General features: G+C 45.7%; 3 protein-coding genes across 4 annotated transcripts; 2 read left to right on the forward strand and 1 right to left on the reverse strand.

Moving 5' to 3' along the window:
• Positions 1 to 8,177: 8,177 nt before the first annotated feature.
• Positions 8,178 to 12,817, reverse strand: LOC103053196 (major histocompatibility complex class I-related protein 1-like). The gene is made up of 5 exons (XM_025177371.2): positions 12,713 to 12,817; positions 11,755 to 11,988; positions 11,019 to 11,294; positions 10,111 to 10,419; positions 8,178 to 9,367 (listed from the first exon to the last, which is right to left on the reverse strand). Exons 1-5 carry the CDS (start codon positions 12,786 to 12,788, stop codon positions 9,285 to 9,287), a joined length of 978 nt encoding a protein of 325 aa, XP_025033139.1. The 5' UTR covers positions 12,789 to 12,817; the 3' UTR covers positions 8,178 to 9,284.
• A 5,912-nt stretch (positions 12,818 to 18,729) lies between these two features.
• LOC103052243 (major histocompatibility complex class I-related protein 1-like) lies at positions 18,730 to 35,544 on the forward strand. Of its 2 annotated transcripts, XM_015890508.3 has the most exons (6): positions 18,731 to 19,209; positions 22,798 to 23,073; positions 23,561 to 23,836; positions 32,707 to 32,994; positions 33,309 to 33,386; positions 34,350 to 35,544. In XM_015890508.3, the coding sequence occupies exons 1-6, from the start codon at positions 19,158 to 19,160 to the stop codon at positions 34,388 to 34,390; spliced, it is 1,011 nt and encodes a 336-aa protein (XP_015745994.2). In that variant the 5' UTR covers positions 18,731 to 19,157; the 3' UTR covers positions 34,391 to 35,544. The 2 variants fall into 2 exon arrangements, with proteins under 2 accessions (XP_087985847.1, XP_015745994.2); XM_088129721.1 differs by lacking the exons at positions 33,309 to 33,386; positions 34,350 to 35,544 and having other exon boundaries at positions 18,730 to 19,209; positions 32,707 to 33,044.
• On the forward strand, positions 34,356 to 43,993 carry LOC112542419 (class I histocompatibility antigen, F10 alpha chain-like). The gene is made up of 4 exons (XM_088129753.1): positions 34,356 to 34,401; positions 38,237 to 38,524; positions 39,029 to 39,112; positions 42,846 to 43,993. The coding sequence occupies exons 2-4, from the start codon at positions 38,341 to 38,343 to the stop codon at positions 42,995 to 42,997; spliced, it is 420 nt and encodes a 139-aa protein (XP_087985879.1). The 5' UTR covers positions 34,356 to 34,401; positions 38,237 to 38,340; the 3' UTR covers positions 42,998 to 43,993.
• The last annotated feature ends 26,464 nt before the right edge of the window (positions 43,994 to 70,457 follow it).

The following is a 70,457-nucleotide window of genomic DNA, read 5'->3' on the forward strand; positions in this document are numbered from 1 at the left end:
ACAGATACACCTGGTCCCCCACTTTCCACTTTTCCTCGGGGAGCCTCTTGCGGTCCGCGTGCTTCTTGTAGTCGGCTTTGGCTCTTTGCAATGCCGCGTGCGCCGCTCGCCGGGTCTCATCGATTTGGGCGAACCAGGCGTCCAGGGAGTTGATCTGGGATTCCGGCTGAGGCAGCTCCGGCATGGGGACGAATTCTCTCCCGGTGGCTACTTTGAACGGAGAGAACCCGGTGCTCTTGTGGACGGCGTTGTTGTATGCCACCTCCGCGAATGGTAGTAGCTCCGCCCAATCGTCCTGTTGGTGCCCCACGTAGCAGCGCAGGTACTGTTCGAGCCCCCGTTCAGGCGTTCCGTGGCTCCGTCCGTCTGCGGGTGCGCCGCGGAGGATAGGGCTTGTTTCGTCCCCACCCGCTTCAGGAACTCCCGCCAGAACCGCGCGATGAAGTTGCCGCCCCGATCGCTGACGATACGTCGAGGTGCGCCGTGGAGTCGGTAGACATGTTGCACGAACAGTTTCGCCAGCCCCTCGGCCGTGGGGACTCGCCGGAACGCTACAAAGTGCGCTTGTTTGGAGAATAAGTCCGTGACCACCCAAATGGCGGTCTTCCCCTTACTCTCCGGGAGCTCCACTATGAAGTCCATGGCGACCTCTTGCCAAGGGCCGTCGGGTTCCGCTACCGGCTGGAGTAGGCCTCTAGGTTTGCCTTTGGCTCCTTTCGCTGTTGCGCACACCGGGCAACCCCCCGAGTACGCCTCCACGTCCTTCCGGAGCGTGGGCCACCAAAACTGCCGCCGGATTAAATGGAGTGTCTTTACGAAGCCGTAATGCCCCGCGCTCCGGCTGTCGTGGGCTCTCTCCATGACCTCCCGTCGGCAACCCTCGGGCACGTACAGCTTTCCTTCGTGCCACCACAACCCCTCTTGGCCGGTTAGCGCCTCTCGGTTCTGCTTGAGCCAACCGTCCCGCTCCGCTGCCTCCGCGAACCCTTGCCTTACTTCAGACGCCGCGTCCCGTCGCTCCCCCTTGGTCTGGCTTCGGGTCACCGCCTTTGCAGCCAGCCTGCTGGCGGGGATGACGGAGTCCACGATCTCCTCCCGTAGGCTGGCGTGCTGGGGCATGCGAGACAGTCCATCCGCTAAGAAGTTGCGCTTCCCGGGGATGTGTTTCAGTGTGAACCTGAACCTCCCGAAGTATTGGGACCACCGTGCCTGTTTGGGGGATAGCTTACGCGGGGTCTTCAGGGCCTCGAGGTTCTTATGGTCCGTCCACACCTCGAACGGTTCAGTTGCCCCCTCCAGTAGATGCCTCCACGTGGCCAGCGCCCACTTGACCGCGTACGCCTCTTTCTCCCACACCATCCACCTCCTCTCCGTCTCGGTGAATTTGCGGGAGGCGTAGGCGCACGGGTGGATGGCCCGTCCGGGCTGGGTTGGAGCAGGACTGCTCCCGTTGCCACGTCTGATGCATCCACTTGTATTATAAACCGCCGGTCTGGGTCGGGATGGCGCAGGATCGGCTCCGCGGTGAACCGCTGTTTTAGTTCCTCAAACGCCCCTGGCATTCTGCAGTCCACGCGAGTGCCATGCTGGGCTTGGGGGTTTCCCAGTGCCCTTGGTTTTTAGCAGGTCGGTTAGGGGAAGGGCGATTTGGGCGAAGTTCGGGATGAACTGACGATAGAAGTTCGCAAACCCTAGGAAGCTTTGGAGTTGCCTCCGGGTTCGCGGCGCTTCCCAGCCCAGGACATCCCTTACTTTCGCCGGGTCCATCTCAATTCCCCGGCTGGATATTCGGTAGCCGAGGTAGTCTAGTTGCTCTCGATGGAACTCGCATTTCGAGAGCTTTGCGTACAGCTGTGCCTTCAGCAGTCTCTGGAGCACCGTGCGCACCAGGCTCACGTGCTCCGCCAGGGTCTCGGTGTAGATGAGGATGTCGTCCAGGTAGACCAGGACGCCCCGGTAGAGTAGGTCGTGCAGCACCTCATTAATTAGCTGCATAAATACCCCCGGGGCCCCTTTTAATCCGAACGGCATCACGGAAAACTGGTAGCTTCCGAGCGGGGTGTTGAACGCCGTCTTCCACTCATCTTTTGCGCGGATCCTAACTCTGAAGTAGGCTTCGCGCAAGTCCAGTTTTGTGAACACCCTCCCCTTCGACAGATGCGACATCAAGTCCTTCATCAGGGGGAGGGGGTATTTGTACTCCGTGCTGATTGCGTTCAGCCCCCGGTAGTCTACGCACATACGGAGCGAGCCGTCCTTCTTCTCCCGGAATAACACCGGGGCCGCTAATGGTGACTTCGCGGGTTGGATGAATCCCCGTGCTAGGTTCTTGTCTATGAACTCGCGCAGGGCTCCCATCTCCCTCCTCGACAGGGAGTACATTTTTGGCTTAGGCAGGGTCGCTCCTGGCTCTAGCTCGATGGCGCAATCACTGGGCCGGTGTGGTGGGAGCTGGTCAGACTCCTTCTCCCCGAACGCTGCCGCCAGGTCTCGATACTGCCTCGGGATTCCGCCGCCCGTCGGGGGTTCCCCGGGTCCGGCCCCTTGCTTTGCGGTTGCCTCGCCAGTCGCCGCTGCCTCCCCTCGCCTCGGGATCGTGGCGGGTCTCCGGGGTCCCGGCGCTGCTGCTGCTGCTGTTGCTGTTGCCGCCCGGGTCTCGGGCCCCATCTGCTCTCGCCCCGTCTCCCGGTGTCCCGGACCCTCCGCTTGTCCGCCGGTGGTTGCGGCTGCCCCCGTCTCCACGGCTCGGTCCCCTCTGCTCTCGCCCCTCGCCGGTCTGTCGACCCCGAACCGCACTGCCTCCGCCGTCCAGTCGACTCGTGGGTTCCGCCGCCGCAGCCACGCCAAGCCGAGTACCACCGCGTAGTCGGCCACCGGGACCACCACGAACCTCAGTTCTTCCCGGTGACTCCCGATCGTCATCTGGACCGGCTCGGTGTAATACTGAGCTGGCCCCCCCCCTGCCAGCGTGCCATCTAACTGGCTGAATGAAATGGGCTCCCGGAGGCGCCTCAGCTGTAGCCCGAGCCCCGAGACCACCGCTGGGTGCATCAAGCAGTGGGTGCAGCCCGAGTCCAGTAGCGCCCGTAGCTGCGCCTCCCCTCCGGATCTCACCCCCCGGACGTGTATCCTCACCCGGAACGGTGGGCAGTCCTCGTCTCCTATTGGGTCCGCGCGCCTCGACTCCCCTGCTCGCACTGGGACGCCGTTCAGTGCGAGCGCGCCTCGTTTCCCGCCGGCTCCGAGTCCTCTCCGGAGGATGCTGTCTCCGGGGTCGACCACCCCCCGCGTCCTTTCTCGGTCACCGCCACCACTGCCCCCTTCCGCGGTCGGTCACCGGTCCTTTTCCCGTTCGCACGCGGGGTTTTGACTTCGGGCCGTGGTGGGGCGCCTTCCCGCTCCGTCGGGCACTGCACCGCTCGGTGGCCTCTGCCTCCGCATCGGAAGCACAGATTCGGGGCTCTGGTCGCCTCTCGCCTCCCGGTGGACTGCCGTCGACCGCTCCGTCTCTCCTCGGGGGTCCTCTCCCTCGGCCGGTCCCTCGTCTGGTCCCGTCGTCTTGTGCTCTGTTGGATCTGCCGCCACGCCGATTCCGCCGTTCCGGCCAGCCAGATCCAATCCTTCACTGTGGCCGGGTCGTCCCGCCCCAGTGCCCGTTCCAGGATCTCTGGGTTGAGTCCCCTCTTAAAATACTTCACCTTCAGGGACTCCGGCCAGTCCGCGAGCTTCTCGGCCAACCTCCGGAACTCCAGGGCATATTTCCGATACCGATTTGCCCCGCTGCCTGAATTGTAGGATGTCGTCCTCCGCCCGCTTGGCGCTCAATGTGTCCTCGAATCTGTCCCGGAGCGCCTGCATGAAGTCCGGGAAACTCCGTAGTTCCGCCGCGTTGGCATCGTACAGCCCGATCACCCAGCTGGCGGCTTGGCCATCTAGCAGCTCGGCCACGTAGGATACCCTGTCCTCGTCTCTAGCGAATAGGTGACCACCCCTCTGCATGAACCCCCTGACGTGCGTCAGAAAGTGCGGCAGCTGTTCGGGGTCCCCTGAGAACTTCCCAGTGATACCTCGAAGTCTCAGGGCGTCTGCCGCCCGTTGGTCCTCCGACCGGGGCGCCGTGGGTGGTGCCGGCGGGGGTGTCGGACCGCCCCCCCTGTCGCTCGCCTCCTCGTTCACCGCCGGTGGCCCCACTCTCTGTAGTAGGGTCTGGAGCATCGCCTCCACGGCGTCTAGGCGTTGCTCGACTCTCTCCTCTAGTCGGGCGAATTTCTCGCTCCACTCACGGTTCCGGAATCCCGAACCCCGGGTCATCGTAACACCCGAATCGTCTGGTCCTTGATTCACGCCCATCGACCACCGCTCGGATGGAGTGCGCCCGGCCCTGGCCGCTGCCCCGTCGCTCCCGGGCGGCTCCGACCGCCCTTCCGCGAGCCTGGATCCCTCGCGCTCCAGCTGACCCACGGATTCCTCGTCGCTGGTCATGCCTGTATTGAGAAAGAAAACGCTCCTCGGTGGTACCGGGTAGCGCTGACGGTGAGTCCTGGCTTTATGTGAGATTTGCCCCGTTCGACAGAGAAACTCTCGTGACACGTGTGGTTCACAAAGAAGGTTCACTCATGCGTAACGTAGTAGTCACAAGCAAAGCCAGGACTGGCTTGGTACAATTGCATCACTTGTTATATTCCCCCCTTCCCGCGCTTTTTCCCGCCTCGTGATCGCGTTGCGGCTGTGGGCTATTAGGCCCCCCAATGTCCCCCCTGATCGTTCATGATGGCAGGGTCGGTCAGAGTCCATTGTCCTTGATTGCCAGTCCCCCTCCGGCTGGGTTGGCCCCTCCCTGCTACGTGCAGACCGCAGGTTCTGTGCTGCGTTGCGATCTTGTTTCGCTGCCCTGCGGCCCCGTTCCTTGCTTGCTCGCGCCGTTATCAGTTCGTAATTAAAAGCTTCCGCTGCGGTTTTCCTGTTTAGCTGGCCGCAGGTGGCTCGTTAATTAGCGGCGCTTTCGGTTCCTCTTTTCCCCGCTAGCTACCGCCGGTGGATTCCGCGTGGTCTGGTTGCGAGCTTCCCTGCAGCCCCGTGCTTCCCTGAAACCTCGTGCTGACCGAACCTGACAGTGGGGACTCATCCATCATCTTAGCAGGTCGGGTCAATCAGGGCAACACACTGTGTCAGTGTTTCTTGGCCTTAATACTGCAATAGCGATAAACGAATCTGAAGACACACAATTAGTAAGAACTAAACAATAAATAAGATAGCATAGGTGATTCATAGCAATGCACATTTCTTCTCTCTTTGGTTCCATCTCATACTAGCACGAGTTCATTCCGCAAAGAAAACACAGGAAAATACAAAGTGAGATCAACACAATTGAGTTGACCATTTTTAATTGACTTTAATGGCCTGAAGTCATAGGTAGAAGGACCAACGTGTAGAGAGTAAGGAAGATAAACCTGGTGGAAATATTCAAGAATGGTTACCTACCACCGGGTGTTGAAACGGTCCTGAGAAATGAGATACAGTTGGGACCAGAACCAGAATACAGTTGGGACCAGACTTTAGGGAGGACGGATTCGGGGGAAGCAGCGAATGACCCCTCCCCAGACCTCGTGGCCCCCTGTTCGGTCCAGAAAGAAAGGGGGGCTGCAGAAAAGACCCCCCCCTTGGCCACCCGCCTGTCCTCTGCAGAGCCCCTCTCCCGTCGGCCATGCATCTCCGCAGCCGCCCAGCGCAGCTCTCCTCCGGCTGCTCTCCGAAAACACCGCCCGAACGCAGAGCGGGGCCCGCGATTGGCCCACGCGGAAGGGAGATCCGCCCCTCCAGCCAACCGCAGCGAAGCCAGGAGTCGGAGCGGGGCAAGGAAGGGCCTCCCACTTGGCTCTCTGCGCGTTCAGCGGCACGCCTCGGTTTGCGCCCGCCGGGCGACGGTCGAGGAATGCGCCACGGGATCCACGTGAAATTACGGGAAGAGACCGAAAGAGACGCGGAAAGGGGGGGAGGGGGAGCTAAAGTTGCCTCAGGATCAGCTGCAGTCCTCGCAAGAAATGTACCCATCCCTTCGGACTCTGCCAAATGGCGCCGCGCAGAATCTCGGTGAGAACTTCGCGAAGAGCGGCAGGAACCGGTCCGCAAATGCGGATGGCCCGGAGGAAGAGCCGGGCCAGGCCCGCGCCCTGCCAGCCTCCAGGGAGTGCGGGGCGATCTGCCCTCTGACCGCCGTCAGAGACAGCCAGCCGATGGGCCGAGACGCCTCTGAGGAATAGCGACGCTTCTGGACAGCGACCCAGAGGAGGAGAGACGCGTGAGAGGGCGCATCGGACAAAGTTTGAGGAGAGCGCGGAATTCTGCGGGGGGAGTCACAATCAGCCCAACGGTCTCGCCTCTGCTGCTCCCTCCAGCGCTTCTCCTGCCGGAGACATGCGCGGATACGGTTCGCTCGGACTCCGCGAACAGATTAAAACGCGCAAGAACAGCTCAGAGAAGGCCGGAAGAGAAAATCAGATCTCAGGAAAGAAGGAGGGATGTTAAGGGGGAAAAATGGAAATGCTCACAGAAAACCAACACCATCGGTTAGGGTGCCTATGTGAACTTTTCCTTAGATAATGTTCTACGGATGGTATATAACTCCATTAATAATACCTACGATAAACAAATCATACAGCAATGAAAGTTGGCAATGCCATGAAACAGGTGGAACGCTTCATGAGGTGTGGTGGATGTGTAAGCCCCCCCCCCCGCTACTGGAAAAATATTCATAGGATAATGCAGAAAATTTTGGAATTTAAATCTGAAATGAAACCCCTTTTCCTTATTAGCTGTAATCTCAGGAAAAAATCAGTAAGGAACATCATAACTTGATGAGATACGTGCTCACAGCAGCGGGAATACATTTTGCCCAGCACCGGAAGAAAGATCCACTTCTGGCAATATCTGAGCGGGAACTTCAGCTTGGAGACTACGCAGCGGTGGCAGAACTGGCAGCATCCGATCTGGCAGAAGCGCCATCAGATTCAGGCAAGAACAGTTCCCAGGCAAACATCCAGAAGCGTGGCAAGCGGGATCACCTATGGCTTCTGAGGGGGCTTACACGTCTGCAACAGGGTAAATTGTACAGATTTGTACATTGTAGCAGTTGTTTTTCTAAATTTTTTTTTGGTATTTAAATTTTTGTTAAATTTGTTCTGCTATTTTTCTTTTTAACACACGCGCACACACACACACACACACAGTACAGTGGAGACTTCTATATTAAGGGATCACTCAAGACAGAAACCTTTGTGGTACAAATACTTTGATGCACTCTGCAGCAGTTTCTTTTTTCTAATGTTATACTCAATTTTGTATGAAAATGTCAAATAATGTTATGCTTGTAATATCAATATCCTGAATTGTAATTAATATTGATAGAATATTCTTTCTCTTTTCTTTATTTCCAATACTCTAAATTATCAAAACAATAGAATGTCAATAATTTTTAATTAATACTGTGAAAATATTGTATTGAAACAATATATCAAGATATATAACCATATAATAATAATAAGAGTTTGCTGTTTCTAGCAAAAAAAAAAAAAAAGGAGTTGGGCAGAAGGAGGGTTTGCATTTTGTGGGCACCCAGCCATCATCTTAGCAGGTTGGGTTAACCAGGCCAAAATACTGGGTCTGGGGTTCTTGGCCTTGCAATACTCCAGTCCAACTCTGGGCAATGTTGAGGTCCTGGCCCTGCAGACCCACCTAAGAGCTTCTGAGCATCTAGTTGCCAACAGATGTGTCTGGCTGTCTTTGCTGTTCACTGTAATTCCCCCAGGGTGGTCTCCATCTTCCCAAATATGACAGAGCCCCACAAGGCCTGCCCAGAAGTTCAGGTTTAAGGGCGGATCGTAGAGGGATCACATGGGCCCCCCCATCACTAGGAGGGTGGAAAGGGGGGGGGGTTTCCACACAACCCGGTCATCCATCATTAGTTGGACAGGTGGACATTTCTAAGGCAGCTAAATTTCTTGATCTCAAACCTTATTGTAAAGCATTAATTTTTAGCATGATGTTACATTTTTTTATTACGAAGGCCAATAATGATTTATAATCAAAGTAGAAAATGTACTCTTTTGCCAATTGTCAAAATTGGTTCGTTTAGTTCTTTTAGGTCTGGAGGCAATAAACACACCAGTAGGTAAGGAGATTTTAAGCTTTATTGTTAACTCTAGCAAACTGAATGAAACAGGAATATAAGAATTAGCAGATGGAATTAAACAGAAATCAAAAGCAGTGTAAGATAACATGCCAAGCAAGATGTTAAAACTCTTCCCCTCCCATCGGGAGCTACCATAAGGCAACAGCGGACAGACCCCAGGATGGCTTAGACAATGCAGCGCCTGGCATCAAGGCCTGCGTCCACGCTCCAAACTCCAGGGGCAATGCCGGGGTCCTGATCAAAGGCTGGCACTGCCATCCCAGGAGTCTGTTACGGAGTCAGAGGCTGTGAGGGTGACCTTGGCCAGATGTTGCACCTGCTCATCATGTGACTCAAGAGCCTTGGAAGTGGACAGAGAAGCTAGTGCTTGACCTAAACAATCCGGAGGGTTCCCCCCCCCCACACTTCTAGGTAAAAGTGAAGAACAAGCCGCTAAACATTATCATGACTCAGAGTGAACTTTCTTAAGACGTGCAGGAGAAATCAAAATATGTCACCTAAACTCCTCGAAACAACAACAGTTTTCCGCATTGCCACTACATGTACAATACTTAAAAATAATTATTTGCTTTGTAATGAAAAATGTTGAAGTAGGAAGCTGAGCACCAAGGAGAAATTACCAGCTCTTTATTCAATCACGATTGAGTCCACTTTATAATAAAGAAGAAGCTTGAACAAAGGAGATTTTTATACACTTTGGGCAGTTGTGAGGTCGAGAATGCGGGGGATCTGATTTGCGGACAGATTTTGGGGTTTCGTGGGGTGAAAAAAAATCCTTTGTTAAGTAAAAACCGCCCTTTCAGATGTGGAGGGAGTATCCCACAGTTAAAGGGGAAGGAAGGTTGAGAGAAGGGGGCCGGGATCCTTAATTGGGATGAAAGCTTCTTGGTTTTCTACCTTCTTAATGATTCCCTTGTTAAGGTTGCCCTTGGTCTGAACTCCGGACAGGCAGGTGAGGGTGGTGAGATTTATAGCAGAGAAAGACATGGCTGCCTAGGACCCCCTTCCCTTCTGGCTCATTATCAGAGGGGGCTTGTGGGGGTCCTGGATCCACTGCTCAGGGAGCTCTGCCATCAGCACCAGGGGCATTTCCAGTTCACTTACATCTCAGGAGGAGGATCAGCAGAAGCCCCAGCAGGACAACAAGGATGGGCCCCACCAGAACGAGCCGCTCTCTGGCTAAAGGAGGAGAAACATGTTTGTGGTTAGAAGGGAGGCTGCCCTCCAGGCCTCCTGCACAGACGCTGAGTTCCCTGAAATGGGTGCAGAGCAGAGGAAGCATCTCCCCCATTGCCGGGGCCTCCGTGCCGTGACCTCATTTGGATGACATTCCTGCCCTCCCAGGTCCATCTTCCACTTCAGAGAAATGGCTGGTTACTGAGTTACACCCCCTGGAACTTGTCCTGACACATAACAAATAAAAAACCACATTTCAAATTCATTTCTGATGAAGAGGAACATTTGCTCTCAAGAGCTCACTTTCCACTCCTTGTCCAAAACTACATCCTCCCTCATTCTCAGACATCTCAAGACCTTGGATGGGGCAGCAGAGACGGTGAATATTCACCTTGTAGCTGCAAAAACCTCTCAATAACTCACCACCTTCTTCCTTCTTTTTTGTTCTCTTTTTCAAGACATGTCTACTCTGAATTAAGTCTGCTGAGATCAGTGAAGATTCCTCCCAGAAAACGAGCTGTTTAGCATTCCCTTCCCTTCATGTTCATAATGCTTTTTATGGGAGGAAGCTGGGCAGGAGGTCCAGCCTGCCTCTCTCAAGGAAGCTCTGCCATCAGCATCATCTTAGTTTTCAGCAGAAGGACACAGTGACGTTTCCCTTTCTGCATCACAAGACCTGGGATGGCCTAGCAGAGAATTTTTTTTTAAATTCTTTCCAACATGGGTGAAAATTCCTCTCTACCTACCCCAATCTTGTAGTTTCTCAGCAGGTTCCTCCTTCCAGGCCAAGACCAGGGGCTCCTGCAAACCCTCATGTTCCATTTGGCAGCTGAAGCGGTCCCTCTCCTTGGGGTCGATCTCAATGCTGAACCAAACATAATAGGTCCCATCCGAGTTGGGGGCCACATTCCTATGGAAGGTCTCATACTTGCAGACCTCTCCGTCTCTCATCCAGGTAGCATTGATCTTCTTGGGGTAGAAGCCGTAGGCCTGGCAGATGAGAGCCTCCACGTTGTCAATAACCACCTTGCGGGTCACCTTCCCTACTGGGGGCTCTGCAAAAATGGTAGCAACACAACTCATTGAATCTCTTCGGTCACCAAGAAACCAGATGATTTCAGAGCAGGCCAGCCACTTTCTCTGCTCCTCTCCTGAGCCTCTTGTAGGCTCCAAGGTTTCGGGGTTGGAGCTCCTGAAGTTTCTTTTTGAAAATGACTAAGAGAGCTTTCGGGTGAAACAAAATAATCTCAGGGCTTTGGGGTTAATAACACCAGGCCCCAAACTGAATGGGTTCAAGTGACTCCAGATTGGAGATCAGGAACAGCTTCATCTTTTCTGCCCCTGATGCAGGATATGGGACTTCCAGATACTTCCACTTGGCAAGATCTTTTCATTTTAACAGGAGTTTTCATCTGCTTCTGCCCCAGAGAGGATTATTTGGGGGCAGGAGAGGTTTGAAGCTGTGAAATCTGGACGGGGAAATGGCAGGAAAGTGGGGAAGGGTACCCCATGTTAGAGCCCCCTAGGACGCCAAGTGCAGCTGTCCAGACACAAGGATGGCATTTTTCCCCAAACAGGATCCCCCCTCCTCACCCACACCCTCAAAAGCTCCAGTCTAGAAAAACTCCCAGGTTTCCTTCTCCCATGGACTCACCTGTCCTCTGCAGAGCCTCCTTCCTGTGGGATAGGTATTTCTGTAGCCGCTCAATGCAGGTCTCCTCCAGGAAGACCTGGTTTCTCTTGGACCGCACCAGATCGTCATCCCACTTCTCCTTGACCTTCTCGGCCTGGGGGTGAGCTGCCACCCACCTGAGGGTCTCCTTGTTGAAGCTGATGAAGTCCATCCCATTGTAGCCATAGTGCAAAGACCCTCCTTGGCTCCCGTCTTCCCTGAGCTCACAGCCCAAAATCACCTGCCAGGTGTGAAGCCCTGAAAGACACACTCGGGGGGTGGGAGGGGCCAGCATTCCTCTCCCCAGACACCCCTTTCTAGTCCCCCCTCCACACCAGGGGGTTCAATCTCCTTCTAGAGGAGGAAGGAAAGACTCACTGATAGGGCTGTACAACTGTTATGCAAATAGGGGCAGAACTGCCTTTTTAAGGTGGGAAGAATGGGGTTTCTCTCCCCCACAGGAAGGAAAGTCTCCCCACCAGCCCTCTGCATCCTTGGAGGTCAAAGGAGACAGAAAAAGACATCCTGCAACTTGGATATGATTCCTGCAAAGAGGTGTGGGTGGGTGCATGGTTGCTTTGCCCCTCCTTCGCGGGGTGAGGATGTTGTTCTGCCCCCACTCCATGATCTCTGGGAACTTCTTTCTTTGGCTGACAGGTTGTGGAAAGTGAGGACTGGGAGTGAATTCAGGGCTGAAGAGAAGAATCTGCCTGTTTACCTTCATTCTGGGGGTAGAGGTTTTGCACACTCTCCAGGTCAGCCCTGAAGACCCTCTCAGGGGCCAGAAAAGTCTCCTTCTGCAGCTCCTCCATCCAGGGCACCAGCGGTTCCATAATCCTGGTGAGGCTGTCATAGCAAGCAATGGGCTGGTCGTCCAGGTAGCCCCTCATGAAGACCTGGCTGGGCTCTGACACTTGCAGGTAGAAGTAGCACAGGGAGTGTGAGAGGGAGCCTGGAAAGGAAAGAGGAAGAAGGGCTGAATTAGGGGGTCTACAACTCAGGATCCTCCCCCAATCCCATTGTCATCAGAAGCCCCCCCACAATCTTTATGCTTTATGGAGGGAAGTTTACTGTCTTGTTTGGAAGGGAGCTACTCCCCGAGAGATTTTGGGCAACCCTGAAAAAGCTGCAGAGACCACTAGGAAGTGCACGCCCTGAATCTTATGCCACGTGGCACACCAGAGGCACTTCCGACCTCATGTGCTACCTCTGCTTCCCTCTCCCCCAAAGCCCTCAAGTTTGTGCAAGAAAGGAAGAGTCAGCCCCACTTCGCCACCTCTCAGGTTTCCTTGGGTGTCCCTCTTCGGGGAGAAGCAACTTCCACAAGAGATTGAAGACCCCAAAAAGGTCGAAGAAGGAACACAAGAGAAGGACTGAAATGGGGCTAGAACCCAAGCGAGCTAATTCCATGCGTAGCCGGAACGTGCAGCTACATGCCAAACCGCTACATGTGCAACAAGGAACGTGAGACGGAGGCTGCTCCAGGGAGGAGCGCCGGGGGGGGGGTGATCGAGGCTCCTGGCAGGGAGAGATTCTGATCAGTGCTCCAAGCTGCTCTTTCTCCCACCCAGCAGCCCCCCGCCAGCATTGGTGGAGCACCAGAAGGGGTCCCTGGCGGGGCAGGCAGACAGCTGGAGCCCATTTCATCCTGTCCCCTCCCAGCCGGCGGGACTCACCACAGCAGCCAACCCCAGGCAGGACAGCCCCCACAGCTGCCCCCAGGAGCAAGAGGGGCGCAGGGTGAAGCAGCATCCGTGCAGCCCAAGCCTGACCTGCGCCAGTTGGGCTCTAGGGAAAGCCCCATCCCGCCTGCTTGTGCTATCGCCCTCCTCTTCCTCCGCCCCTCCCCATCGGGATTTGTGTGGGCTTGAAACTTTTCTGCCAGAGTCCACAAAATATTTATCCATTATTTATTTATTAATCAGACTTATATCCTGCAATTGCAGGACTCTCGATGGCTCACAAAACAAGATTATACAAGAAAACGTCTGTTTGTTTGTTTATTTATTTATTTATTAAAGCGATATCCTGCCTGACTCCCAGATGCTCCGGGCAGTTAACAAGTTGTTAAAAAAACTAAAAAGAAGCAAAAAATCTAACTCAAAACATCAAAGAGCAAGGAAGGCAGAGGTAACAAACCCAGATGAGAATGAAGAAAAAGACGGAAAGGAGGCTTTAATCACCCTCGCCAAAGGCTGGGCAGAGGCAGGTCTTCGGGGCCCTGCAAAAGACCAGCGGGGCAGGGGCTGTTCAAATCGTGGGAAGGGCGAGAACCTCATTCCGGAGCGCAGGCGCTGCTACCGAGAAGGCCGTTTCCAGGGTCCTGATAGATGGCGTTGTTTAATCTAAGGAACCCGGATTGCGCCAGCCCTGCCAGATCGAATCAGCTGAGTAGACATGAGAGACAGGTGACCCCTCCAGTAATCTCAAGCACCTTGAACTGCACCCAGGAGCAAACTGGCCACCAGTGCAGCTCACGAAGCAGAGGGGTTACATGGGCATGGCGGGCATGCCCCTCACTGCCTGTGCTGCCTCCTCTGGACCAGCTGCAGCTTCCAGGTGGTCTTCAGGGGCAGCTCCATGTAGAGCACGTTGCAGTAGTCTAGTCCGGTGGTGATGAGGGCATGAGCCACCCTAGCCAGGTCTACTTCTTGTTCAAGTAAGGCTGCAACTGGCGCACTAGCCAAAGCTGGGCAAAGCCACCCCTCCCCACTGATCTGCGGGTCTGCTGCATCGGGGCGGCGCAATCCCCTCCAGAGAGAGAGAGAAGGAGCCCCGGTGTAGAAGCAGGAGCTCCATCTGGCCAGAAGAAGTAGAAGCCTCTTCTCTCCCCTCCAGCCTCGCACAGCCTCCGGGCCGTCCATGAAAGACACAGGAAGCGGCCCTTCTTCTGCCCTGTGGTCGCCCGGCCTCAGGGACGTCCCTCTTCTAAGGGCAACAACTTCCAAAGAGATTCCAGACCAAAACGGAGTCAGAGAAAAAACCCACGAGATGAACCAGAGGGGGGAGGAAACCTCAACTCAGCCGGTCCTGGTCATGGCCAGCAACGAGGCCAAGAGGCCAAGCTCTGAAGGACAGAAGAGGAACCGCGGGGTGGCGCAGCGAAGCAAGAGCAAACTCCGCGCCCCCAGCAGCTCTTCTGCGCCCTGCAAGGTGCTGAGTCCCCGCTGCCGGCTGATGCGCCGAATCTCTCGCTTTGCCCTCCTGCCCGCTGATCAGCCTCCATCGCCCCCCAGGCGCCCTTTGGGGACTCCAGGCCCTGCCTCCACCCAGCTCTTGGCCCCCCACCCCTCGTTCTCAGGTGCCCTTCTACTAGCCGCTTTCTTTTTTTTTTTTAATATTTTTTTTATTTTTTACAACAAACACAAACAAACAAGAGCGTAAAAAACATAAAAACCATCTTCCATTTTAAACTGTGTGTCAGCCAGTTACCAATCATTTGTGCCATCCTTTCATAGTCTTCACTCACCATTTATATAGAGTCTCATATTATCTATCCAACACATATTTATATATTTATATATTTATCAGTTATCAATTATTATTCATTTGTTACTAGTCTATCTATAACACCAGCTTTCATTATAAGATTTGTATCATTTTTATCCATTGATTATATATATATATATATAGTAATTTATATCAATTTGTCAAGTTTCTATTATATAATTTCCTGATCTATTACATTACTATATCTTTTCGTCCAACCATTGATAAAACAAATCCCACATCATATAAAATTGTTTGTCTTCTTGCTCTCTAATTTCAAATGTCAATTTACTCATCTCAGCACATTCCATAATTTTCTTAATAACTTCCTCCTGCATAGGTACTTTTTCATTCTTCCAATTCTTAGCAAATACAATTCTAGCCGCTGTCAAAACATTTACAATCAGATATTTCAGTTCTTTACTATATGTTTCCGGTATAATTCCCAGTAGAAATGTCTCTGGTTTAAAGTCTATATGTTGTTTTGTCATTTTTTCCAACCATGTGTGGATTTTAATCCAATATCTTTTGGCTTCTGGGCATGTCCACCACATATGGTAATATGAGCCGGGTATCTGATGACACTTCCAACATTTATCGGACTTGTTCTTATACATTCTCGCAATCCTTGCTGGGGGTAAATGCCATCTGTAAAACATCTTATACAAGTTTTCTTTATATGCAGTTGACATTGTCATTTTATAGTTTTGAGACCATAGTTTTTGCCACTTCTCTAAATCAATTCCATGTCCAAAATTTTTCCCTCATGCAATCATTGTTTCTTTGACCTGTTCTTCCTCCATTTTAAATTCTAGTAAATGTCCATAAAGTTTTTTGATCAACTTTTCATCAGTACCCATCAAAATTTTATCTAGAACAGTCAGCTCATCATAGCTACCTTCTGCTTTAAAATCTTTATCGAATCTAGATTGTATTTGCAAATATGAAAACCAATTCATTTTTATACCTTGTTCTTCCAACGCTTGCATAGTTTTAAGTTCACCCTTTTCATTCAATATCTCAGTATATCTAACTGTTTGTTCCTTTTTATATGTTATTGGAAAAGAGAAGGCTTTGATAGTGGATATCCATTGTGGAACTTTTAAATAATATTGTCTTCTTGTCTTCTCCCAGTTTAAAAACAATGCCTCTCGAATATAGTGCCTTCTAAAATAGCCCTGTGTTTTCGTTCCCTTATACCATAGGAAAGCATGCCAGCCCAACAACAGGTCATGTCCCTCTAAGGTCAATAATCTGTTGTTTCTTAAAGTTATCCAATCCTTTACCCACATCAAATTTGTCGCCTGATAATATAATTCCCAGTTAGGCAAAGCAAACCCACCTTTACTCTTGCATCTTGTAGTAGTTTAAGCTTTATTCTTGCTTTTTTACCCTGCCAGATGTATTTCAATACAATTTTATTTAAATCATCAAAGAACTCTTTCCCTAGACGAATTGGAATTGTCTGGAATAGATATAATATCCTAGGCAATATATTCATCTTAATAGTGGATATTCTCCCAATCATTGATAATTGTAAATTCTCCCATTTTGTCAAATCTGTTGCAATCTGTCGTTTAAGTTTAACATAATTATCCTCCTTCAATGTACTACATCTTGGTGTAATATATATCCCTAGGTATTTAACCCTGTTTGTGACCTGTATTTCTAAAACTTCTTCCAATTCTTTCTTTCGCTAGCATATTCTTTGTTAATATCTTTGTTTTATCTTTATTTATTTTTAAACCTGCTACTTTTCCATATTCTTCTATCTTTTCAATTAATTTAGATGCTGTTTCCAATGGGTCCTCTAGTATAAATACTAGGTCATCTGCGAAGGCTTGCAGTTTGTACTCTTCCTTTTTGATCTTCATTCCTTTTATTTCTCTTCTCTTGTATTCCTATTCAACACTTCTAATGTTAAAACAAACAACAGGGGCGATAGTGGACAGCCTTGTCTCGTCCCTTTTGTTTTGTCTATCTGTTCTGTTAAATCTCCGTTTATCATGATTTTTGCAGTCTGCTTATGATATATTGTTTCAATGGCTTGAGTAAATTTTTTGCCAAAGCCCATTTGTACCAACTGCAGTAACATAAATCGCCAATTCACGTTGTCAAAGGCTTTTTGTGCGTCTAAAAATATCAAAGCCATTTGCTTTTCAGGATGTGCCTCATAGTATTCCAGAGTGTCCAGAATTACTCTCATGTTGTCTTTAATTTGTCTCTTTGGCAGAAATCCGTTTTGATCGGCGTGAATAAAATTATTTAAATATCTTTTTAGTCTCTCTGCCAATATTGAAGCAAAATTTTTATAATCTGAATTTAGTAGAGATATAGGTCTATAATTTTTAACCTGTTGCGGGTCAGTGTCCTCCTTCGGTATAAGTGTAATATATGCTTCAGTCCATGTTTTAGGTATCCTCTTCTTTGTCATAACTTCATTCATAACTTCCAATAGTTGGAGGCTCAATATTTCCTGGAAGGTTTTGTAAAATTCCACTGGCAGCCCATCTGGACCTGGAGCTTTCCCAACATTCTGCTTTTTTAAAGCTTCTGTTAGTTCCATCATAGTTATATTCCCCTCTAACATTATTTCAATGTCTTTAGGTATCTGGGGTAATTTCGCTTTCTGTAAATATTGTCTTACTTCTTCTTCTTGAACATTCTCTTGGTAGTACAATTTTCCATAGTAATCTTGTATAATTTTTTTCTTGTCCTCATTACCAAACCAGATCTGTCCTTCTTCATTTATCAATTGATTAATCCTTTTTGATTCTCTCTCCTTTCTCAGTTTATAAGCTAGCCATCTACCTGGTTTATTTGCGTCTTCAAAGTAGTTCTGTTTAGCACTTCTGATTTTTTGTGCTAGTTCCTCCTTTTCCATTAATCCCATTTTATGTTTAATTAAATCCATTTTAGCTTTAATGTCTTTTTTTTGCGGGGATTTCTGTAACTCTTCTTCCAGTTTTTTATGGTCATCCTCCAATAATTTAAAGGTCTTTTTCTGCATTATGTTTCTTTTCCTTGTATAATCTATTATTAAACCTCTTGTATAAGCCTTCATTGTGTCCCAAAGATTCTGTAATGATGTATCTTTTTTTTATTTTCATTAAAAAAGAAGGTAAGTTCTTTCTCTATTTTCTGTTTAAAATCTTGAGCTTTCTAAAAAGATAGTGGGATGTGCATGATAAACTGTTTATACAGGTGCCACCCGAATAACTATAAATAAGAAAGCGGAGTTGAAAGTGGATTTTGAAAATGTTTAAGGTGGAAAGCTTGATTTAGTCACAAGAGCCTTGGACACTTAGTGGCAGTAGCTTACTTCTTGCTAGAAGCTTTGGTTTTTTTTTTTTTTCCCCTACCCTCTCTTCAGCTGGATTTTTAAAGAGACTTAGCTTTTTTTTTCCTTTCCTTTTAATTTTTTTAATCCCATTTTATGTTTAATTAAAAAATTAATTTTTTTATTTGCATATTACTAGCCGCTTTCTTTTAACGGAAGACCGAGATGCTCTTATTGTTCTTGTTTCCTGGCAGGTTTTTCTGGTTTCCTGGCTGTGACAAATGAAGTAAAAAATTATATTTGTAATCTAGACATATGTTTATGATGTTATATTTCATATTTTGTATTGTATCTCTTGTGTTTTTATTCTACTGAATTGCAATGTGAACGTGCCATACGATAAAAAAATAAAGAAATATCCGCAGTTTCGTCCGTCCACAAAAATGCTGAGTCAAGGGCGCATGGCAGAAGTCCGGATTTACCGCTCAGGGGCTCACCCCCTGCTCAACGTCTTTTTTTCGTGGAGGGATCCTCGGAAGCCCCTGAACGGTAAATCCAGACTATGGATAAAATCAGTCCGTTAAATCACAAGCCCAAGTTTCCTGGCATTTGACTTCCGCGAACCCCCTAGAAGGCTCGCGGACCCCTTTCCAAGACCGTTTTTCTCCCAAACTTTCCTTTCGGCTTTGGTGTCCAAGGAACGCTCGTCGCGCGCCTTCCCTGGGAGAAGCCGGACTCGCTCCGAAGCGCAGACGCTCCGTTGCAACGATGGAGATTCGGGACCTTGGAGAAGGGCTCTTCTCCGGAACGATGGAGAGTCGGGGCCGCCTGCAGGCCACTCCCGCGGCTTGATTGGCTCTGCGGCCCGCCCAGAGTTTTTGGGTGGGCGGGGCCAGAAGGGGAGACCGGAACTGAGCCGGAGCAGGCGTGGCCCGGCAGGCTTCCGCTTTGTTCGCCACCGCGGATCAGTAGAGAAGGCTGCGATGCTGTTTGCGGGTGCCCCTCTTGCTCCTGGGCCAGCGCTGGGGGCCGGAGAGGCTGCCCGGGGATTGTCTTCAGGCCGCGGGAGGGAGACGGGTGGGCAGGAGCTGAGTCCGGGTGGGGCTGAGCCCCCCATGGCGCGGCTCCCTCCCCCCCCCCGAAACCCACTTCTGTCTCCTTGGGCTGCGCTGAGCCCCGTCTAGGGACTTTTCGTGAAGTGCATAATTTACGCATTTAATCGTGCTTCGCCTTTAGTAAAGCGGCCTTTGTATCGTTGAGAAAAGAGGAAAGGGAAGAGGAGCAAGCCCATTTCGCTCCGGCGTGACAACCACCGCTTGGCATCTGGGCTCCCTGTGGGCGCACTGGCTCTAATGGGCTGGAGGGCAGCGGCCACCTTGCTCATCCTGCTGGGGTGCTGCACCTGTGAGTAGCTGATAATAATAATAGTAATAGTAATAATAATATTGTTACGTTATTGTGGCATATGGTTTAGTGGTCTGGTATGGCTGCAGATGTGCTGGGGAGGGTCAGTAAATGACGAGAGGAAAGGGGAGGAGCTTCTGGCCTTGAAGCGCAGCTGTGGCGCTGCCGTGAAGGCCAAGGAGCTGAGCTGGCTGCCAGCCAAGGTGGCTGGGGGGAGATGCCAGGGCAGCCGTCCCACCGACCCAGCCTGTGTAGTCCTGGTGGGGAGGACTGGCGCCCTGGGGGACACCCGCCTCCTCAGTTGCTGGGGATGCCGCTGGTCTGATGAAAACCGGAGGAGGAGAGGAGAGGAGAGAAAAAGCCTGCGCAGAACGGGGCGGCTGGAGAGCCAAGCGAAGTATGCAGAGCAGCCCGTGGTTCCTGGTCAGAGAGGGAGAAGAAGAGTCCACAGGTGGCTTCCCTGGAAGAGGGGAAGTGAAGCCCCAGAGGGGGCGTCTTCACACAAGACCCAGGATGGGAAGGGGGGGGGCCCTGTCCCCCGGTCTCTGGGGAAGGACTGGGCAGAAGACCCTGAGGGAGGTTCTTCCCCCAGCGAAGAAGAAGGAGAAGGAGAAGTAGTAGTAGTAGTAGTTTGGCTGAGCAAGTAGAAGCCACGCCGCATCCTACAGTAAATCCGCCCATGTCTTTCTTTTCACTCTTTGATAAGCCCAGGGAGGGGGAGGGAGGAGGAAAGAAAGGGGAAAGAAGCAGGAGAGATCCGGAGTCAGAGGAGGAAATCCAACATTTACAGTTGCAAACACCTCTGTAAACAGCCTCACTGTGTACAGTAGAAAAGCACAAAAGCCTCCAATTGTGTTTTGCTGCACCAGTTGCCATCCTTTCAAGCCCAAATACATCTACAGTTCAAAACATACCTGGTCCCACTGTGGCAGTTGTGTTGTGTTGTGTTGTGTTACACTAACTAAGGCACCGCATAACAAAATGGATGAAAAAGGCTCTGATTTCCAGCGGATGCCCTGAAGAATAAGAGGGGAGAAGGGAGAAAATCTGCCTCTCTGAAGAGGGACGTGGAGGCCAGTGGGGCATTTTTCTTTTTCTCCATTCTTTGTCTACCCCGCTTAGTGCCTTTTCCCTCTTTTCTTCCTTGGGCCTTTGTTGGGGAAGAAAAGGTGACTTGGCTTTTGATTTCCTTTCTTTCTCCTGGTTTCTTCTTCTGCCACCCGGTCCATAGACAGTTGTGGCTTCTGGTCCTCCGCGCAGGTTTCCCTCCTCCTGAACATCCTCTCCCGAAACCCAACCCAACCCATACCAGAATCTGCCAAAGTTTCTCTTCGGATCCGAGTCTTTTCATTGCTTTGTTCTTCTTCCTCTGTCCTTCGCCCCTTTCTGTTTCTTCTCCTCTTTCTCTGGCCTCTTCCCAAGCACCTTTTCCCTTACACATTCCTTCCCCCTTTTCCTTCAGGTTTTTCAGTTGGGGAAGTGCCTCCTTTGGGGATTTTCTTTGCTGGAGCCCAGAAGGCAGAAGAGATGAAGCCCTTTTTCTTTTTCCCTCTTTGTCTTTTGCTCAGAAGGCCAGCTGGTGATGATGAATTAACACTTTATTCCACAGTAGGTCCCAACCTCCTCCTCCTCTTTTTTTATGCGTGGGTGTAGATGTATCCGTTGCCTCTTTCTACTCTGTTCCTAGCCTGGCTTGCTCTTAGCCCCGCTTCTGTCTCTCTTCTCCTCCAATAGCAACTTTCTTTTTGCCTCCCTTATTTGTGTCAGATCCATCATCCCCGTCCACCAAATGATGTCCTTCGTGGGGCAGAACAGAAGAGGGATCACCTGGTGTCCTACTTTCCATCTCAACTCTGCTACTGTAATGTACATTAAAGGGTTAAGGCTAGAATAACCAAAGACTGCTCTCTTTGGGATTGTTCATGTAAATTACCCACAGGATTGTTTTCAGTGCCTCACAAAATTTCAGTGCTTTTGATACAGAGATATATCATATTTTATGTATACATATAACGTTGTTGTTAGCAATTCCTCTGCCCTTTTCATTCATGCCTGTTATCCATATTTCCCCTGACTTCTGCCTGCCTTTTGTTCAGTTTTGGGTATTTGCTCATGTTTAATAAATAAACCAACTCCAAGCTATATTACTTCTGTTATCCGCATTCAGCAGATGGTGTAGCTCTTCTGATCCGGATATAGGATACGCTGGGCGTGTGCTAGGTGTAAACTAAACTGGAAACACCCACGATATGCATTCTCCACAGCAACAGTCTGCCATTAGGTAGCACTGCCTTCTGCCATCTGTTCTGTTGCCCGTCCTGCCCCCCGCAGCCCTGACAACACCATCACAGAGGAACTTGGCAGGATGGAGGAGGGGGGGATATCAGCAGCCCCACCTCTCTCAGCCAGGCCTCCATCATGCAGGCAAAATCAGGGCTTCCATCCAGGATTAAATCTTGGGGAAAAGATCTTTTTCCAGCAACAGACTTTCTGGACACATCCATGGAGTTTCCCTGCCTTCTTCCTGGATGTCTTTCTGACTTCCCAGTTTTGCCCACAGTCATTGGATATCCTGGTGCTTTCTCTCCAAACAATTCTCCATGGCCAATGCTCTGTGTTTGTTCTTTTTTTCCAAGATCATTTAGTGGAGACTCTTCTCATTCTTAAAAAGTTTATGTCAGCGTTTGATAGGATGCCTAAAATGTGAATGAACGTTAGGTTGCTTCAGCTGTACAATGACTGCTCAGTACGGCATTGAGAAACAGTTGCAAAATGAATAATTTTATAATCTGAGAAAGGTTTGGGGCTTTGAGCTTCATATCTGAAACTCAAGTCTCCACTGTGGTGTTATTTACAAATGTTAAAAGAGAGGAAAAAGAAAAAGAAAAAAGAAAAGAATGGAAAACGTAGATAGGTATTTAATCTCTCCCTTCTCCCTTCTCTACATTCCAACCGATGTACAGTGTTTATAAACATTTAGGCCCCTTTAGAAACCATATTGTGTTTCTGTTTGCCTTGCTGTGTGATGTATTGTATACATGGAAACCATTCTTGCTTGAATCTGGTTAAACTTCTGTTGTAGATAAATGCTGTTACTTCCCCCCTCCAAGCTTAAGTTCCCAGTCAGATGTCATTCGTATTGTATCTTTCTTCCAATGCTGGGCAAAGTTTATCCACGCAGCCATGAGCCTCTATCTCAGTAAATTATGCTGTTTCTTGTTAATGCATTCTGGGATTATACCTAGTAGAAAAATGTGATTTCATTTCAAACTGAGTTTCTAAAGTCTTGGGATGGTCTTTCCAAGTTTTTTTTATAGATCTACCAATGGGGGTAGAATGTTCCTTCAGGGCATTTCCAACATTTGTCACTCTATGATTCATCTATCTTGGAAGTCAAGGTCAGCCAAAGTCTGGGGAGGGGGGCTGCTCCTTGGGGCATCTTCCATGTTTGGAGACAGGAGTGAGAACCTCCCACCCACGGCAACAGATCGAACTCCTTCTCTTGGGGGTTTGCTCTGTGACAGTGAAATGGGGAGGGGCTGGAGCTTCAGACTCCTAATTCTGCCCTTCTCTCTTCTTCCTTTCCAGGCTTCCCCTCACACTCCCTGAGCTACTTCTACCTGCAGGTGCCAGAGTCCAGCCAGGGGCTGCCCCAGGTCTTCTCCAAGGCCTACCTGGACCACCAGCCCATCGCTCGCCATGACAGCCTCACCAGGAGGACGGTCCTTCTGGTGCCCTGGATGGAGGAGGTGGAGAAGGAGGATCCCAACGATTGGAACCGGGAGATGGAGACTTTGCAGACCACTGAGCAGGTCTTCCAAGATGAGCTGGAGCGTGTACAAAAACTGTACCAGCAAAATGGAGGTTTCATTTTCTTTCCTTCTTCCTCCAGTTCACTTTGATTATTATTCTAAGGGAGAAATTTGGGGGGTGGGAGGGGAGAAGAAAAGTAGCCCCCACCTCACAAGGAAGGGAGAAGTGACTATATTGCCCACCTACAGACTGCAAAATGCAGGATTTCTTTTCTTTTCTTTTTTTCTTTTTGGCTTCCAGGACTACAAAAGGATGGTGCTGATGTTTTTTTTTTTTTCCTCTGAAGGAAAGAAAAACTCCACATTATTCTCCCTCAGCTAAAATGACTGGCAGTTATTTGCATGATATGGTCCCATCTCCAGAAAGGTTCAGCGCAGGCCCTCTTCACTTTCCTCCCTGTTCTAGAAGGTGGGGGAGGAGAGTTCAGGTTTCCCTTCCCAGATGGGATGGAGGGGGAAAGATAATAATTAATAAACCTTTTTTTGCGGGGGGGCGTGCCTTGGGAGAGGAACTCTGGTCCTTCTAAACTCTCTTTCAGGGCTGCACACCTGGCAGGCGATTTTGGGCTGTGAGCTCAGGGAAGATGGGAGCAAACGAGGGTATTGGGACTACGGCTACGAAGGGAAGGACTTCATCAGCTTCAACAAGGAGACCCTCAGATGGGTGGCAGCTCAGCCCCAGGCTGAGAAGGTCAAGGAGAAGTGGGATGATGATCTGGTGCGGTCCGAGAGAAACCAGGTCTTCCTGGAGGAGACCTGCATTGAGCGGCTACAGAAATACCTGTCCCACAGGAAGGAGGCTCTGCAGAGGACAGGTGAGTGCAGGGGAGGAGAGCTGCATAATTTCCTTGGATGGACCTTTTGAGGGTGCTGTTGGGCTGGGGGGGTCAGTAATTCCTCTTGAGAAAAAAAAAAAATCACCATTCTTGCATGAAAGGAAACCTGATGTAGAGAATAAGGAAGAAGACCTTGATGGGGAGGCCGATCGCAAGATGGTGAAGTGAAAGCATCCAGCTGTCAGAGTGCTCTGGCAAATTTTTATTTTTACTTTATATTATCAGACGAATCCCCTTTTTAACTACTGGTCCCTGCGTGCAACTGTATATGATTATTTTCCAAACAACTGGGTGAGACTGTTTACACACTGTCGCTAAGAGAAGATAACAGCATGGGAAAGAGGAAGAAATGGCCCACAAGAATGAACTTTTCACACAGAATGAATTCTGGCATGCGGTCATTATTCAAATCATCCAAGCAACTAAAAATAGACAATCTTATGGAACTCAAAAATGAGATGGCTGTGGGTGAAAATGTAAGTAATGACAGTGCCAGCTTTAGTATTATCAATAAACCAAGCCTCGGGCACACTCTAAATAAATATGAGGTGTTGAATTGGGACTCTCAAGACGAAAGTGTAGTAGATCACCCCACTTACAACAGTGGGGAACTAAATTCCCTGGGCACCTTAGATATAACAGTTTCCTCTTTGGAAGCAGCTGCATGCTTGGTTGTAGCATTTACTACAAGAAGCAGTCAGGAAGAGGTATCCAAAAATGGGACCACCGAACTTGTGTCTAGGCAAAGCTGACTGACCGCACGGACTGTACTATCAATTTTTGATTATCCAACAGAAATAACAGTGAAAGTGGACTCATTGAAAGAGTCCTTTGATACAGTGACTCAGTCCCTTCACAATAAATTATCCCAGTTTGCTGAAGTAGGAAGCTCTGGCTCTAAAAATGTTCAAGCTGTTGTAACTCAAAGACTCTACAGCTGAACTGACTGAGAAAAGGGAACAAACCACCCAAAACCTGTCCTTCAACCTTTGAGACACGTAAGGGCTGAAAATCAAAGTCATGATAATTGAGTGCTGCAAACTAATCAGATTTATCTACACATTATCCTTAATAGACTCAACAGAGGACGGTGGGGCTTAAAGAAAGCAACACGTTACTCCCTAAGCCAGTTACTTCGATGTCATTACTATGCCATCGACTTAGGTCTGGTGGAGTGGCTTCCTAGTAAGATGGGCTGTAAATGAATTCTACTGACATTCAAGCAGTCTGTAATCCCAAGTACGCTCTTTAACACGAAGCCCATGCCGACCCCTTTCTTAATATTTCCAAAACATGTATTTTGTGAGATGCAGATATCCCCACTCATTGAGTCACTATAATAAGAGACTGCCAGCCCTTTCAAGGAGAATCAAGGAATGGGTGCTGCTGCTGTTGCCAGCTGCAAAGATAAAAAACCGGCCCTGCCTTTGGGAGAAGCTTATTTTGATAATTTCAGGCAGAGAGAGGAGGATCAATTGCAGCTGAATTGCTGAGAATTAACTGGTGCCTTTGGAGCCTTGCTAAGCTGTGAACAGGAAGATTTGTTGAAGACGTTAGAGGATCTTACGCAAACTCTAACCACAATGCACAAGACAGTTGCCCCACTAATTGATTTGGCCTCGATCTGAGTTCAGCTCCAACATCGCTTGAAGACAGCCAATTGGATGGACAACCAGATTGCTTCACTGAAGATTCAAACACACCCCAAGGAGTTGCGAACTCAGCCCCACAAAATACAGAGATTGTAGATCAGCATTCACGGGACTGTATTTTAACTTCACTAAAGGGCACTCAGACCTTTGATAGAGGCTGTCCCAGTGCAGAAGTGTCTACAGCAATACTTTTGTCTGGCCAAACTGAATGATGTTCAACCAATATTACTCCTCTGTCTTTCATTTCCAGGGTGGAATGTTCCAGGGTGGAAATCCAGGCATAGATATCTATTGTTTCTGGCTTGTATCTCCAGCTTTGATGTAGTTTTTTCCCAGGAAACCTGGCACGCGGGTGAACTGGTAGCAGAAGGGTTCAAGACAATTGCCCTGGAAGCTGTGCCTGGTGCAGGACATGGGACGCTTTGTGGGGGGTTAGGAATTTTAATATCTACCACATTACAGGTTCAAATAATCAGTTTACAACCATTAGACAGGTGTGCACTAGCAGTTCTACTTCAATTTAATAGGAGTCAATTCCTTTTGATTAATGCGTACATCCCACCCCTGTGGATACGATCACAGAGAAGACATGTATGGGACAAAATAAATACCTCTGTGGAAGATCTAATGGTTACATCCTCTGAAGCACATATAATATTGGCTGGCGATTTTAATGCAAGAATTGGAGCAAACGACAAATCACTTTTTGCTAAACATTCACTACCCGCCTTTATCTTCTGTAATAACACCCCCCCCTTCATGGATCACTGCCTTGTCGTGGCGAAGGGGCTTGCGTAACTCAGTGAAGCCATGAGCTATACCGTGCAGGGCCACCCAAGACGGACAGGTCATGACAGAGAGTTCTGACAAAATGTGGTCCACTGGAGAAGGAAATGGCAACCCACTCCAGTCTCCTTGCCAAGAAAACCCCATGGACAATGTTAAAAGGCTAAAAGATATGACGCCGGAAGATGAGCCCCTCAGGTCGGAAGGTGTCCAATATGCTACTGGGGAAGAGCGGAGGGCAATTCCAAGTAGCTCCAGAAAGAGTGAAGCGGCTGGGCCAAAGCCGAAAGGACGTTCAGCTGTGGATGTATCTGGAAGCGAAAAGAAGGTCCGATGCTGCAAAGAACAATATTGTATAGGTACCTGGAATGTAAGATCTATGAACCAAGGCAAGCTGGATGTGGTCAAGCATGAGATGACAAGACTGAACATCGACATCTTGGGAATCAGCGAACTGAAATGGACGGGAATGGGTGAATTTAATTCGGGTGACCATTATATCTACTACTGTGGGCAAGAAACCCTTAGAAGAAATGGAGTTGCAATCATAGTCAATAAGAGAGTGGGAAAGGCAGTAATGGGGTACAACCTCAAAAACGACAGAATGATCTCAGTGCGTATCCAAGGCAAACCATTCAATATCACAGTCATCCAAGTCTATGCCCCAACCACTGATGCTGAAGAAGCTGAGGTTGACCGCTTCTATGAAGACCTACAACATCTTCTAGAACTAGCACCAAAAAAAGATGTCCTTTTCATCATAGGGGATTGGAATGCTAAAGTAGGAAGTCAAGGAGTAATCGGAATAACAGGCAAGTTTGGAGTACAAAATGAAGCAGGGCAAAGGCTAATAGAGTTCTGTCAAGAGAACAAGCTAGTCATAGCAAACACTCTTTTCCAACAACACAAGAGACGACTCTACACATGGACATCACCAGATGGTCAATACCGAAACCAGATTGATTACATACTTTGCAGCCAAAGATGGAGAAGCTCTATACAGACAGCAAAAACAAGACCAGGAGCTGACTGTGGCTCAGATCATGAGCTTCTTACTGCAAAATTTAGGCTTAAATTGAAGAATGTAGGGAAAACCACTAGACCACTCAGGTATGACTTAGATCATATTCCTTGTGAGTACACAGTGAAGGTGATGAATAGATTTAGAGGATTAGATTTGGTAGACAGAGTGCCTGAAGAACTATGGACGGAGGTCCGTAACATTGTACAGGAGGCAGCAACTAAAACCATCCCAAAGAAAAAGAAATGCAAGAAAGCAAAATGGCTGTCTGATGAGGCTTTACAAATAGCTGTGGAAAGAAGGAATGCGAAAACAAGGGTGAAAGGAAAGATATAAGCAACTGAATGCAGATTTCCAGAGAATAGCAAGGAGAGATAAGAAAGCCTTCTTAAATGAACAATGCAAAGAAATTGAGGAAAACAATAGAATGGGGAAGACTAGAGATCTCTTCAAGAAAATTGGAGATATGAAAGGAACGTTTAGTGCAAAGATGGGCATGATAAAGGACAAAAAAGGCAGGGACCTAACAGAAGCAGAAGAGATTAAGAAGAGGTGGCAAGAATACACAGAAGAACTATACAAGAAAGATCTTAATGTCCCTGATGTCCACGCTGGTGTGATCGCTGACCTTGAGCCAGACATCCTAGAGAGTGAAGTCAAGTGGGCCTTAGGAAGCATTGCTAACAACAAAGCTAGTGGAGATGACAGTATTCCAGCTGAGTTATTTAAAATACTAAAAGACGATGGTGTTAAAGTGCTGCACTCAATATGCCAGCAAGTTTGGAAAACGCAACAGTGGCCACGGGATTGGAAAAGGTCAGTTTACGTTCCAATTCCAAAGAAGGGCAATGCCAAAGAATGCTCAAACTATCGCACAATTGCACTCATTTCACATGCTAGCAAGGTTATGCTCAAAATCCTACAAGCTAGGCTTCAGCAATACATGAACCGAGAACTACCGGATGTACAAGCTGGGTTTCAAGAGGCAGAGGAACTAGAGATCAAATCGCCAACATTCGCTGGATCATGGAGAAAGCACGAGAGTTCCAGAAAAATATCTACTTCTGCTTCATTGACTATGCAAAGCCTTTGATTGTGTGGATCACAACAAACTGTGGCAAATTCTTAAAGAGATGGGAGTACCAGACCACCTTACCTGTCTCCTGAGAAATCTGTATGCAGGCCAAGAAGCAACAATTAGAACCAGTCACGGAACAACCGATTGGTTCAAAATAGGGAAAGGTGTACGACAAGGCTGTATACTGTCACCCTGCTTATTTAACCTATATGCAGAGTACATCATGAGAAATGCCAGGCTGGAAGAATCACAAGCCGGAATTAAGATTGCAGGGAGAATCATCAACAACCTCAGATATGCAGACGATACCACCCTAATGGCAGAAAGTGAAGAAGAACTAAAGAGCCTCTTGATGAGGGTGAAAGAGGAGAGTGCGAAAGCTGGTTTGAAACTCAACATTAAAAAACTAAGATCATGGCATCTGGACCCATCAATTCCCTGGCAAATAGAAGGGGTAGAAATGGAAGCAGTAAGAGACTTCATTTATTTGGGCTCCAAGATCACCGCAGATGGAGACTGCAGCCATGAAATTAAAAGACGCTTGCTCCTTGGGAGGAAAGCTATGGCAAGCCTAGATAGCATATTAAAAGCAGAGACGTCACCTTGCCGACAAAGATCCGCATAATCAAAGCTATGGTTTTTCCAGTAGTAATGTATGGCTGTGAGAGCTGGACCATAAAGAAGGCGGAACGCCGAAGAATTGATGCCTTTGAACTGTGGTGCTGGAGAAGACTCTTGAGAGTCCCCTGGACTGCTAGGAGGTCAAACCAGTCAATCTTAAAGGAAATCAACCCTGATTGCTCATTGGAAGGATCGATAATGAAGCTCAAGCTCAGATACTTTGGTCACCTAATGCGAAGAGAGGACTCTTTGGAAAAGACCCTGATGCTGGGAAAGATTGAAGGCAAAAGGAGAAGAGGACGGCAGAGGATGAGATGGTTAGATAGCATCACTGAAGCAATGAGCATGAAACTGAGCAAACTCAGGGAGGCAGTGAAGGACCGGAAGGCCTGGCGCAGTATGGTTCATGGGGTCACGGAGAGTCGGACACGACTTAACGACTAAACAAATAACACCCCCTATTCTATGCCGCCAATCTAAGGATGAATTTAGTGATTATAGAGGGCCTTGCTTTGTTTGAACTTTCACAAAACTGAATTTGGTAATTTTAAATGGGTCTATTAGTGATGATTACCCAGCTGAGTACACCCACTGGGCCGGTACCAAGCCTTCCCTGTTAGACTATGTTGGACCTCTTAGAGTTTAATTCCTTACCTATCTAAGTTTGTAATTGTCAGTCAACCAGAAAGCGACCACTTTCCTGTTACTTTGTGCCTGAAAATCTTTGATAAGTTGCTCTTACCTTCTTGCCACATTGCAACAGTGGCCCATGACTTGTGATCACTCGTGCTGAATGGACATCTGAGCAAGCAGCAATAATCCCTAACTTTGTTAGAAGCAAACCAGCGAAGTCTCTTTACTCAGCAATAGTGGAGGGTAAGTTAGATGACATCATTGTTGGCTAATTTTAATAACTTAACCAACCTATTCCAATCATTGTTAACAGCCCCCCAATCTGTTACAATTAGACATGATCCAAGAACACGTCATACTTGGTTCGACCATGAATGCTGTGAAGCTTGGAATTCTCTAAATTGCCATTTTAAATTCTATAAAGACAGTCCTGGTTCTTGTTCAATTTCTGAGTTAATGACATTGAAAAAACAGAATAAACAGTTAATTTGTCAAAAAAAAAAAATGCTGTGAGGGTATCCTGGCAACACTTGATAGCAGCTGCCAGTGTGAAAAACCCTGCCATCTTCTGGAGGTTGGTAGCCTCATCTTCTTCTAACAATATTTATAGCTCTTCACCTCCTATACCAGCCAGTATATGGGAACACCATTTTGTCACCTTAAATGGTCAAGAGGAGAATTTCTTAGCAGATTTGGAATTGGATGTGGCCTCTCTTCCCCATTGGCCCCCAGTCTCATGCTCAGAGATCAGAAATATAATTAAACAGCTCAAACCAGGGAAAGCTCCTGGTTCAGATTTTCTAACATATGAAGTATTAAAAAATAATTTGGAATGGTGGATCCCAATGCTAGTTTCGCTTTTCACAGCAATAGACTGTTCGGCCATGATACCAAAGGACTGGGGCTTGGCTGTTATTATACCAATATATAAGAAGGGCAAGAGAGATGATCCAGCTAACGACTGCCCAGAGAGTTTGTCAAGTCAGATCAGCAAAATGTATACTAAACACCTGCAGGATAAACTAATTGATTGGCTTGAACCTGAAGACATTCTGATGGATGAACAGGCTGGATTTAGAGCAGGTTGATTGATGCTAGACCATGCTTTGGTGCTGCAAGATCTAGTAGAAAAGTACACCCACAAATCAGGACAACGCCTTTACGCAGCATTTATTGACTTTAGGTCAGCCTTTGACACAGTCACTAGAACTAAACTGTGGCATAAATTAAAAAAATACCACAAGTGACAAATGCCTACTTTTGTTGCTCACCAAAATACACGAGGACACAAGACTGAAGGTCAGATCCAGTAATCAAGGACATGTCACAAAGGAAATACACATAAGGAGGGGAGTCAGACAGGGATGTGTACTGGCCCAAGTAGTATTCAATTAACACATAAACTCATTGGTCTCTCATCTAAGTAGCTCTACTTTTCATCCTCTGAAACTAGCCCAAAGACATGTCAATTGATTACTGTATGCAGATGATGCAGTAATTCTGTCATTAACTTCTGTTGGCCTCAGAAGAGCTCTGAGATCACGAACGCATTACTATACTGAGGAGGAACTAATAATAAATTACACCAAGACTAAATGCCCAAAACAGAGAAGTTGGAATTTAGGTGGGCAGCCCATTGAACAGGTTAAGATATTTAGATATCTAGGGATAGTTTTTCAAGCTTCAGGAAGGAGAAATGCCCACCTGGACTATGTTTCCAGTAATGCACAGAGATCTGCATCAGCTATTCAAACTTAATATTTTTCCAGAGGAGCACAGTTTATCCCTACTGCAGTTAAAATGTTTACAGCTAAAGCTTGAGTGCAATGGCTATACGGGGCTCAGCTGGGACCTATCATAGCACCCTTATCTTAGAAGGCATACAAACAAAATTTCTAAGAAACATCTTCCAGGTTACCTGCAGTGTTCCAAATGCTGTACTTCGACGGAAAGCAGGAGTCAGTAAACGTGAATCTGATCTCTGGATAAATATCTTTTCCTACTGGTTAAAATTACATCACAACCCCAGTGGACTGACCCATCTAATATTGGCAGGTAGCTTCAAATCCTCTTGGGAAATAGCCATCCAAAAGACACTTTATGGTTTCTCTAGTGATGCCATTTTAACCTTAAGAGTTAGAAAAAGCCAGATCAGTGTTAAGACAAAGGATCTTAGATATAGAAGGTCAAACAGAAACTGCTCCATTTTCTCACAATATAATTGCTAATGACCAAATCTTAGCATCCAAACCAGCTTCATATCTGTATCATATTACAGTCCCCAAATTCAGGACTGTATTTGTCTCCAGCCCCATTAAATGTCTTCCCCACAGCTGTTTTGGAAGGGAAGTATAGGAAAACCCCATATGAAACCCGATATTGCCCCTGTGACTCGGGTGCCATAGAACCCACAGCCCATGTTCTTTTGTATTGTCAGTTCTACAGGGATATTCGCCACTAGTTGATTACCCCCCTTTTATTTAAATTTCCAGGGCTCTCTGACAACTTTTATTTGCGTTATCTGTTAAACAACCAAGATAAATGTATTTCTCTAAAAGTAGTAAAATTCTGCAACATTATGTGTAAGCTTCACCCACAAATGGTTGCTAACAGTTATTGATGTTAGGGGATAATTTTGTTTTTTTTTTATAGAATGAATTTTTATTGGTCAGTGGCTGAAATAAAGTTTCTGTCTGTCTGTCCTTGATGGACATATGTAAGATCCTTGGACAACAAGAGGTGAAACATACCTTAAGTCCACCTCAGATATTTGGAACAGGCTCAGACATAAGAAGGGGGAGGAGGTTTAGCACATCAGATTTTGTTATTATAGCTAATCTCAATAAAAGGAGTTTTAGCATTCCCATGTAGTTGATTTCCTGGCCTGGCCTACTTAGTAGGACTGACACCTAGGGAGCATCAAGGTCCACCTCTTGAGGATCCTACAGATTCAAGAAAGGAGGGAGGCGGTGATGCAATTATGTGAGGTTCTTCCAGATGCATTATCTTGTTGGTGCTTGGAGAGATCCTGTAAGGTGTGTTCTTGCTATTTTTGCAGAGCCCCCAGTGGGGAAGGTGACCCACAAGGCGGTTAGTGACAACGTGGAGGCCCTCATCTGCCAGGTCTACGGTTTCTACCCCAAGGAGATCAGCGCCACCTGGAGGAGGGACGGAGAGGTCTGCAAGTACGAGACCTTCCATAGGAACGTGGCCCCCAACTCAGACGGGACCTATTATGTCTGGCTCAGCATTGAGATCGACCCCAAGGAGAGGGACCTCTTTCGGTGTCACCTGGAGCATGACAGCTTGCAGGAGCCCCTGGTCTTGGCCTGGAAGGAGGAAATGGGTGAGAGGCTGAGGCTGAGGGTTGAAGGAGGTTGAAGGGGAATCTTCACTGGGCTGGAGGAGTGGAAAAAAGTTATTTCCTGTACCGGGACAGGTTACCTGAAGGCAGTCAGTGCCTTTTCTGGCCATTTTTCTGAAGTGGAGGATGGGGATTGGAAGGGAGGGGTCTCCTTCAGGTGGGATGCAGGGAAGACGTTGCAGATTAGGACAGTATTTATTCTGCTGAGCATCTCTACTTCAGGGAACTCACGATCTCTGTCTGAAGCCCTGGAGAGGAGCTTCTCATCTAATGGGAAACATGCTTGTCTTTTTTAGCCAGACGGCGGCTCGTTCTGGTAGGGACCATCCTTGTTGTCCTGCTGGGGCTTCTGATGATCCTCCTCCTCCTGACGTGTAAGTGAACTGGAACTGCCCCTGGTACAGATGGCAAAGCTCCCTGAGAGGTGCAGTCAGGACCCCCACAAGCCCCCTCCCAGAAAGAGCCTGTAGGGAAGGGGATTGGCAGGAGAAGGGGTTCAGGGAGGAAAGAACACTCCCGGGACTGAAGTGATTTGGGAGGTTTAGAAAAGGTTCTCAAGAAGAGCCCCTTGTAAGCAAGAGGGACCCTCAGGAAGCACTGATGGAAGGTGGGGGCAGCGGAGGAAGGGCCCCCATGTCCCCTGACCCTTCTGGCCGTGGCCCCTGGGAAGGAAGGACCGATGGAGGATGGAGCGACTGCTTCCTCTGTTGCCCCTCCTCGGCTCCTGCTGCAATCAGGAGTGAGGAGGAAAACACACGTGGGAAGGTCTCTGGGAATTGGGGAAAGGTTTTCTTGAACTGGGACCTACAGGGACACTTCCATGTAATGTTCTTGGCAACAATACAGATGTGCTTCGCCATGGCAACCTTTTTCCAGGGTATTCTTGATTTACTTGGGAATTCTTGCTTGTGTCCCATCCAATTCTAAAAGGCCAGGCCCTGCTTTAGGTCAGCCAAGATTTCCACCGTCCTGTCCTCTAACTGGGTTGGCACTGGGCTATTGGAGCATCAACCAAACTCAGTGGTAGGGAGAAATGTCTGGGAGAATGGGAGGTGCCATTTATTCTGGAAGGAGCTTCATTCTGGCTCTCAGAACCTTGGAAAAGAAACAAGACCTCATTTCCTGACCGTTACAAGCCTGAACATGCTCTTGGAGGAAAACAGTTCCTATGAGCGTGGGGAGCTTGCTGGGCAGTTCAGTGCCTGGTTATTTCCAGAGGTGACGCTCTGACCCCAAATCTCTTTTCTCTGGAGTGACCTCCCTTGTTGCCAAGAGAGGGCTGGTTGGCTCTGGAGGTCCCTTCAACTCTGATTTTTCCCCCCGATTTTTCTCTGCAGGGTATCGAAGGAGACCGAAGAGCTCAGTGGGGAATATTTGAAATCTTGACAGGTCTGTAGATCCTTTTGTGTTTGGAGTTCATACTGACACTTCCATGTAATGCTGCAAGACTGAAATGGGGAAGATGAGCCCAAGGCCAGCTGTGACCGTTTTATCCACGGAGAGTGTCACGAGGTCTTTTTTAAAGTGGACCCAATTAGATTGACCCAGAATCAAGAGAACCACGAAAGCCCTGGACTCTGGACTGTTTTTTTTTTTTTTTTAATATATAGTTGGTTTTGCCAGCGGGGATCCCACATCGACCCGGAGCCAACAAATGGCCAGTGTCAATGTACTATTGTCATCGGGGGGGGTGGGGTGGAGCGGGTTTTGTATGAGGATTTTTATTCTTGTAAGCCGCCCGGAGTCACCGTGAGTGAGTTGGGTGGCCATATAAATTGTTTGAATACATAAATAAATCACCCTATAAGGGTTGGGGGGGATGTGTTCTGTTTAAAAAACCAAGATACAAAAGTGAAACATACAAACATATATGTGTGAGTGCTTTCTATTGCTATTATCTTATCCTATGCTCTATTTCTATTGCTACTATAAGTTACTATTTCTCTATACTATATTCTATTCCTATTACTTCTATACCATTCCTATTACATGTGGATGGGGGTGAACAATATACTTTTACTACTGCAGAGTGATGTTTTCCTCTTACAGACACTGCTCTCTTTAAATCCTCTGTATATTTTAATTTTTCTACTGGTGATGGGAATTGCTTTTAATTTATTTTAAGATTGTTCCCAACCAGAATCACTTGCTGAGTGATTACAATATACTTTTACTACTGCAGAGCGATGTTTTCCTCTTAGAGACACTGTTCTCTCTTTAAATCCTCTGTATATTTTAATTTTTCTACTGGTGATGGGAATTGCTTTTAATTTATTTTAAGATTGCTCCCAACCAGAATCACTTGCTGAGCTGGGCGGCCATACAAATGGAATGAATGAATGAATGAATGAATGAATGAATGAATGAATGAATGAATGAATGAATGGGGGAGGGGTGTGAGGAAAGAGGAGGGGAAGGCCGGGCAGTTCTCCAGAAGCCATGAGATAGGTTAATGTGCCTTATCAGTTAACGATTATAATGTATTAAAATGTAATATGAAATGTAATGTCATAAAATGTTCTAGTTGGAAAAGCTGCTCCTTCTGATTTTTAACACTGTGTGAAGAGACAAGTTCTGCTCATTCCTCCCCCCCGACGCCCCCCAGGGCTCAGTATGGCAGCAACCGAACAGAAGCTCCCCAGGAGCAGGAGGGGTGCCGGGCGGAGCGCCATGGCCCAGACCTGGCTCCTGAGCGCCAGGGGGGAGAGGGCGCACCCAGCCTCCGCCAGCGCTGCAGGAGCCTCTCCGGGGCCCCCGGAAGCCCCGCTTGCCCGCAGGGAGGCAAGAGGAGCCTTCGGCAGGGAGCGAACAAGGAGAGCAGGTGGAGGCCGATGAGGGTGAACCACTTCCCCCATCCACATGCAAAACTGAGGGCTGGAGTCTGCCCTCTGGAGTGCAACTATGCTGTTTGTGCTGTATTTTGGGGGATTCTTCAGCCAAGAAGTTAAACGCTGGGGCTTCATAATTGGGGTGACAATGCCTTGCGCTCCCATAGATTGTGCTGCTTCTGAGCCCCGCACCGCCTCAGCGGCAGCCCCATTGCAGCCATAGGTCTCATGGCTCCTTCTACGCTTAAGAGTTTCATCCTCTCCTGCGGTGTCCGTCAAAGGAACAGAGTGAACGTGCCCAGGTGGACTGCAGGCTTCTCTTCTCAGCCCTTCTCTTTCCTGCCTCGACTGGCTCTGATTTCTGCAGGACACTCTCATATACACAGCCTTTTGCTCTTTCAGCTTCTCCCTGTGCCTTTTTTCAGCACCTCTTCAGCTCTCCCGTTTTTCTTTTGTCCTGCTTCTTCCTTTTGTGTGCAGTACAATTCCTTCAGCGCCCATCCTCCTGATGGACTGCCACTGACTCTGGAGGCTCCATCAAAGTCCCCCTCAATGGCCACTCTTAGGCAACCACCCGTAAGCTCTCTCCCCCTCTAAGAATCATTAGTGGCATGGCTGTGAAATGTGGAAGAGCAGCAGACAGGAGACAGTGGCTTGCTGGCCCGGGGAAGGAGGGAGGATGCGCCAGTCAGAGGGCCCCAGCTGCAGAGGGGAAGACGGGGGGGGGGGATTTCTCTGGAGGGAAGCTGGTCCAGGCAGCCCCCGGGACCATTTGTTTTCCTTGACCAATCCCGGCCCTTCGATCTCCGTCAGGCCCGGAGAACTGGGAGGGAGGGAGGGGGCGGGGCTTCCACCCGATTGGCCCGTCCATCACCGGCTGAGCAGGAAGGCGCTTCTGAGTCAGGGGTTATAATAACTTCACCCTGATTACAGTTACTACAAAATAACTTTAAAACCCTTGATCAGAAATATTATTGTAAACCATTACATATTAGTTTTTCAAATTTCATATGCTAATGAAGTGTAATCAAATTACAAAGTATAAAATTTTAAAAAGTTTAAAAAAAGTTTAAAAAGGACATTTCAGTATATTTATTATTATTGCTATTAAACTAATTTATATAGCCGCCCATCTCACCACAGCTGACTCTGGGCGGCATACAACAAAGCTAAAAACAGTCGATACATACATTAAACATATCAAAACCAACGTAGACCAGAGAATAAAAGGGTGTTACGAAAGAGGGAGCCCCTCACTAATTCCCCCGTCCCCCGGGGGTCCCCAGGCCTGCTGGGTAACCACGTCTTAAGGGACCTCTGGTGCTCAACGATGGTGCGGCCAACCTCGGGGTTCCACAGCGCAGGCGCCACGGCGGAAAAGGCCCGCCATTTGTAAAGCTGCTCGTTTGTGGAACAAAGGATTCAATCCCGTCCCTGTGGACTAATATTGCCCGAGAACCTCCTTTGCGGGGCTGCCTCTGACGGCGGGAAAAGGCCGCGTGTGCTGAGGCTGAGGAAAAAGCCAGAACGAGAGGCTGGACGCATCTGCCTCGTTTGGGGCCGGGGTCCCCAGGGGGATGCTCTGAGGCCCCCACCTGCCTCTAGACCCCTCACCAGCTGCCCCACAGTCTCTCTGCCATACCTGAAGTTCGACATTTGTTTCTAACACTTCAAAAAAATGCCTCTAGACTCTCTTTTCACAGGATTTGTTTTGGTTTTTTTTCCTCACGGGACGGCATAAATGGCACCTCCTATTTGATTTATGCTCCAGTGGCCAGTTCCAACTAATTAAACGGCAAGTCAGAGTAAATCTTGGCCGATCTAAAGCAGGGCCTGATCTTTTAGAGCTGGATGGGGGACCACTAAGAAATCCCAACCAACTCAAAAAATACCCCTGAAGAAGACAGCATTGGTGAACTACCTCCCTATAGTTGCCAAGGACAACACAGGCAGTGTCTTAACTTCAATTCAGTTTTAAGAGAACATGTTGTTGATCTATAATACAACTGTAAGTTTGTATTCAAAAGGTTATATAGGTTCATAGCAGGTCATTTTATTAAAATAACAAAAGTATTTTATTTGCTTTACTACAAAATATAAAAGTATACAAAATGGAGAAGCAGGAAACAATAAGGAAGAAATGAAGACTTTCAACGCAATGCAATAAGTTGAGGTTTTTGGCAGAATCTTTTGTTCCGAGCTACTTCTTAGTCAAACAAAAGGCTCATCATACCAGAAGACCAAAATGAAGCTGTCTTTCCACCACAGCAAAGTTCACTTTTCTGAAAGACGCCCTACTTGAGAAATCTAAAATTCTTCACGTAGGTTCTTCCAGAAGCATTATCTTGTTGGTGCTTGGAGAGATCCCGTAAGATGTGTTCTTGCTGTTTTTGCAGAGCCCCCAGTGGGGAAAGTGACCCACAAGGTAGTTAGTGACAACGTGGATGCCCTCACCTGCCAGCCCTACGGCTTCTACCCCAAGGAGATCAGTGCCACCTGGATGAGGGATGGAGAAGTCCGCAAGTACAAGACCTTCCATAGAAATGTGGTCCCCAGTTCAGATGGCACCTATTATGTCTGGCTCAGCATTGAAATTGACCCCAAGGAGAGGGACCGCTACCAGTGCCATGTGGAGCATGCTGGGCTGGTAAAACCCCTGGTCGTGGCCTGGATGAAGGAACCTGGTGAGAGATTGAGGCAGCTAGAAGGGGAATTTCACCCTTGGGGAAAGATGGAAAAACTGGCCGACTAGGTGTTAGTTCTTCCCACCCCCAACTTAAACTTGGCTGGGTCTGATGATGTATTGAGCCACAAACTAAACCAATCACATGTTGTCTTAGCCATGTCTGGAGAACCAAGCCCTGTAGGTAATTTGTGGTTTTGTGTCATGTGAATGAAGAAAAGTGGGCAATTCCATCACCTTAATCCTTGCTTAAATGCACTGGGGGATGCAGAGTGGGAAATGTACACCTGTGTTCAAGACCAGGCATGGTTGTGGTTTCCCCATCTTGGGCAGAAGTGAAGCTGCTGGGGAGGAGGTTGTGTTAGCTGTTTGGCAGTGAGCATCTCTTGTGTGTGCCAGGTGCCAGATTTGGTGCCCAGCCTCTGCCCTTGAGCTAAGGATCCTGGTAGGAAGGTTTGAGGAGCAATAATTGCACTGAAGACAGAAGAATTTGTTCTTTTTTTAGCCAACAGGGTATTCCATGTGGAAATCATCTTGGGGGCTGTGGCTGCTGTCATTTTTCCGGTGTCTGGGATCAACTGCTGGATGGGTAGGTAAAGAGGAAATACTATTGCAGCCCGGTTCCTCCTCCTGCTCTTGATTTGCACTGAGAGGGTCTTGGGGTGAGGGATCCCTTCCAGATGCAGCCCAGGAGCTTCTCAACGAGTAGGGAACCAGCTGCCCCCCATCCATGTCCCCAGAGACTCTTCCCACCTCCTAAATTCTTCACTTGGCACCATCATTCAATCCTCCAAGCCCAGATAGCAACATCTTAGTTCCAAGATAGAGGTAGAAGTAGCATTTTTTAGAGCTACATTTGAACTAGAGAACTGGACAATTTGTCAGCCTCTTGAGGTTGACCAGATCAGGAAACAGACTAGAACAGTGTTTCTCAAACTTGGCAACTTGTGGACTTCAGATGTGTGGACTTCAACTCCCAGAATTCCTTAGTCAGCAATTTCTGGAAGTTGAAGTCCACACATCTTAAAGTTGCCAAGTTTGAGAAACACTGGACTAGAGCTATACTTTTTAGAATTAGGCTACTATGACAGAATCTTGCCCATCTGATGGTGTTTTTTCTTCCCTCCCTCTTATACCCCAGGGAGTCAGGGAGGAGCCAGCTTGAGTCTCCTCCCAATGTATTTCTTGTTTCCTGGACTCCAAGCATGTCTTCACCCATTTTGTTTTGTAAGTTTCTGAATAGTTTCTCCAAGGCCACCTTTAGGGCTTCCTACACCATTGCATGAAGCACAAATTGGTTTACTGACATAGCTGGAGGCAGAGACACACCTCAAGAGGGTTGCAGTTACAGTCCCTCTTTACAGGTAGTCCTTGCTTAATCACCATTTATTTAACAATGGTTCAAAATTATGGTCTCGGAAAGGGTGCTTTATGGCCCATAAAGAACTTCTGGCCATTGTAAAACATCCTGCTGCCTCCTCAGGTCACATGACTGCATTTCAGGTGCTTGGCAACCATCTCACATTTACAACCAGTTGCTAAGTACTCCGCGATCAATGTGATTGCATTTGCAATATTCTTTTTTCCCCAGAAGGTCAGTGGGGAAGCTGGCAGGGAAAGTTGCAAGTGGAGGAGATGGAGGGGAGCTGAAATCCTTCTTCAGGATCTGAGCTCTATTCCTGCAGCCCCACAAAGGATTTCCCCTCTGTGCACAGAGGGGATGGGAAACCCCTCGGCAGTCTTCAGGAATGGAGCTCAAATCCTGGAGATCGCTTAATGACCGCAACTGGGAGTGCCCGGATTGTGGTCATTGAGTGAAGCAGTCACGTGGGCATCTTGCTTAATGACTGCTTTTGCTCAACTATCAAGATTCCAGTCTCAATTGTGGTCATTAAGTGAGGACTACCTGTATAGACTTATGCAAATTAGAGTATCCAGGACATGGGATAGAGCAGTAAATCTTTCATTGTATTATAACATATCATTTGCCTAGCGAGGTGTATGAGGCCATGAGGGTGTAATTAAGAGGGGATGGGGCAGGACTTCAAAGACCATGCGGTTTTGAAAGAACAAAGAGGCTGTATTCCAGGAACATAGTTTCTTTCTAGGCCCAGCCTTTCTTTGCTTTCCCAGAACTCTGCTCACCTTCCAGGATCTCTTCCCAGCTGATCACATGCCTTGGCCTTTTCAACCATTTTATGGCTGAGCTGATAGTTTTACTTTCCCTGGCAAAATGTTTTTGTGATGGGGTAGTTGCCCAATTTAATACCATGTAGCTGAGCCAGTGTGTTGTTTTTCCTGGAAAGATATATTTGGATTAGGGATTTTAAACTTGATGACTCCCTCCCCCTCAGTTCTCCTTCAGCAGTTTAGAATTATCTGGGCCTTGTTCACTTTGCAGCAAAATGTATTTATTTATTTATTTGCTTGCATACTGATTGTGTTTATATACAGTCAGACTCAAAAGACACTTCCTGGTGCCTCACTTAATGAGAAGATAAAAACATAATTTGGGGGACTGCCTGCCTCTTCTTCATTCTGCCCACCTCACTGGATCTGATGAAGTTCCCACATCCCAGATCTCTCCCATCAAGCAATGTCTTCTGATGGGACCCAGGAAGGATGCTTTGTCTGTTGTGGCATCTGCCTGTGGAATCCTGTGGATCCCCTGAGATTCAGGTGGCCTGGATCTTGTTGGTCTTTCAAAAAGTACTGAAGACCTGGCTGCTCCTGGAGGTGTTGGCCATGGGTGTTGAGTGAGTCTGACTCAAAGAGATGTTTTAGGAAGTGTTTTATGGAGCTGAGTGATTATCCTCGGTTGCTAATTGTTTTGTTTTTTATGTTTGAGGTTGGTGTCTAGTTTCAAATTTGTTATAAGTTAACCAGAGTTGTTTTGAATTCGAAACCCATATAAATTGAAGGAGGGAAGGAAGGAATAAAATAAAAATGAAATAAAATCAGAAAAACTGAGAAAAATCCAAACCAGTTTTAAAAAGTAGGTACAATAACAAACATTCATCCCAGAAGCCTCTTGGGACAGGTCCATCTTAATAGTTTCTGGAAGGTCAACAAACTGAAGGAGGCTGTGTAATAAAGGGCGGAAGTCAAAAAAAAAGAAAAAAAATGTGGAGAAGCTGGGATAGTCTGACTCAGTGTTTCTCAACCTTGGCAACTTGAAGACGTGTAGACTTCAACTCCCAGAACTCTTGAAGACGTGGGGACACCAACTCCCAGAATTCACAGGATTCAAGTTGCCAAGGTTGAGAAACACTGATCTAAGTTGAAGGCTTTAAAGAAAAAACAGTCAAAACCAGTCCTTTGAGCTGCATCGAGAAACACCAAGAAGTGCAGTGACTGCCAAATGGGTAAGATATAATTATAGTGTATTTGCTTAGGGAATAGATGGATTGCTACCTTTTGTACCAACTGCAGTTTTCAAGTGGTCTTCAAGGGAAGCCCCATGTAGAGTGCATTGCAGTAATCCAGATGGGTGACGATAAGAGCACAAGCTACCAGGGCAAGGTCCTCCTGCTCCAAACCAATGCACCAGATGGAGCTGCACAAAAGCCCCTCAACCTCGAGCCTCAAACTCTCTGCCTTCATGACACAGCTGGAATGTTGGGAACATCTTGCTGGTGCACTCACAAAATGGCTGCTGGGGGGGCTTGCATGTTCATTAGGTACATGCCAATGGGGACAGCATAACCAGCTATAAAGCCCCAATTTGGTATGATGCTGGAAGTTGGCGCTTTGCATGGCAGCAGGCTGAATCTCTATTTTTTAAGATTAAAATATTAAAATTAAAACTTCAGGGTTGGGTAGAAGGGCCGGTGAACACCCAGGGAGGGTTCTGGAGGCACATGGAAATCACCCTGGTTCTAAACAAGGCTGGTATATAGAGTCTTGTATTATTTTATTTATTCCCTCAGTTTATTTGCTGCCTTAGTTGGCTCCCAATTTCAGTAACAAAAACCATATGCACTTCACAGCATCACATCATATAACCCCAAGGAATCCAGGGGACAAATCCCCTGCAGGAGAGATCCCATCCATATTCCAATTTTCTATGTTTGGGGAAAAGAAAAACAATTTACAACAATTGATTACAATTTTGAATAAACCCCAGGAGAGAAATATTACCTGAATCCTTGAGCTTGCTGCTCAGTTGAGTGCCTGTTGATTTGCAGTGATAACACTTGGATTCCAGGCCTATTTTCATTGAAAAATTGAAATTGCCTTCCCTGTTACAAAAGGGGGATTGGATGGCCTCTGAAGGTCCCTTGCAGCACTGATTCCCCCCCCCCCCATTCTGTCCCTGCAAGACATCAAAGGAAGAAAAGCGAGAACAGCTAAGGAGAATCTGAAATCTTGGCCCGTTTGGGGGTCCTTTACACCTAGCGAAATAACATTCTCATCAATCAACCTGTTCATCAAGCTGCCCAACAAAACCACAATATCAGACCTGGCAGAATGACATTATTTGCTGTTATGCTGACATAGCTGGAATACACAGAAGACAATCCCTTGATCTGTTAGTTGTGGTCAAGTTTTGTGAATGTTTCTTATGTATTGGGAGTCTGTTGGGAATTGATGAAGAGCTGAGCCTCCCATCTGGTTTGGTTTGCCTTCTTTCATGGTCTCTGTGTTGTCTTGCTGAAGTCATACGATTGCATTAAAGTATTGTCTGTTGTTAAAATATTGGGTATAAGCTGTTTTTCATGTGTTCATTCAGAGAAGGCTTATATTAAGGACAAACCATTGTTCAGGAATGCTTTGTAAACTGTTTTTTGGGGCAGAGGGAGAAGGCGGCTTCCAGTGAGGGCTGTGTAGTGGCCCTTTCTTTCAGACCCAGATAAAGACCCAACCACAGAGAATTGCTGCAGCTTTTTTTATAGCTCCTCTATTTATATGGTTTGATCCTCCCATCTTAATTATATCATATGACCCACAAGCTGGATCACATCAATGTTTGGAACAGATGTAGTCTGCTTAGCTTATTTTCTCAAAAGCCATCTAAGGTCAGTTTTGGGTACTCTTGAGGTTAACTGTTGAAGGATTACATATGCACACACGCAGATCACCTCTAACCTATGTAGGCTCTGTTGACAGTTCCAGTTGTGGTTTGTTTTGGTGATCTTTCTTATGGGAATAAGCATTCTGCCCAACATGTGCACTGTTTCCTGTAAATGCAGTCCAGTTCCTCATATTTATGGGAAACAAGGACATTGCTTAGGGCAGATGCTTCTCTAATAGCATATCCACTTTTCTCTGTAGTTTCCTATAGCCAAAGGCATTACGTCAGCAGAAACAGCACAGTTAAATATAGCATAAAGCTCCCATAAAACATCTCTGCAGTTGCCTTGGATTACTTTTGGTCAGCTGAAGCAGTTTTGATGGAACGTGAAACTGAGTTTAACTTCCTCCCAAGGCCTTTCTGGAAACTCAGGCATTTGCTAGCTAGAGATTTTTGTTCTGAATTTATTGCTGCCTCCAATGTTCCATATTTATTAATGGAGTGGGAATTATGGGAGGTTCCTAAGATATTAATATCCTTTTCTGGCCCGTGGAAATCACAGACACGCAGGTAAGTCTTATATCTTTACTAAAAAGGTTTTCAAACAGAACTCTAATGGCAAAAAGGTTTGAACAATCAATCATAGTCCCTCATGCCCAAAATACCCAGTCTACAAAAAACTCAACCAGCTTAAATTACAGGCAAGAGAGAGTTCAAATTGTAAACAAGGTACTAGAGGGTCAAACATGGTAAGAGGTTTCAGGGTCATTACTTGAGAAGGCAAGCTAAAGAATGGAAGAACACAACAGTGAGACCAAGGCAAAGTTGCTACCCACAGGCCTGTGAGGCTCGCAGCTCTTCTTATATAGGGTGGCGTGACCCGGAATTGTTCCTTTGGTGGGGCAGGGTTCTTTCTGGCCAATAGTCTTGCTGAGCGCCTTTGTTCAGCCCTCCTCTCTTTGTGGCGGTTCCTTGCATTGCAGGGAGGTGTTAGCTCTGCCTCTCCATCTTCTGAGGCCAGTGATGGTTGCCTCTCCTGGTTGCTAGGCAACAGTGACTTCCAGCTGAATCCCCTCAGACTGATGACCCTCCTGTGATTCCTCTTCATCTGAGCTGGCCATGACAATTTATTTGGATCAGAAGCTGAAATAAGTAATTTGGATGTCTAAAACTAGTCAATTAAAACATCTTTTGATTTCACAATTTGATCCAGATGTGTTAGCAGCACCTAAAATGCCTGAATTATTATTAGCATTGAAACATGCTTGGGTTGATTCCAAATCCATGGTATTTTCTTTGGAGACAACTAAAGGATGAGACGAAGTAGATATTGGGGTTTTTGTTTTGCTGTTATTTACAAGAATATCAGAACAAAGGGTTGGAATATCCTATTTTTAACAAAGCAATGGTTAAGACGTCAAAAGAATATTAAGATCCTTCTATGACCTTACCATGAGACTATTTCAGCATATAGTAGACACCTCAGAGAAAGGCCACCTTTTAATTGATTAATTATCCTAATTTGCTTACACTGCGTCTTTGAGCCATACAGCCCGGGGATTTGTCCTCAGTTGTAGAATAAGCCAGTTAGGGAACAGATATTTGTGGAGTCCAGTTTGCCCTAGAGAAGAAACTCAACCGGGAGCTTGGCTTGTAGGTCTCCAGCAGAATAGATGGTTGTAGCTGGACCATTAAGTTAAGCTGGTTATGATGTGATTGAAGCCTCACTTCTTCATACACAGACATCAACACAAATACAAAACTAGCAGCTCTTTGATTGCGCCGTTGCAATCATCCTACTGACTTCTTTTTTACTCCCCGTCACTCCATACCCCTGAATATCAACGCTGAAACAAAATCCTGATGACAAAGTTGAAAATCTGGTGGTTTAAATCCACCATCATCACAAGACATTTTGGCCAAAGAAGGGTCGTAAACATTTTCTTGTCATAAATATTTTCTCAACAATGTTTCTAATGCACTTTTGCTGACATGGAAATTCTCTCCCTCTTGTTTTGAGTAAATGGAATTACATCAGAACTACTCAGTGTATTGGTCAAGAGGTTAGATTCATTTTCATTACAATAACTGCATTAAATTCAACATACTGAGATATATCTCAAGAGAAATATAGCCGAAATATTTTATACTGTCCAGGAAAAATATCAAGTTCCTTACAGTAATTAATGGATACTTCTGTTCCTAAGAGAAGCAAATTTAGATTTTTTCCAATTAATGGCATGTCTAGAATATAAACCATATGGTTGCACAGCTTTGGTGTTAAATAAGTTAGCCAAAATATTATTGAAATTTAAGAAAATCTTGGGTGTTCACTGTTATAGCCCCTGTAATATCTTGTGATTGTCTAATAAAAAGGACTAGAAAGTTCACGAATCAAGTTACAAATTAAAGGGGACAGTGAGCATCCCTTTCATAAGTCATGACTTCTTAAACACAGCAACGTTTGTATGAATGAATAAATTTTGTGTAAATGAAATGTTTTGATCATTTTTCATGTTTTCATAGCTTAAATATAACAGCATGCATCACTGGAATGCCCTGGGTAACTTTCACTACTTGTGCTTCTGTCCCCAAAGGCGTGCTGAAACCCCCCCATTTTTAAAGGCTTCTAAGGTAGGAAGAGAGCAGCTAGTCCATGGGCTGGAAGAGCAGAGGGGACCCCCACCAAGCTCTCCCTGCAGAGACCCTGGGGACCCCAGATACTCTTTGGAGGAAGTCCAAAGACTTCAGTAACTGTTTATTAAAAAGAAAATGCTGTAGCAAGAATAAAACAGACAAATAGATCATGCAATCACTTGAGGCACAAATAATCCTATTTCGGATACATTATGTAAAGACCTAGCTCTGCATCTGTCATGTTGGGGAAAGGGGAAGGAAAAAAAAGAGGGCAGCCAGCAGCAAAGTGGATGGACTCAGTTACAGTGGTGATTGGGGCAACGTTGGAAGACCTGAAAGACCAGGTTACAGATAGATTGTCATGGAGAAAATCTATGTGGTCACTAAGAATTGACAAGGACTTGATGGCACATAATCAAAATAGCAAGAATAAACATGTTTCTCAGGAAATTGATATAAAAACTATGGTCTATTCCAGCACGTCCATCTCTTGTAGCACCTTTGCCCCATAATCCAAAAGCCGTTCACCCCACTTATTGTTTTCCCTGTAGGACTATCTGCCAAACCCTTCTCTCACGGCCAAAAACACTATGGGGAAAAAGAGAAAATGAAAGATATTTTCATCCTGGGCTCAGCTACAGAGTAAGGTTCTGGGGAAGGTCCTTCTCTCCCACTCTTGCTTTGAAGTGGCTTCTTCTGAGCACTTGAATTGGACATCCTTGGGGTGGGTGCTATTTTGTCTGTTCTAACAAGCCCCAAACTTCAGTGCCATGTAGGAGCACAGGAGTATCCTTGGCATTGTATTCTTTGATAATTGGGGCTAAGGAGCCTGGATAGCTATGATTTATTAATTTGAGCAGTAAGTTCATACGTGCCCTTGCTCTAAGTGAGGTTCTTTGATGATGAGAAAGCCAAGATCCGGTCTCAGAGAAGACTACCCCTAGATAAGGGAAGGTATTAACTTGCTCTATTGTCTCACCATCTAATAGCCGTCTATGGTTATGATGTTGTTTTCCAAAGACCATAATTTTTTACTTTCATTTATTAATGATTAGAGAATTATTATGACAGTAGGAGCCAAGTATTCTTAACAATGTGTGCAATCCAACTTGTGAATATGATAGTAAAATCTTTTTTTTTTTAATAAATGTTTTTTTATTTTTACAACAAACACAAAACATACATGAACAAACAAAAACATAAAAAGGCATAAAAAAAGCATCTTCCATTTTATACCGTGTGTCAACCAGTTACCAACTCGTTGGTGCCCCTTTCATAATCTTAAATTCTCATATCATCTATTCAAAATATACTTGTATACTTATCAATAAACAATTATTAATCATTCATAGCTAATCTATAGAATCATTTATTACAAGAAATTTTAACTTTCAATAGGATTAGTAATACATTTTCATCTATCGATTATATGTGTATATATATAATAGTTAATATCAAATTTCTATTATAAAATTTCCTAATCCATTACATTACTATATTTTCTCATCTAATCATTAATAAAAACAAATCCCGTGTCATATAAAATTACTTATCTTCTTACTCTAATATCAAATCTCAATTTAACTCATCTCTGCACATTCCATAATTTTCAATAACTTCCTCCTGCATAAATACTTTTTAATTTTTCCAATTCTTAAAAGTTACAGTTCTAACCAGTATCAGTTACAGTATCAGTTACAGTTCTAACCAGGTTACAGTTCTAACCAGATTCTTCACTACATGTTTCAACAAAAATGTCTCTAGTTTAAAATCTATATGTTACTATATTCAACCATGTATAAATTTTAGTCTAATCTCTTAAGACATTTACAATCAAATACAATTTTTAACTATACATCTCAGATTTATACTTTATTCCAGCGCTTGCATAATTTTGAGTTCACCCTTTTCATTCAATATCCCAAAATATCTAGCTGTTTATTCCTTTTTCTATATTATTGGATAAGAGAAAGCAATAATAAATGTCCTTTCAAACATTCTGCTTTTTAAAGCTTCTGTCAGTTCCATCATTGTTGTATTCCCCTCGTTTTTCTTTAAACATCTGAAGTAGTTTCTTTCAATATTGTTTTACTTCTTCTTTTTGTGCATTCTCTTAATACGATTTTCCATTATAATCTTGTATAATCTTTTTCTCACCCTCAGTGCCAAGAACAAGTCTGTCCCTCTTCATTTATCAGTTGATTAACCCTTTTAATTCTCAGTTTATAGGCCTCACAATAATTCTGTTTAATGTTTCTGATTTCTTGTACTATTTCTTCCTTTTCCATTGATCCCGTTTTATGTTTAATTAAGTCCATTTTAGCTTTAATATCTTTTTTTCTTTTTTTTTTTGCGGGAATTTCTGCAGCTCTTCTTCCAGTTTTTTATAGTCATCCTCGATAGTTTAAAGATCTTTTTCTGCATTGTGTTTCTCGTATAGTCTATTATCTTGATAAACCTTCATTGAGTCAAAGGATTCTTTATCTTTGTTCTTGCCAAAAATAAGAGAAAAAAAGAAGCAAAAGGAGAAAAATAAAAGAAGAAAGAAAAAAAAAGGAGAGGAGGGGAGAGACTAAGTCTCTTTAAAAAAAATCCAACTGGGAGGGGGGAATGGAGAGCAAAGCAGAGCTTCTAGCAGAAAAAAGAGCTACTGCCACTAATCAAGGCTCTTGTGACTAGCTCAAACTTTCCATCTTGATATTTTCAAAATCGCTTTCAACTCCACTTTCTTGTTTATAGTTACGGATGGCACCTGTATAAACATGCACATCCCACTATCTTTTTAGAAAGCACAGAGTCCTTGAGCATGCGTCACAATGGAAGGAAAAAAGCACTAAGTCGCGCCTCTAGATGGCAGTGCAACTTTCTTTCATTTACTTTCTCTTAACTCCACTTTCCCCATTTCAAAATCAAAAAGTATAAATTTCTTATAACAATAAAGAAATCTTAGTAAAAAAAAGGCTTAAAATAAAGAGTTATTGAGTATTAAAAAGAAAAAGCCAATCCAGTTAAAAATATATTTTTTTAAAAGAAAAACATCTTGTCAATTCCATTAAAAAGGGAAAGTTGAAAAGAAATTTTTTTTCCCCCTTCTTTTTTTATAAGGTTCAATCTCGCCGCTTAATCCACTTTTCTTCACTTTTAAAAATCTCTTTAAGTTACTTAAGGTGTTCTCTAAGAATAGTTGAATAGTAAAAGTCCATCTCACCCAGTTGACACCCCTCTCTTCCTTCTTCCTTTGGAGCTGTCCCGGCTTTCACAGCCATTTTTGGCTGCCTCTCCTCCGCCGGCTTCAAGAGCTTCTCCCGGGATCAATCTGAGACTTGCGGCGTCCCTGAGATCCGCGGGACGCGCCCTTTACGATCGCCATCTCTTCGGGACGGCTTAGGTCCATCGGGACCGTCCAGGGGAGGAGATATCAGCTGCGATCCTGGGAGCCCAGGATCGCCCGCCGTATCGCCGCGCCGCCAGCTCCACCCTCTCATGATAGTAAAATCTTATTGTTACGTACAGTAACAGCAAGGTATTACAATACCTGTTTAACACCTTGGGCATATGTACTTCAGGATCCTTCATTAGTCCTGGTAAGTCACAAGTATGCACCCTTATCTTACCCCTTTGTAAGGATCAATCCTTCTTGTCATGGCTCTGTTAATCCCAAACCACACTCTCAAACTAGTGCTTGTATAAAGGGCTTTAATCAATGCCAGCAGTCTGGGTTCCATTTTGAGGACAATGTTCTCCATAATATTTCTCTATTTACTGTGTCAAATGCTGCACTAAGATCTATAAAGACAGCAAACAGTTGTTTCCTCTTATTGACATATTCTGTAACGAGATGGTTCAAGACAAAGCAGTTTTCAATAGTGGATCAACTGTTAGAAGCAGACAGGAAGTACATTGCTCCCAAGCCAACTGGCCAACCTTCACCTCCGTCCAGCACCTGGCAAATCATTCTCACATACTTGTCAGAGAGAAAAGAGAGGAAGTCAGTTTATATCATCTGTGTGCCTCCCCTCCCCTCTTGGCTATTTCAGGCCCCCTCCCCCCATGATTTCAACAGGGGACAAGGCACCCAAGTCTTCCCCGTCAGAAAGAAGAATTCCTGAGGGGAGGCTCCTCACTTCTTCCCCATACAGCTCTTTACTCTCCTTTCAGCTCATCACTGCCAGGGAGGCTTTTTCCTGGGTGCCCCTCAGCCCAGCCCCTCCTCCTCCTCTCCCTCTGCCTCCAGGCTCTCTTTCTCTCCCCTTCCCCTCTGGTGTTTCCTGGATGGAGATCCCACATTTTGGGGCCAGCTCCTGCCCCCGGGTCCTTCCCTCCTCTTGCTCTCCTCCCTCGGAGCTGATGGGCCGGAGATGCTAAGCTGGAGGTGGATCTTCCCGGTGGAGCAGCTGATTGATTGCAGGGTCTCCAGCAGGAGGGGCTAAGTCTCAGAGGAGCCCCAGCAGTCCATGATCCCTCCATGGCTGTCTTGGAAAGACTGTGGGGATGAATTCCCCACCCCAAGAACCCTGATGGTCTTGGCTCTCAGGTATATTCCAAGTCCTGAGTCTTCAGCAAGACAGACTCACCTCTGATACTATTTTAGATTGGAGCATTGCCTATGATTGAATCTCATCTTCCATGCCATAAATCAGGGGAGAAGGAGCTATTTCTGGAGAAATGTGATCAGGGCAAGATGGTACTTCCTGATGAAGATTTCTCCCACCAGCCTGATAAATGGCAAAAAGAGAGGAAGGGTAGTTTATTTCTGGGGCAGCACCTCCTGCCTGGAAAGGGGAAGGATTTATGCTGAGGACCTCCAAGGGACCTGATGCAGCAAGTGGCTAGATTTAAGCCACCATCTTGAGAAGCACTGGTTGGTGCTCCCTCTTGATATATTATGTTGTGAAGTGATCTTGCTGACTTTGATACAAACTCTAATCCTAACCACTAGATGGAAGCACCCAGCCAGTACTGGGTGATCTTGAAAAACTAGGTTCAAGTATTTGGGTAAGAGACCAGCAAGATATACCAAAGAAAACAAGCTTAGAAGAAAATAATGGAAAAATGTTTCATATTGTTGCCAAGAAAGTTACATGGAAGTTTCCATGTACTGCTCAGGGGTCAGGTTCAACTCAGGAGCGCTTTGTCTTCTGCCCATTTAGGTGGCATTAATTAGCTGATTCTGGTTGCTCTTGAAAAGCTAATTACAGTTGGTCCTGGGTGGTACTTGGATGTGAGACCACCAGGAAACTGGGCTGAAGGCTAGATGGGGAAGACAAATCTGAGGCGGCAATGACAAGCCTCTTTTTTATGGTTGCCAGGGAAACAGCATAAACTGGTCCATGGAATTGATCCTGGCTGGAAGGACACCCTCTCTCAATTCCTGGAGAGACGTGATGCCCAGGAGCACTGGAGAGGCCTCCCTCTCACTCTTCCTGATAGTGGCAGGAGCAGAGGGGCAACAGAGGAAGCAGCAGCTAATTCCTCCATTGGCCCTTTCTCCCCGGTGCTCTTTGCCCCCAGGCACCATTGCCAGCAAGGTCAGAGGACATGGGAGCCCTCCCTCCACTGCCCCCACCTTTCTTCAGTGCTTCCTGAGGGTCCCTCCTGCTTACAAGTGGCTCTTCGTGAGAAGCTTTTCTAAATCTCCCAAACCACTTAAGTCCCAGAAGTTTTGTTTCCTCCCTTAACCTCTTCTTCTGGCAATCTGACATACATGTACTCTGAAGTAACTCCACGAAGCCCAAGGGGGCTTCCTTACAGAAGTGCTGTAGCTTCTGAGATTTATCGAAAAAAGAATGGCTGCCTAGGATTTCCTTCCTTTCTGGCTTATGCTCTTTCTAGAGAGGGGGCCTGTGGGGCCCTGGCTGCAACTCTCAGGGAGGTTCTGCATTTGGGACCATTTCAGCCAACACAGAAAGACACAGAGAGGTGGGAAAAGCAGCAGATACCTTTTCAGTTCACTTACCAATCGGGAGGGTGATCACAAGCACCAATACAACAGTAATGACACCAATGGGCACCACAGCTGACCCACCAGATGTCCCTCCGCTAAAGAAAAACAAACAGGTCACTTTTGATTAGAGTGGAAGCTCTCCCCAAGGCCTCATGCAGAGATGTTGAGTTCCCTGTAGTGATGACGCTGAGCACCAACTAACCTCATGAAGCTTGTATACATATGTAGAATATCTAACACGTACCTGTCCCAGTAAAAAGCAGAGTGCTTCAGCTTTGCTTTTGCCCAGAAGGGACCTTCTGCTTCCAAGGGACATACTTCCCATTCCCCTCCCAAATACAGGGCTACTTTTCCCTACGGTTGATGCTCACGAGCAGGGGCTTCTGCAGCCCAGGATGATTCACCAGGCACTTGTACCAGTCCTTCTCCTTGGGGTCCACTGGAGTGCTCAGCCAGGTATTGAAGATGCCGTTCACCTTTTCGAGTTTGCCAAGGTCAACATGTGCGGATTCCTTCCCATCCTTCAGAAACTTCTCATCCTTCAGAAACTTGGCTCTGATCTCATGGGGGAAGAAGCCACGCATGGAGCAGTTGAGATTGGCCTGTTTCTTGTCATCGACTTTGATGGTCAGCTCCACCTCGGGGGCCTCTGCAAAAACAGCACCCCACTGTTACCTGGAATTTTAGGCATTATTAGCATTTTAAAAAGGCGATATTAGTATTTTTTAACATGGCAGTTTGGGCCCCTTTTCTAACTTTAGGAAAACATGTTTGTCTTCTGGGCCAAGGCCGTTTCTTTTGGCATATTTGAGAGCTTGCTTTTTCAGCACCTAAACAATAGAGAGCGCATTCTGAGAGTCCTTGAATGCACTTGCAAGTTTTAAAGATAAAAACGTGGCTGGGAAAGGGAGTGACGTAACCCATATATTTGCCACTTGTGGAATGTTATCTGGAATCAATGTTTTCTATTGTTCAATTCTCATGTGTAATCAATGTCTTATTTTCTTTCTGATGTATCATATATACTGAATGTATGTATCATTTGTTTCTGTACCCTATAAAAAGATTTGACCCCCTCCCTTAATAAATGCTTTTTGCTTTGCCTGAATTATTGGGCGGCTCGTATTTTTGGGTAGGCTAAGAAGCCACCTTTGCGAAGGTAAAATAGTTTTTTCTCCCAAATTCAGGGAATAGGTCTTCAGCTCTATGCCACTTGGGGTGCCCAAGTTTTAAAGGCAACAACTTGGGGGCTCGTCTGAGATAGCAGTGTGGCACCCCTCAGGGCTTGGATTGGCATGCCTCAGTCACGGAACACGCTTGCCAGCACAGGGTGAGTTCATCCATGTGTCTTTGGAGGAGGCAGATAGTGAGGAGCCAGGAGGGGATAAGCGCTAGCTGGTAGTCCCTTGGGAGAGAAAATGGGACAGGGGAGGAGCATATCCCTGGGGAGCCTGTTGGGGCTGGTAGTCCAGTTGTGGGACCAGGGAAACCTGTCTGTCCAGCAGGGGATGGCCCAAAGGAGAGTGGTCATACTGTGCACAAAGAATTGCAGACACACTGGACACCTTTCACGGGAGAAGAGGTGGTCACAGTGGGGCTCCTTTTGACTTGAGACTGCTGGGGCAGTCTGAGTGCAACTGAGCAGAACCATCCCACCAAATGGATTTTTGGGTCCTGTGGGCTGATGTTGCTGAGCAACAAGTCGCCCAGATGATGGTTCAAAATACTATACCCTCCACCCCTTCCCTTGGTCTACTACTCCCATCCTACTTCCAAAGGGATGGGGATGACCTGACTCCAGTCTTGTGTCCTCCAGGGAGGAGGTCTTGAGGGAGTGTGGGACCTGCAATCATGCGGGCACTTCCACCTGTAAAACCTTCACCTGTTGGAGAAGAAGCTGTAATCAGCTCTGATGGAGCAGATCAGGTATTTGAGGAGTGTATAGGCATGGAGGGGGGAAGCCTGCTTTGTGAGTAAATCAACTAGCCTGCAAACAACGGAATTACAAAAACAACATGAAAAGCTAGCACAACTGAAAGCGTCAGAACCATCACAGGAGTAGCTGGACTGTTCCCTCTCAGAATCATACAACAAGCTTACTTAAGAAAATTCCTGCAGGCTTGGGATGCCAGAAAGCTCCTGATTCAACTTGGAATGGGTAAGAAACAAGGTATTTTTTTTCTAAACAGAAACTGGCAGAGATTTTTGGAAAATTATGGTAAACAAAATCGGCTAGGATGGGGAAGTTTTAATTGTTGTCAACTGAAGCTTTTGAAACTTTTTTTGGTGAAAAGAAGAAAATGGAAGAGAAAAAAAAGGGCTATTGTTGGATACAGCTTTCAGATGAAATTTGTCCCTGCAATCCAGGAGCCGATTGTAACGCTGTCTTGAGACCTTCTCCTTGTAATTTGGCCAAGAAGCAAAATTAAGCCTATTAAGAGTACTTGAAGAAATACCAGGAAACCAATTGTTCAGAGCTCTGATGAAACTCATGATGCATTTTACACCAAACATTTAAAGAACTTTGAAGCACATGCAGCTTATTGTTAAAAATGAAAAAGATCTTAAAGCTATAGCAATTTTCCTTTTGTGAATTAATTTGCCACTGACATTTGTAATTTTTTTTTCTTATAAATATTGCTCAAGATGGAATAATAAGCCAATTGGAAAAATTAGGGTGATTATTGCAAGATGGTAATTTGAAACCATCAAAGCAAATAGAAGATTTGGTACCCAAAGGTATGCATATGACTGGATAAAAATGTAAACCAATTGGTAAGAGGAAGAGTGGATAAATTTATTTGCTCCAGGAGGCCCTGCTTGACAAGTCGGGGATCAGGTAGTTCGAGGAGTCTACCCCAATACTGAGATGCTCTTGCAATCATTCCAGCTTCAACTGGGCATCTGCCAGTCTCTGCACAGAGAAAGGGGATGGGAGCACCATTGGTACACCTGGAACAGTTCTCAGGAGCTTGTTTGAAAGAATTCTATATCGTGAGAGGTAGAAATTCCCCATAACTCCACTGCATGCGAAAAGTAAGGAACTGACTTGGTTTTTAGAAGAGTTAGGATTGGGGGAATTTGTCGACCACCTCCTGCTCGCCAGAACTTTATTATTCCTACCAAAGCTTTCTGAGTTTTTATTTTTTGGGCCGATAGCGAGAACGCCAACTGTCTGAGGCATTCAAAAGGATGCCCCAGTATCTGTAAGAGAATATTATATTCCCCAATTCTCCATTTGTGTCTTTTCCTTTTCTCTCCGCCCCAGGCACAAAGCCAACTGGGTGAGCCCTCTTTTGGCCCTGGGAAGAAAGCGGCGATGGCGAACCGCTCCCGAAAAACCTTGCCTAGAAAACCGCAGGGACTTGTCCGGGCAGTCGCCGAGAGTCAAGACGGCCTCCAAGGCACACGATAATGATAATGATGATGATGATGATGATGATGATGATGATGATGATGATGGTGGCGGCGGCGGTGGCAGTAGTAGTAGTAGTAGTAATAATCATAATAATAATGTCGGAAAAGGTGCTGCCAGATTCCTGGTTTCTATCGAAAGGTGAGAGCGCGCCCTCGCCGTGTCCCGGAGCGGAGCTGATTCCTGCCTCTTTAAGGGAGAAAAGCTCTCCCGCCTCTCGCTGAATAGCTCCCTCACGCCATTCTTGCGGGCTGTACCGACCCCTCTCCAGAACAGAGGCACGGCGAAGACGGAGGGACCAGCCAGAAACCAGGAGAGCTCCGGTAGCCCCTTCTCTGGCCAGCCGCTTTTAGAGAAAAGCCGCCGCTCCCCGACTCCCCCTGAGGCGCGGCCAGCATAGGTGAGCGCGGTTCTCCTCCCGCCAGGCGCGCGGGAGGGGCAGGCGGCGGGCCGAGCGCAGCGCGTGCCCTTCCCCTTCCCCTTCCGCCGCCCCCAACGGCACTCGCCGCCACAGGGCCGCGGGAGCAAGGGGGTCGCCGGAGGCCGCCCTGTCGCCCCCCGAGCCTTGGTCCGAAGCCCGTCCAGGCTCCGGCGACGCGAGCGAGCCCCGGCTGGCGTTCGACCCCATCCCATCTGAGGGTGTCCGAGGAGGCCGCCCCTAATTCCGTCCTGGCAGCCGCCCCGCCTCGGGCTCGCGGGCGCCGCCGCGGCGTGAGGGGCTCGGCCTCCCGCTCGGACGGAGGGCCGCGCGCGAGCCGCGGAGGCGCGCGGGGGGGGGGGCGGTTCCTCACTCGGGGGTCTGGCTGAGCCCGGGCGCCCGCCTTCTCGGGCGGCGGTTCTCCACCTCGGCGCCCCGAAGGCCCGCAGTTGAAGCCCGCGCATCTTCGGGGCGCCGAGGTGGAGAAGCGCCGCCCGGGAGGGAGGAGGCGCCATTCGGGTGTTTGAACCCTGAGACACCTGCACGTCAAAAGAATTTATGTCTTCAGTGGCATAAAAGCAGGTCGCTTGTCACGTTTTTAATAATTGTGGGAGCTTCAAAAGGTAAGGCTGGTGAGGCGCCTTGTTTGAAAGTTGCTGCTCCCTGCGCCGCCCAGGCCAAAGCAAAGCCCGGCTGCTCCGAAGACGACCTGAGTCGCCCCCCTGCTTCCCTGCCTTCGAGGGAGCGACGTAAGGGATAGGAAGGAGGCGCGCACACCGCGGGGAGAAAAATATGTGGGCTCTCCCCATTTCGCGCTCTCCTGCTGCCTGCAAGTCCTGTGCGTCTCCCCCCCTCGGACCTTATTCCAGGAGCCCCCAGCAGGACAGCCCCCCTGAGCCACAGACCTTCCCTGGCTTGGCCCACCCTCCAAAGTGGTCTGTCCCTCCTGTCTATCCTCCATCCATCCATCCATCCATCCATCCATCCATCCATCCATCCATCCATCCTATTTATTTACAGATGGATGGATGGATGGATGGATGGATGGAGCTATGATGGCAGGATTGGCTTTCATATGAAGGAAGAAAGAAAAGAAGAGAGGGAGAGAATTCAGGGAATGGAAGAGACACAGAGAAAGAAGGAGTGGAAAAAAGGGTGACGATGGGGTGGGGTAGAGGACCTTCAGAGGAGAGGGGAAAAACAGGTGAAAAAAAATCTCGGGGGGTCTTTCTGAAAAAAGATCCCACTCATTTTGCAAGGAAGCGGAGAGGAGTTTGCTGATGCAATTTCTATGTTCTGAAATAAAGTTTTAATTCTTCATCGTCAGTGGAAAATCAGGAGGACCCTGCGGGCATCTTTTCCAACTCACACATTTTTATTAAAAGGCATCAACTTTTGTGCGCTGTGGCCGTTTTCATCAGCATACAAATTGTGAGTTGGAAAAAGGTGTTCCCAGACTCCTGACTTTTGGCCATGATGAGCTAACAGATCCTTCTCTAACAACATCAGCTGGGTAAATGAGAGGCAATGTACAAATTCCCCATCCCATTGGAGCATGCTAGCCCTGTCAGATTTTATAGGGTGTCCAGAGATAAAGGGAGATAGTCCCACAGATATCTGGTCCTGTGCCATGAAGGGCATTACAGGTGACCCCAGCACCCTGAATTGCAGCTAGAAGTCCGATGGTAACCAGTGCATTTCACACAATAGTGGCATTACATGGGCATACCAAGGTGCACCTATAACTACTCATTCTGTAGTCCCCAAGGAGAGCCCCATGGGAGAGAACATAATGGTAGTTCAGACAAGAGGTAACTACAGCATGAGTGACTGTGAATGCCAGGAGCCAGGAATCTATGTTGCACCCCATGTTGCACATCCAGAGCCTAGAGCTAGATCTCTCACTGCCCTCCATCCCTCCCTGCATTGGGGAATAATCCCAGAGAGCTCCAAAGAAATCAAACAATGATCTGACCATCTATTAACATCCCTCAAATTCAAATCATGTCACCATTGCCGCAAGATAAAAACCAGATCTAATGTGTGAGCTCCAGCGTATTGTTGTTCCAAAGAAAAGCTGGGTTTGCACCTGGCATGCGCGAGCCAATCAGACAGGCCAGGCAGAAATCCCTTTTAATAGCTTTATTCTGCAGAGTAAAGGGCACTTGCAAATTAGCTTTCAAGGCAAGCACAGGGCTCCATGCAAATCACAGGATTTTTAAACAGCTACAATCAGAAAATCATTGCATCATAGGTTAATACACTTTTATTGGTATACACAGTTAAAACACTCCTAAAGAGATGGGCACTAATGCTAAGTGTGGGTGCTTGTTGTTGCTAAGGAAAATATGATCTAAGATAGCCAATCTCTTATCTATATAGGTTAGAAATGCTGCCAAAGTTCATAAATCGAAGGGAAAATAATATTAACAAGGTCTGCAGCTGCAGCCTATTTAATCTTCTTTGCTCAGAACCACAACACCATGAAAGAAAAAGAGAGAAAGAAACAAGAACCAGGGGGGGGGGAACCATCGACTTCTGACCTTTTTTGTTTTGTTTTTTGTTTGTTTCTTATAAACAAACTCATCCTTCCTCCCTCTAAATACCCAGCACCATAATCCTAGGACACTCCATCATCAAACCTGCCACACCATTGCACAGCTCAGGCCGAGAAGCAGGTGCACAAGCCGAGAGGGCATCACCTCTGTTCCCTCGCCTTCACAAAGAGTCTCACATCCAGTTATCTCCAGAGTAGCATCGTGAGCAGCCACAAGAGTTGCTGTGTTGCTCCATTTCACATTTGACAGGAAGAGAGCTGTGTTAGTCTATGGTAGCAAAAAATCAGAAGGCTTAGAAGTCCTGCATGACCTCAGAGAAACTCCCTACCACAGCTTCTTTAGTAGAGGAGGAATCATGAGAAAGCTTGGAATCTCATTCAACTATGGTGTGTGTGTATGGGTGCGTTGAATTCTTATAAACTTGCATTCCGTTTTTCTGCGGGTGTTCTGAACTTTCTTTGGTCTCAGTTGGTCCTTCTAATCTTAGACACACAAGCACAAAGCATGCACACACCCCAGAAAGGGATCTTGCTCCAGAATGGAGTTCCAGCTGTTTACCTCCTCCTGCAGTTACAGCCACAGTGGACCTACTAAAATGGCTTTAAAAGAGAATGGGATTAAAAACAAAAAAGAGAGGGGAGGCAGGACAGGTTTAAGGTGTACAAAATGCATGGATACAATGGATAAAGCGCACACACATACACACACCTGCTTAGGACTAGGATTCATCCAGTGAATTTGATTGGAAGAAGATTTAGGACAGAGAAAAGGAAGCACTTCTCACACCATCCCAGGTAAATGGCTGTCCAACCTCTGCTTGAAAACCTCCAGTGATGGAGCCATCATGACTAGGAGGCACGCTGTCCCACTGCTTGATAGTTCTCATGGCTGGGAAATTCCTTCTTTCAAGTTTGGATCTCTGTTTGTTAAGCTTCTACCCATTGGTTCTTTTCCTATCCTCAGGTGCTCTGGAGAGTAAATCCACATCCTTTTATTTGTGACATCCCTTCATGTATTGGAAGACTGTTATCATGTCTCCCCTGAGCCTTTTCTTCTTTAGACTATACATGCCCAGTTCCTTTAACTGTTCTTCATTGGGTTGAGCCTCCAAACCCCTCATCATCTCTATTGCTCTCTGCAATCTTTCCAGTTCTTCAGTGTCCTTATTGTATTGTGGCAACCAAAAGTGGACACAGTGTTCCAGATGTGGCCTGACCAGGGCAGAGACAGCAGAACAATCATTTCCCATGATCTTGAACTTATACCTTGGTTTAATGGACTGTATCAGGTCATGACTGAACCTGCCAGGGATCAAAGGGAATCTGCCCAAATCAGTCCAGTTCAGGCTCTTCCATGACTGACTAGCTCTACGGCTCCATGGGGCTAAAAGAGAGCAAAGAGACTCCAACAGAGTGGAATGATTCTGACACTCAATGAATCAGAAAAGGCTAGAAAAGTGTGTCTTTTATTTAGAACATTCAGTGGACGACCCCAATGGGATACCTAGGTGAGTGCTGATACAGTAAGAGAATAACTTCAGATTTGAGTTCTGAAAAAAATATCCTAGTCACAAAGTCAAAAAGAATTGATATTCTAAGAGCCAAAATGAAAGAGCATTTTCTCATTCTGAAATATTTTGTGCCCAGTGGTGACCTTGGGGGAGGATTGAGTAGGAATCTGAGGGTGATTTATCTTTCTGCTCAAACTGCTCATTTTGACTGAGATCTTGGCTCAAGGAGTGCCTTTTCCTTATTCACCTCAAGGTGTTAACTGTCTGAATCCGCTTCTTATCTGCCACCTTATGTCAGAAGGTGGATCAGGATAGAAGTTGGACAGAAACACACGCAGCCAGTCTCTAAACCAGTGTTTCTGCCAGTTCTTTTAAACTTGGCAACTTTAAGATGTGTGGACTTTTTTTTTTAACAATATAATTTTTATTAAAGCTTTTACACAAGAAACTAAAAACTAGCACAAACTAATATAAAGTAAGGAAGAAGAAGAAAAAGGAAGGAAATCAAAGAAAAAGCAAAAAGTGCAACAAAAGAAAAAACGTTAGGAAAAGATAGAAAAGAAAGAAAAACATAAAGAAGTGGCTTCAGATATTCTTCACAGCAGTTATAAATACAAATATATTTTGACCTCTCTCTCTAATGGTACTTCATATTACTCTTCTTTCTATAATCTATCCTATCTAATCATCAAAACCATAAATCACAAGTTCATTTTTTCATTTTCATGCAAAAAGTCCAGAAGAGGCTTCCAGTCACCAATAAATGTAGATAGTGACTTTTCTCTAATCAAAAAAGTTAATTTATCCATTTCAGTAAAATTGATCAACCTTACCAACCATTCCTCCATAGTGGGTATTGTTGAATAATTTTTAGAGCCTAGAATGGGTGTGGTGATGACATTGGGGAAAAAAACGAGTAAGAATCAGATATTGACCTATGTTTTCACAATTAGTTGTGCCTTTGTATTCAGATCCGGTCTTAATAAGATAATGTAGCACTTGGGGATGAAGATGCAGCCTAGCAGGCCAGCACTGGAGGCCAAGATGGAGAAGACCTGCACAGCCACCATGTACTTGCCCTTGGTGCTCAGGTAGGTGGGCATGAAGGAGACCCAGATGCTGCAGAAGACCAGCGTGCTGAAGGTGATCAGCTTGGCTTCATTGAAGGCTGCAGGCACATTCCTGGCCAGGAAAGCCACCGTGAAGCAGAAGGTGGCCAGGAATCCCATGTAGCCAAGGACAACATAAAACATAGTGACAGCCTTCATTGCATTGCAGGATGATCTCTCTAGGTTGGGAGTGCATGTTGGAATCAGGGAATGGAGGAGAGACCCCCAGCCAGATGCTGCAGATGATGACCTGGACACTGGAAGAAGATAGAATGATGGAGTTGGCCAAGCTCTTCCCCAGCCATTTCCTCACTCTGTTCCCAGGCTTTGTGGCCAGAAACGCAAGGACCACCATGATTGTTTTGGCTAAGATGGAAGAGACAGCAACTGAAAAGATGATGCTGAAGGCCATCTGTTGGAGAAGGCAGGTAGCTTTCCTTGGTTGGCCAACTAACAGGAAAGAGGTCAGGAAGGAAAGCAGAAGTGAGACAGTGAGGATGTAGGACAGGTCCTGGTTGTTCGCTTTGACAATGGGAGTTTCTCTGGGTTTAACAAAGATTGCTAACACAATGGAAGTGGTTAAGGAGAAGAAGAGTGCAAGGGAAGCCAATACTATTCCCAAACATTCTTTGTAGGAGAGAAGAGTTATTTTCTTAGGGAGACATTTATCTCGCTGTTTATTTGGATGCTGATCTTCTGGGCATTTATTACAATAATCTGCATCTGAAGAGAAGAAAAGTAACACTTATCATCTTCAGCCATGAATCTGTTCTTTTCAATGACACTAGTTAAGATGCTTTCTGGGTAAGAAACTGAAAAACCAAAGGAAGATACAATTTTAGGGACTGTGACCAACTTTATTAAACACCAAGGCCATCCTTCTGCTTTTAAAAAGCAGTGGGTGACTCAGATTAATGTTCATCATTAAGTTCAGTTCAGCCACTTCATCAGTTCAGCCACTTCATCATCTGTGATCTTTCTTCCTATTCCATTTATTTTTAAGATGTATGATTTGTTTTAGATGTATGATTTGTTTCAGAAGAAGACTAAGAAAGTGTTAGCCTTCTTATTGATGGGCTACTTCTCTCTGGAGTCACTCACCTTCCTGAGAGGAGAAGGTCCCCTCCACACAGGAAACACAGTTGTAACAGCAGATGGGCTCCCCTTCCTGGCCCACTTTGAAGTTCCCAGACTGACAACTTTCCACACACCTGGAGGGAGGTAATCTCTGAGCACAAAAGGGGAACGTAAAGGATGATAGATTAGGGTTAACATCAAAGGAAAGAAGTTGTAAAGCAAGACCCAACTTTAGACCCAGGCCAAACCCTTTTTAATATTAAGCTTTTAACCAAGATCAAGTCCATTTAATTGAAGCAACTGTTTCTCTGGGGATCTCCCTTCTGGGAGATCAAAGGGACTGAGTCTAGGAGGAGATGATTCTTCTTTTTCACCTCTAGACTGTGGAATAGTTTGCAATGGGAGATTAAGTTTGCCTTGACTCTGTTGGTCTTTGAGAGAAATGGTAAAACGGAGCATGGCATTTCAGGAATTGGTTATTGTATTATGCATGCTTTATATTTATAAATCATAAGACACATGATCATGGCAGTCCAAAATCAAATACACAGAGAAATAAAAAAAAATTATGTCTTCCCGTGAATCTTCTGCCTCAATTTTTGCATGTTTTTCTATTACTGATTTTCACTTTGTAGGAATCTTAGGACTGGTAGCTTCCCTGACATTCTGTAAAATATGACAACTATGGAAAGCATTATAAAAGTAAAGGAAAAAAAAAGCATTGTTTGAATTGAGAATCCAAACCAGAGTCCTTGAATCAAGTCAAGCAGGGGAACTTGTAAGGCTGCAGTTTAGGAGACATTCTCTGCAATTACTCTGAATCCTTGGAGAGCTTCACGAAATTTGAAGGAGCTCACAGGGAATGTGTTAAAGTATGATGAAGCTGAAGGGGAGAAATAGGACTGCAGTTAATGACTGTCCCTACATTCTTAAACCATTGGGGCCACATAATCACATCCTGGTCAATGACAAACTTGGCTTCCTGGGATCTCTGTTTTGCAAAACTCCCAAATTTCACTCTGACAAGAGATGTGTTGGGGAGCCAAGACCACTTCACAATGTCAAAGTCAGCTGCCAGCTCTCCGTTCTTGTCCAGATACACCCCATCTATGGAACTGTTGTAGAACGGGGGATTTCGCAGGAAAGGATGAAACTGGAATGGTAAGAACATCCAAATGAAGAAGGAAACTCTGCAGCCTTTTAAAAAAGAACCAACATCCTTGATATCAGTTGTACCTTTCTCAAGTTTGGGTCTTCTGATTCACTAGAAGAGTGAAGACATTAAAATGAAGCTCAATTTCTGGTGCCATTTTTGGTAAGCAGATGGAAATAGTTTGCCACTGTTTTCTTCTGAAGTGTTTTTTCAACCTGCCAGTTTCGCTTACAGACGTAGAGTTATCTAGTGGTCTCCCATCCACCTGCCAACCATCTATAATCCTACGTAACATCCCAGCCTTGTCACCTACTCAGTCCTGATTCGTTGCTGGCTCTGTTTTGAAATGGCTACCAAGTTTCTTCATGTCTGAAGGGCCTAATGTTATTCATGAATACTTTTTTCTATTTATTACAAGATATGGATGTTGATGCCCTTAGATGGATACATTATCATTTTCCTATACAGTGGTACCTCGGGATACGAACACCTCTACTAACAAACTTTTCGGGTTATGACCAGCTCTGGCCGAAAAAATTTATCTCGATGTGCGAACTCCGCCTCGGGGCACAGCCATTTTTCCGCCCCTGACACGTGGTCCACGGCCATTTTTCCGCCCCTGACACATGGTCCGCGGCCATTTTTCCGCCCCTGACACATGGTCTGCGGCCATTTTTCTGCCCCTGACACGTGGTCCGCAGCCATTTTTCCGCCGCGGCGCCCGGCCGTTTTCACACCGCACCGTGCGGCGCCTGGCCGTTTTTGCACCGCGCCATGCCCAGCCATTTTCGTACCACGCCGCGCCCGGCCGTTTTCCCGCCCCTGACGCGTGGTCCGCGGACGCCAGAATGGATTAACGGTAATTACATTGAACCTTATGGGAAAATTTGCTTCGGGGTGCGACCAAATTCGGAGGGCGGAATGGATTAACCAGATTTACATTGAACCCTATGGGGAAATTTCCTTCGGGTTACGACCAACTTGGGATACGCCCAGAGTCATGGAACGGATTAAATTCGTATCCCGAGGTACCACTGTATTTATCTTTAAATTGAGAACTAACTCTCATTTTATTTCTTTATTTATATGTCACATTTATATAGCCGCCCAAAACATTGTTTTCATACATAGCAACTCTAACCTAAACCTTTATTTCTATATCTACATCTCTCTTCAGTGAAAGATGAACTGAATGTGTGCTGGATACATTGGATACATTCTGGAGAAATTAAGCAGGTTACTGAAAGAATAGAAATGTTGGTGAACAATGCAGAAACCTGAGATCTTGAGTTGGAGAAAGGACTGGATAATGTGGCCTTGTTGGAGTTAAGGGAGAAGAGAGTTTGCCTGAGATTCAGAGCTATTCTGGAAGTTTCAGGGAAAAATATTAGAAGGGTAATTCAAGCACTGGCAGAATTTTTAAATTGGGAGGAGGAAAAAGCTGAAGATGAGATTGACAAGATGATAAAGTTAAATTAATGTAGATTTTAAAAATCATTTTATTAGACGTGCCATATTGAGAATATGGAAGAGATATAAATCTACATTGTCTCTGAAGGTTCCTTTATGGTTGTCACCACAAAAAGCTTTTTATAGAAGAAAAATTATAACTAAGCATAAATGGTTAACTTATGTTTTGGAATTTTCTCAAAGGGACTTTAAATTAAAGACAAGATAGGGACTGATATTAGAAGATTACATGTGTTAATGGTTTTCCTATGTACAACTACAAGAAAGATTTAAAATAGATAAAAGGATTTATGATTTTGAATCTGGTAAGGCTGACTTTGAAGTAGAACTATGTGCTAATGATGAACATGTTACTGCAAAGATGTAAAAACTGTTATTAAAACTAGAGACAGAAGATGAACAAGTTAAGGACTATATGATAAAATGGGCTAAAAGTTTTGGCTATAACATACAATGGGAAAATATGTGGCAGAAAGTACTGAAATTCACATTATGTTATAACTTCAAAGAGAATTTTTATAAAATGATGTATCGTTGGTACTTGTCACCAAAAAAATTATCTAAAATTTATAAAGGTACTTTGAATGTATGCTGGAAATGTGAACATCAAGAAGGGACATTTTATCATTCTGGTGGAAATTATGCTGTAAATTTAGAGTAAGAGTTTGATGTATATTGTTACTTATTTCTGTTGCAAGAAGGGTCAGAAGTCAATCCCTTTCTTTTGTAGTTTATCTCTTTTCTTTTCTTCACCTTTGATCTTTACTATTTTCTTTTTTCCAGTTTCTTTTTTCTTCTTATTCTGTTTCTTAATATTAGTATTTGTTGGTTTTTACTGTTCTTTTTAAAAAATGTAATAATTTTTAATTTTAAATAATACAAATATTATATAATTTATATTATATAAATATATAAATAATTTTGAATTGAATTGTGTTCAACAGAGATGTCTTTGATGGAAAAGGAAATACCTGCCAAGGTTGTAGCCCTTCCAGTTCCAAGGTCTTTCCACCTTCCTTCAACATCCTCCTCTTGCATCTGGAGACACAGGCAGCATTTAGGGCTTGTGCCACAGCCCAGACAGAGTTGTAAATGTGGTGGCTGTCGAGAGAAAGGGTGGCTTCAACCTCCTCCTCTCTTAGACTTTCCATTTCTTCATTCTCTTTGCATCTCAGCCAGCCTTTAACTGAGAAGGGATGCTTTTGAAATGAACAAGGAAAAGCTTTGTTGCCAAACTCAAAGATTGAAGGGAAAAAGAGGTCAATGACATCATCTTTTATCCAGTTCTTTGTCTGAATGGAGAAGGTGAAAATGCTGTGAATATGTTGGAAATTTTGATCCCGCAAATTAAAAGTGAGATCCTCCATGGCTGTTGCGATCCAGATTTTTCCTATGGTAGGTTTTGTCAAGAGCTGCAACATATGGTCAATGAATGCCATTCCATAGAAATACATAGTATGCAAAGTGGGCTCTGCATAGTAAATAAATACGTTGACTTGTTTCCATTTGTGATATAAATCAGATGTTAGAATATATTGATTTTTACTGAATCCTGATATGCTTTGTGAGAAAACAACACAGATGCTATTTTGGGTGAGTAAAGGCATTAAAGTTTTCAAGAATGTTTCTCCATTGTCTGTTTCTGAAGCAACAAGAGCCACTGAGGTCCATCTGAAATACTGGATCACTTTGATGATCCCTACATATTGGACGCCTTTTATCATTCAGATCATCGGAAACAAAAGCATAAGAGATCTGGAGAAAGTGGAAGGAATTGGTAAAGGCCAGTGAAATGAAATTTTGACTCTAGCAGGTAATCAGAAAATAAGCCTGTAATGAAGAACGTAATTTCTACCTTCTATTTTAAGGAGCACACTGTTTAATATATGTACCATCATGGATTAGTCCTCCAAAATGGATAGTCTGGTGACTTCATGGACACACACACAGTTCTTGTCAACTGAATGGAAGTCTATCCAAGTCTTCACCAGGACCAAGATGCTTAGAAGGAAAGATACTAAAATCACCATCTTGTTCCCCCCCACTGTTTTCCACAAAAGCCAAGCCAGCTATTTATTCTTTCTTGCATGTATTTTAAATCATTCTATATTTGAAATAAATAAGCACCCTTATATAATAAGTCTGATTTGCAGAAATTTCATAGGATTGCATTACTCATCAACAACTGGAACCAGGTGGTAGCCTTTCTCACTGAACTGAAGGCAGTTCAAAAAAGAGATGGGTGCTTTTAATACAGGTGGGTGCTTTTAAAATAGATGCTTTTTAAAAGATGGGTGCTTTTAATATGCTTTCTTTTTTCATAATAAAGTTTTGGCACTGTTTTAATATTTTGAATTTCATTTGAATAGAGCTGAACAATGAAAGAGTATACTGGTTGTTGACCGAAATAAAGTTTGACTGACTGACAATGAAAGAGAGATTTCTGCCATTAGAGAATTTATAAAATTACTGACAGTGCTCTTATCAATCAGTTTTATGTCTTAACATTGAACATTTTTTGTCTATTTTTGGAATAGTCTTGGAGATTCCAGGGCAGAAATTGACCACAACCCACAACTTTCCCTGCTAACCTGGGGGATTTTGTAGATGCTGAGCATGGTTGCAATATGTCGGGAGAGGACAGATTCGGTCCCTTCAAGGACAGCCAGCAGATTTTTCTGTCTTCCACATTTGTAGTTTGGAACATTTGCCTCCCCAGCAGAAAGCAGGCCCAGCAAGGCTTCAGCATTCATCTCTGCATTGAAATGATTGTCGTGGACGTCGTAGCCCAGAGTAATGTTAGGTAAGATCAGGGGATTCTGGTTGATCTCACGGATGGCAATCAAGAAGGACAGGAGGTACCAGACATGTGGATTTTGCTTCCTGAAAAAAAGATGATATACCATTATCTCAAATTAAATCCCAATATCCCATTTGCTAATGCTGCCTTTGATATGAAAAGGGAGAAGTAGAGATCTTAATCTGGAAAAATAAAAATACAATGGGATCAGCATGAGTGGAACTGGGTGGGATGACACTTGTGATCAGTGAATAGGTTACAGCCTTTGACACAACATTTGAAAAAAGGAAGTGCTGAGAAGTTTAATTAAAGGGTAAAAAGACTGATGTTGATCTTCTGTAATGAATTTGGGTGTAACAGATCATACAAATAGTATAGTCAACCTCTAAACTAAGGAGTAAATGATACAGAAACTGAAAATGTAAAAAGCTTGCATGATGACATGGATGCAGAATTTAGAGCAACAACTGACATGCAAGAATGGGATTTTCAATGGAAAGACAAAGCTCCAGTGGCTGTGCTTTGTTGTGAAGAAATGGAAGGGAACACCTTTCTTCTTTTCAAAATCAGGACACTTTGAGGAGGTTGGACTGGAATTTGGAACCTTCTTATGGAGCTACATAAAAGATCAAGGAACATATTAATAGGACTTTGGGTGCTGAAAAGCAACCATAGAACCACTTTTCAGATAATTTCAACACCATACATGGTTTTGGCTTTGCATCTGAAAGTCATGTAACACCGATTTCCTCTTTGGGTGGAAACGGAATCTATCCAGTGAAGCTTCTGAAAGAACAGGTTATATTTTTGGTGGTAGCTCAGTGTTGATGCATCCCCAACGCCTTCCTCACCTCCAACAGCAATTTATATTCCCTATATTCCCTATAGTGGGAAGAGGTCGAAACAGATTAGGGATAAAGAAAACTAGTAGCCAATTAACTCCATCCCCGAATGATCACTCACCAGAGGAAATCCTGCTTGGAGGGAATCTTGTTGAAAGTGTAGAGTGGACTAAGACCTTTCCTAGCAGTGATGACTCCCCCAAAGACATAATCACCTGGCCTGAAGTGATTTATCCAGTCGAACAGATCTCGTGAAGTCAAGGGGCATTTGGTCTTCAGCATTCCTGAGGTTGTCTGGGGAAGGAGAAGCAGAAAAAGGAGGAGAACCATTTTGTGCCACTGGCTCCTCACAAGCAATTGGGAAAAAGATTAGAGGCAGCCCGGGTCTTTGGTGGCTTTCCTGCTGCAAAGGGAACCTGTAAATCTTTTTGTCTGAAGGGGATCTTTGGGAAGGAATCTTCCTTATGTCCTCTGGCCTTCAACTCCAATTCTCAGTGCTCCAGGAGGCATATATATTGTTGTCCTTTCAGACTTTGGGACAAGCTATCTTGTGTTCCTTTGTATTCTGATGTTTATCTCAAGTCAGTCTTGGTGAAAAGTCCTTGGAGATTTGTTAAGAACACAAACATGAAACCCATCATTTGAAAATTATAAGGAGAAGAAAATCAATTATTGCAACCTTCTGAATTCACTCTGTGGAGGAACATGGAGGCAGAGAAAACATGTCCAAACTGACCAGATGGGGCTTCTTAAGCTTAGATGCTTCTAAGAGACAGATGTACCTAATGTTTTTGTTTTTTAACGAAAGAGAAGGAATTTGAAGCAATGAAGGAAGATCACATTTTAGACACTTGTGGTGTGAACTGTGCTCATAAAAATATTAAATAAAATGTTTGTGATCTGCCAAAAAAAAGAAAAAAGGGGGGGGGGATGTGGTAGTAAAAGGTATTGGCCCAAGTGTATCTCCAAACAGGTGCAGGATCGGAGAGGAAAAGGGAAGTGGCAGAAACCACGGCCGCCTCCCCTCTCATCCCTCTGATCCGAGTCACGGCACCAAACCGTTGTGGCCACAACCTGGCTCACCTAAAGTAACCAAGTCACTTTGAAGATACAACATAATTTTATTTGCATGCATACAAGCAATAATACAGCCTATACTGGACCCCCAGTAAAGGTTTGATACTTTGCTGAGTGGCTATGAGCAAAGGCAGGACCAGGGCTTATAGACCCTTGGCCCATTACATTGCAATATGTATGGTTTGCCAACTGCACAGTGGCAGATAGGAAAGCGCTCCAGAGGTTTACCACCACTGCCCAGAGGATCATTGGTTGCCCTCTCCCCTCTTTGGAAGAACTTTAGAGCTCCCGCTGCCTTAAGAAAGCTCAAAATGTTCTTAAGGACCCATCCCACCCGGGACATTCTTTTCTTGAACTATGACCATCTGGCAGATGGTACAGGGTAATGAAAACAAGGACGAATCGGCTGAAGAATAGCTTCTATCTTAGAGCTGCAACTATACTGAATTCTATCATATAGTGCAGTATTAATGCAGCATCAGGGGTTGTGCAATATGGAATGTGAAGGTTGTGTTATATGTGTTTTATGTGTCTTATGTGTCTTATGTGTTCTATGGCTTTTATATTTTTAAAGCTGCACTGGGGTGGCATTTAATTTCGTTGTACAAGTAGTACAATGACAATAAAGATTTCTATTCTATTCCTATTCCTATTCCTATTCCTATTCCTATTCCTATTCCTATTCCTATTCCTATTCCTATTCTATTCTATTCTATTCTATTCTATTCTATTCTATTCTATTCTATTCTATTCTATTCTATTCTATTCTATTCTATTCTATTCTATTGCAAAGGCAGGACAATGAAAAAGGCAGACATAGTTAAAATTGCAGCATGATGTTGGGATGTTATAGATAAACCCATCTGAGTGACCTTCTTACTAGTTCTCCCTTCCTACTAGGTCAGCATGC

The sequence above is a fragment of the Python bivittatus genome, unplaced genomic scaffold, assembly GCF_059951505.1.
Source record: "Python bivittatus isolate LINGU-HERP-01145 unplaced genomic scaffold, Pbiv_v1 ctg000810_np1212, whole genome shotgun sequence".
Lineage (NCBI taxonomy): Eukaryota > Metazoa > Chordata > Lepidosauria > Squamata > Pythonidae > Python > Python bivittatus.

Bases quoted from the DNA above. Each gene is read 5' to 3' on its own strand.
- LOC112542419 (XM_088129753.1), top strand. From the start codon at position 38,341: ATGAGGGATGGAGAAGTCCGCAAGTACAAGACCTTCCATAGAAATGTG. The intron at 38,525-39,028 runs GTGAGAGATTGA...TTCTTTTTTTAG, and splicing joins GGCCTGGATGAAGGAACCTG to CCAACAGGGTATTCCATGTG. The intron at 39,113-42,845 runs GTAGGTAAAGAG...TGTCCCTGCAAG, and splicing joins TGGGATCAACTGCTGGATGG to ACATCAAAGGAAGAAAAGCG.
- LOC103052243 (XM_015890508.3), top strand. From the start codon at position 19,158: ATGGGCTGGAGGGCAGCGGCCACCTTGCTCATCCTGCTGGGGTGCTGC. The intron at 23,074-23,560 runs GTTTCATTTTCT...ACTCTCTTTCAG, and splicing joins ACTGTACCAGCAAAATGGAG to GGCTGCACACCTGGCAGGCG. The intron at 32,995-33,308 runs GTGAGAGGCTGA...TGTCTTTTTTAG, and splicing joins GGCCTGGAAGGAGGAAATGG to CCAGACGGCGGCTCGTTCTG.
- LOC103053196 (XM_025177371.2), bottom strand. From the start codon at position 12,788: ATGCTGCTTCACCCTGCGCCCCTCTTGCTCCTGGGGGCAGCTGTGGGG. The intron at 11,989-12,712 runs GTGAGTCCCGCC...TTTCCTTTCCAG, and splicing joins GCCTGGGGTTGGCTGCTGTG to GCTCCCTCTCACACTCCCTG. The intron at 11,295-11,754 runs GTAAACAGGCAG...TGTGTCTTTCAG, and splicing joins CCTCTACCCCCAGAATGAAG to GGCTTCACACCTGGCAGGTG.